This window comes from Dama dama, chromosome 26 (assembly GCF_033118175.1).
Source record: "Dama dama isolate Ldn47 chromosome 26, ASM3311817v1, whole genome shotgun sequence".
Taxonomy (NCBI): Eukaryota; Metazoa; Chordata; class Mammalia; order Artiodactyla; family Cervidae; genus Dama; species Dama dama.
Window position 1 is genome coordinate 37026261 of NC_083706.1, and position 72089 is coordinate 37098349.

General features: G+C 40.1%; 1 pseudogene; it reads right to left on the reverse strand.

Annotated features, from left to right (window-relative positions):
- Nucleotides 1-20866: 20866 nt before the first annotated feature.
- Nucleotides 20867-22483, reverse strand: LOC133047173 (transcription factor IIIA-like; annotated as a pseudogene).
- Nucleotides 22484-72089: the final 49606 nt, after the last annotated feature.

The following is a 72089-nucleotide window of genomic DNA, read 5'->3' on the forward strand; positions in this document are numbered from 1 at the left end:
AGTAAGGTGGTCTGGTATTCCAATCTCTTTCAGAATTTACCACAGTTTGTTGTGATCCATGCAATCAAAGGGTTCAGCATAGTCAATGAAGCAGAAGTATATGTTCTTCTGGAATTCTCTTGCTTTTTCTATGATCCAGTGAATGCTGGCAATTTGATCTCTGGTTCCTCCTCGTTTTCTAAGTCCAGCTTGAACATCTGGAAGTTCTCAGTTCATGTACTGCTGAAGCTTAGTTTGGAGAATTTTGAGCATTATTTTCTAGCATATGAGATGAGTGCAATTGTGCAATAGTTTGAACATTCTTTGGCATTACCCTTCTTTGGGATTGGAATGAAAACTGACCTCTTCCTGTCCTGTGGCCACTGCTGGGTTTTCCAAATTTGCCACATACCTTGTGACCAAAGACATGTAGTTTCTATAGCTTGACAGCTGTCTTTCCAAATGTGAAACTATTAAATTGACAATATAGTTTTATATTTCAGAATCTTATGACATTTGACCAAAAGATTAAACATCTCCAAACTTAATACATGCAGTCATTCATTATTTATCAAACCTGTACTGACATCCTACTTCTAAAGGAGATACAGATGAACAGACAGGACTGACCTTGTCTTTAAGAAGTCAGTAATCTGATAAGACAGACATGGATATTAACAATATAGAGAGTTAAGAGCTTGGACAGAGGTAGATGCAGAGTCTTGTGGGACCATTTAGAAAGAATCCATGTTTTTTTAATTCAACGAAAATTTCCTTGAGGGAAGATATTAAGATACAAAGCCCTTGTAACTGAATCTCTGAACATTCAGGACTAAGGATTAAGCCTTTGTCCATGGCAACTTTACTGTAGGAAACTCAATTTGTGAGATTTCTCTGCCAGCCCTAGAGCTTATCTTGGTTGGAACACAGCCCTTGCCTGGTGGCAGCGTGGCATGGGAGGGATGAGAAATGAAGCCAGACTCAGGAAGAGTAGGTAAGGCAGAAGCTAACAATCTCTCATGTTTGTCTCATGATGCCTTCTGTTATGCTGTGGTTTGTGTTCACAGAGTTATTTGTGAGGGTTAAATGAAATATGTGTCAAGTTCCTGAGGAATTCTAAAGATTGGTTTACTTCCTAATGAATGATTGCTCTTTTCTCAGGAAAGTTATGTATTTGTCCATTAGGATTTAAATATTCAAAATATGTTTGTTCTGATTGATGGAAGCATTCAGTTCAGCAAGCACTTCTTGAATACTTCAGAGTGTCTGTGAGCCAGAGGGCTGCAGAAATGAAAATGCTTCTGCCCCAAAGGGGCGTCAATGCAGGCATGGATGGAAGGTGTAAACATAAGCTATGTAACTTGTGGCTGCCAAGCCGGGTTAAGAGGGCTCAATGCCTCCACCCTGAAGCCTCAGGGCTTCAGATGCTGCCATCAGCATCCCTAAATCCTCCAAATGAACGTTCAGTCAAAGTAAGTCAGTGTGTTTACCGAGCAACCACAACTTACAGGCAGTTACTCCAGCCTCCAATACCCCCAAATACTTCCAGCAGATGACTCCCCCAGCCTCCCATCCTACCAGAGTGAGAGGTGCCACAAAATATTTACAGGAGGGAAAGGAGTTTGGGGAGGGATCCCAAAGAGATGATTGATCTCTGAAGTCGATTTTGAAAGACCATAAAGGAAGTGCACGCCGGGTAGAAGGATCAGTTGTGCTTTAGAGGACAACACAGATGCAGAGAGAATTTGCAGGGTTTGGGGCTCCAGCGTGGGTGGGTGAGGGGCATCATCTGCAGAGACAAGGAAATCAGAACACATAGCGAGAGGGCAATGTCCTCAGTGCCGAAATTTTGGACTTGATCTGTAAGTAGGAGGGAAACATCTAGCAGTTTTATTCACCTAATATCTAAGAAAGAATGCTTTGGTGGTAGTGTGGGAACTGTCCTGAAGGAGGAAGAGGGACAGATCAAGGCCAGTGGGTAAGAGCTATGCCCAATTAGTTGGCATTAATTTCCTTAGTTCTCTAATTCATGCTCACCTTAAATGCTTCGAAGCATTTTTAGCATATGGTTCAGACCATCCTGCCTTGCCAGATTCTTCTCAGAATGCTGTTTATTTTCATGCTGTTCCTACCTCACAATAATAGTTACTGGTGGGGTTTCACATCTTAAAGCTATTTTACAGCAATCTTAGTTTTCACAGTCATTGCCAATTTGGCAGAAGCAGATTTTGAGGCCATCTTGCTGGATGTGTGTTTTAATCAATGTGGTTATTTCATGACAGGAAATAGATCTTGTGCTTTTTTTTTTAAAAGGCATTTAAAAAGCAAACAGTCATTTAATAAGATAATGCAACAGGAGCCCTGCCTACTTCAGTGGTTAATGAATGTGGCAGGAGTCTTTCCAAACCAGCAACTCTGAGGAGGAGACAAACAGCGATGTTTAAATAATGGCGAACTTTGAAGACGGAATTAATGGGGTGGAGAATTGCAACTTTTAAGTTGAAAGAATCTCATAACCACCTCCACAATCAAACAATTTTTATTCAAAATGATTTTTCTGATTAAAGGAATTGAGACATTCTTGCATATATACAGCCTCTCTCTCCCTCCTTCCCTGTCTCTCTCTCTCACACACATACAGGAAACCTTACAGAAGCTAATTTCCACAGAATGAAAATATAGTGTGTTTTCTGGAATTATTGACCACAGTTAAACCCACCCCAAGCAATTTCTTGTATTTAACCTTCATCTCCCAAGCCTCAACCCCAGACACAAAGCAATATTTCCTCCTGACACAGTTTACTTCTCTCAGAACCTTGAAGAATGATGTAAACAACTCCGCCAGCACTGTGGTTTTTACTGAGCCTGGGCATTAAACATTTCATCACCGATTGCCTTCAGTACCTGTGTGTACATTGGAGTTTTTGTCCCCTAATTGTCTGTAATTATCGTCCTTCCATGCTTTCTAAGAATTCAAAAGACAAAGTGAATAGACGGGAGTAGTTTAAACCTAGACTGTATACCAGTCAAAGGTATTAGAAGGTCAGTTATATGCCACTGAGGCACACAATTGTGCAGTCTATACGCTGTGCAAGTCCAGATGCAATTTACCTAGACTGCAGGAGACCAGTGCCTTGAAAGTCTTCATAAGGTAGAAGAGTGGAAGAATGGCCCTCTGCCGCGTGCGTGCCACCCTACTGAAACGCACTGTGTGTGCGAGAGTGGTCAGTAACCGAGGTGTACTGGCCGCATGCACAGGAGGGAGGCAGAAATGAAGGTGGAAAACCGATGCTGTTGAATAGCCAAGGTGGAGCCTAAAATCTGCCAATAACAGGATATTTATCTCCATTTCAGGTTGTTTGTAAGGACATCTTGGAAACATTTTTTTCTTCCTTTTAACCATCTCCCATGACTCAGTTTGGAAAACTATTTGTGAGTCTGGTGTGCAGGGTAATAGCCAACAGTCTCGCTAAATTAAAATGATTCTTATCAATTATTGAGTGAATACATATGGGATTCCCTTGACAAGGAAGTGCTTTGTATTGAAGTTTCAAATAGGTTTATTGTTCATGGGGAGTCAGAGGTGTAGAATAAGGGGGAGGCTTGTTGAGCTTCAGCTAGAAATTTCCCTTGGAGGCATTTATCACATTTTAGGGGCTGATCCTCAATTTTTGAGGGCCAGAGTCTTAATTTTTGTGAGTTCTTCTATCTCTGAGGGATAAATTTACATTTGCAAGTATCATGGAAATATATATACATATATGAAACACATATATATCATATATGATATATAACAGAAATATAAGATGCAATGATACATTATCTACATTTTACCTATAAATATATACTACATATTATATATTTCTATCATTTATAAAATGGGGCTTCCCTGATAGCTCAGTTGATTAAGACTCTGCCTGCAATGCTGGAGACCTGGTTCAATTCCTGGTTCAGGAAGATCTGCTGGAGAAGGGATAGGCTGCCCACTCCAGTAGTCTTGGGCTTCCCTTGTGGCTCAGATGGTAAAGAATCCACCTGTGATGTAGGAGACCTGGGTTTGATCCCTGGGTTGGAAAGATCCCCTGGAGAAGGGAAAGGCTACCCACTCCAGTATTCTGGCCTGGAGAAGTCCATGGACTGTATTAGCCCATGGGGTCCCAAAGAGTTGGACACAATTGAGCAACTTTCGCTTTCATTTATAATGGAATATACATGATATGATAGAATACATATAATGCATATTATGCATTACTATATATGTTATATAAATCTATTTGTGTCTATATACATTGTCTAGAAACACGTACAGATACACAGATTTTTCTCGACTTACGATGGAGTTATATCCTGATGTTATAAATTGAAAATATCGTAAGTCAAAAATGCATTTCATACACCTAATATACTGGACATCATAGCTTAGCCTACCTACATTAGCCCACAGTCGAACAGTCATCTAACACAAAGGCTGTTTTATAATAAAGTGTTGACTATCTCATGTAATTTATTGAATATGGTACTCACTGCAAGTGAAGATCAGAAAGGTTGTAAGTGTATCAATCATTTGCCCTCATGAGCTTGCAGCTGATTAGGAACCAGCTCACTACCCTGCTCAGTATCACTTGGGTATCATAACGCAGATCCCAGGAAAAGATCAAAACTCAAAATTCAAAGGACAGGCTCTACTAAATGTATATTTCTTTGATGTCATCATAAAGTCAAAAAAATTTTAAGTTTAACCATCCTAACTCAGGGACTTTTGTATTATATATAGATTTGTTTGTATATATAGTTTGTTTGTATACACCCATATCCTCCTGTTGAAAGAGCCATATATACGTGCCCTGTAGTCAAATTACATAAAGTTCATTTTATGTGAAGGCTATTGGAGCCCAGAAGAAGGAGGGTTAATATATGGTGTCTTCTATGAAAGAAACACCTCTCCACAATAAAAGCAGTTTTCAGATGGACTGACCCTTAAGCTTGTTCTCTGCTGGGCAACAACTGGACTCCTACTGCTTTTTGAAATTTCATTGTTTACCATCTAGGAGTGCCTCTATCAATATAACACAACACAATATACTAGGTTCCACTGCCTAAGTCACAGTCCTGCCCTGATTTCATGGAAGGAGGTCCTCTAGTATCCTCAGAATGCCTGCCACACCCTTCCGAAGTATTTCTTACACATAGGGGTCTTTTTTTTTAAGTGGGTCATTTCTGCACATTTTTGCTCCCTTGGGCACAGCTGATGAGGACAAGGCTGAATGGGCCTATGACCCCACGGCAGAGGTTTCTGTGCTGACCAAAGATCCACCAAGTGGCTTGATATGAAAATCCTGTTCAAGAGGACACTGTGCACTAGTGACTTGGCCAGCCTATTTAGATCCTCTCCTACAATACACTTGATGGAGACTTGCAGGGAAGGAGTCTGGCAGTTAGGTCAGCAGAAGAGTGCAAAAAAAGAATTGCAATGCAAAAATTCAAGAAATGCAAAATAAATGCAAAAAAATCAGGAAGGGCAGAAAGCCACGAGGCAGTAAAGCCTTAAATAAGAAGAAACCTCCCCAATAAGGAGCGTGAGCTGAGTCAGCAATGGTAGGAGCAGAAGCAGCAGAGATGTGGAATTGTAGATTCATCACAGTGGCAAAGCTTGGAGATGCAGCGGCAGATGACCAGTTATGATGAAAGCGATTCTCTTGCCTCCTATTGACTCCAGAGCAGACTTTCAGGGTCTAAAGTCCCTGGTTATAAGGTTCCAAGGATGTCTCATGTCTCTTTTCCTTCCTTGTGATTCTCTAGAATAAATGTCCATGATTTGAGGTAACCAAGGTCTGTCTTTGCTTCTTGCCATCTTGAAAGAGTCTGATTAATAATATTGAAGTTACTAGTTGATCACATTTGTTGAGGTTTTGCAATCATCTTCTGGTAATCTCTAAGAATTTACTCCCACGAGTAATCATGTGTGCTCAATTGCTCAGATGTGTCTGGCTCTTAGTAACCCTGTGGACTGTAGCCTGCCAAGTTCCTCTGTCCATGGGATTCTCCAGACAAGAATACTAGAGCGGGGTGCCATGTCCTACTCCAGGGGATTTTCCCAACCCAGGGATCAAAACTGCATCTCTTACATCTCCTGCATTGGCAGGTGGATTCTCTACCACTGGTGCCACCTGGGCAGCCCAATCAATATCAGATGTGAATTTTACTTAAATTAACAGAGACAAATTCATTTCCAGATTGTCAGGTGGCACATAATGGTGCCCTAATGTATTCACTCACGTGGAGGTAGACCAGCTCAAGACTGGTGGATTCCCTTAGTATATGGATTCCTCATTTTTTTACAAGTTGAGCTGACAAATCACAGAGTATTTCTACCTTAAATAGAAGGACTGTAATCGCAGTCTTTACTGTGGCAAGGCAGTTTTCTATTCCTGAAGGCCGTGACTTTAAGACATGACCTGCTCTTGGAATGATATAACCTTGTTCTAATCATTAGTCGTTTTCAGCCAAATTGAGCAGAGACTGATTATGGTTGCAGCCTTGTAACCAAGATGTAGCAGGTTGTTTATCCTTCAAATTTAGAATAACATTTCTTGATTAATCATGAATGCAATTTTATAGCAACAACATAACATTTGAGCATCATGAAACTCTTAACCATATGAGTGGCAAGAGAAGGTGCCTGTGGCCCATTGTTTCCACGTAATATAATGGCCAAATGCCAAAGAGGAAAACAAAATTCATAATGATGGGAAATACGAGAGAACCATTAAACATTCTATAATCAGGTGGTTAAATTGAGAAGATGAGTCACGATTTTAGTTGGTCTTATTTTTCATCACAACAGAAAATAGAACAAAAGAGATTATGACTGTCACCTCTTTATATTATCTACCACCAGCTCTACTTCCTCCCCTTTTCTATGTCATGAAAGAAAGAAAGTGGAAGTAAAATCACTCAGTCATCTCTGAATCTTTGCAACCAGGCCAGAATACTGGAGTGGGTAGCTTTTCCTTTCTCCAGGGGATCTTCCCAACCCAGGGATCGAACCCAGGTCTCCCGCATTGCAGGCAGATTCTTTACAAGCTGAGCCACAAGGAAAGCCCAAGAATACTGGAGTGGGTAGCCAAAGCCATCTTCAGGGGATCTTCCCAACCCAGGATTCAAACTGGAGTCTTCTGCCCTGCAGGCAGAGTCTTTACCAACTCAGCTATCAGGGAAGCCCCCTTCTATGTCATAGTTGGAATCAAGCTACTTGTTGCCTAGCCCTGTATATGCCAGGCTTAGCAGGATTTCCACTGAAGTCATATATGAAAAGTGAGGGCTACAATAACACTGCTCAATCAATATGCCTTAAAAAACTCAGTGGAAAGGCAGGAAGCACCCCAAGAATAAAGGACAAATTCGGAACTACAGAATTCCTTGCTCTAAATTGCCTTGCTAGGCCAGTTATTGTTTTTGGGTATTTGGCCAGCTCTTCCATGGGCTTCCCTAGTGGCTCAGCTGGTAAAGAATCTGCTTGCAATGCAGGAGACCAAGGTTCAATTCCTGGGTAGGGAAGATCCCCTGGAGAAGGAAATGGCAACCCACTCCAGTACTCTTGCCTGCAGAATTTCACAGGCAGAGGAGCCGGGCAGGCTACAGTCCACGGGATTGCAAAGAGTTAGACACGACGGTGAGACTGACTTTCATGTTCACTTTTTTCCCATGGGCAGTGCTTCCGAGTTTTCCCAGTTTTCAAGGATCTGGCCCAGGAAAGGGCTTTCTTGGCATCAGAGGAGTTACCACTGATGTGCATCATCAAATGTGTAGTTAGTGTTGGGGGCTCGTCTTGAAAAGACGGAAGAGGTGTTCATTTGTCATTTACTCTGATTCACCAAAGTTTAGGGAAATAGGGTACTGTTTGGTGGTGATGTCTTATTAAACAAAATACAATTCTGTGTAAGCGAACGTATAGACTTATAACTGTTAATCCACAAGCGATTCAAGGAATTAGTATATTCCACTGAGAAGAAATACTTGTGGATTTAGAAATATAGGAAAACTGCTACAAGGTTTTGAAAGTCCATACATAATATAAATTCAATGTTATTAAACCTTACTATTGAAAGCAGCATTCCCAAATGAAAATAATATCTGGCTAGGATGATTTGACTTTCATGAATGAGGGAGGGGGCGGATATAGCTGAAAATAAAATCAGAGCATTGAAAAGCATCCAGAGCATATCGTTTTTTAGCTTTGTTCTTCCTGCTTCCATAGATAATTATAAAAAGTCTAAGAAAGGAAGTCTTTTTGCTATGTATTTCAGAAAAGTTTCTATTCTGTAGGGAATTCTGCTTCTACTTAGGTATCTGAATGATACTCAACATTTATTGTTGAATTTTTTCCCTGGAGTTTTAAATCAAAATTTTAAGCTATTTCTCCACATCCCCCAAATCTCTCTGACTAGGAAATGAGTTCTTACCAGTGATTATTTCATATCACTCCCATTGTCATAGAAGCCAATGATAATTCCAGAACTAAAGGATTCTAACAAAATCCCCAGCAGATCTCAGCAGAGAGGGGCAATGTTGCTAAATCTTACTTAAGCTCAAGTTTCCCTGAGTGTGTGTATTTCCAAGTAATGAACTATATGAGCAACAAACTGTGAAAACTGAAAATATGTGAACAGAATTTCATGTTGGGAAGAAAGAAAATTTATAACGAAGACAATCTGATACTTCTTTAATGATCTGCATAAAATGGTGTAGTTTTGTATTTGATAATATAAACAGAACTCAGTCTTACCAATGAAAATATGTCTTATGTGAACATTCAAACCAAGCATTTTGCAGATCAGCTGGAGGAAGAAACAGAAGTCAGGGATGGAAGATGTGTGACTTGTAGGGTCAGTAGATTTGGGAAGAGGGTGTGGGTGAGCTCTACCCACCACCAGAAGGGCTTTGACTTCACTTAGGTCTCCTCCAGCAGGACTTTATGGCATGGAGGTGCTGGTAAACTTAGCTCAGTGTCCACAGTGACTGCCCACTGCTTGTATCTGATACCTGGCAGTGAAAAAACAAACAAACAAACAAACCAAAATTTGTTCACTGGGAGCTCCTAGGACACAGGCTATCAGGGCGCTTATTGTATTTTTAGGAAGAAGAAAGGTAATAGGCTATGCTTCTCTGTAATAAGGACTTCCCTGATAGCTCAGCTGGTAAAGAATCTGCCTGCAGGAGACCCCGGTTTGATTCCTGGGTTGGAAAGATCTGTTGGAGAAGGGATAGGCTACCGACTCCAGTATTCTTGGGCTTCCCTTGTGGTTCAAATGGTGAAGAATCCGCCTGCAATGCGGGAGACCTGAGTTTGATCCCTGAGATGGGAAGATCCCCTGGAGAAAGGAAAGGCTACCCACTCTGGTATTCTGGCCTGGAGAACTCCACGGATTCTGTTGTCCATGGGGTTGCAAAGAGTCAGACACGACTGAGTGACTTTCACTTATTCTCTGTAATAAATGAAACAGTAGAAGTCTATCAGTGGGAGGGTTTTAATCCTTGTAACTTGTTTTATATGTCTACTGAATGCTGATATTGTTATTTTTGTTGTTATTCAGTCACTAAGTCATGTCTGACTCTTTGCTATTCCATAGACTGCAGCATGCCAGGCTTCCCTGTCCTTCACTATCTTTCAGAGTTTGCTCAAACTCATGTCCATTGAGTCCATGATGCCATCCAACCATATCATCCTCTGTCAACTCCTTCTCCTCCTGCTTTCAATTTTCCCCACCATCAGTGTCTTTCCCAGTGAGTTGGTTTTTCACATCAGGTGGCCAAAGTAATGAAGCTTCGTCTTCAGCATCAGTTCTTTTAATGAGTATTCAGTGTTGATTTACTTTAGGATTGACTGGTCTGATCTCCTTACTGTCCGAGGGACTCTCAAGAGTCTTATCCAGGAGCACCACAGTTTGAAAACGTCAGTTCTTTGGTGCTCAGCCTTCTTTATGGTTCAACTCTCACATCCATACATGACTACTTGAAAAGCCATATCTTTGACTAGATGGATCTTTGTGGGCAAAGTGATCTGCTTTTTAATATGCTGTCTAGCTTTGTCATAGCTTTTCTTTCAAGGAACAAGTGTCTTTTAATTTCATGGCTGCAGTCTAATATTGGAGGTCTAATATTGGAGGATCCAGGCTCAATGATGATGGTTTTCAGCTAAAAGTCATATTTGTTAAGTCCACTGAAACTGTGACCCACACGGTCCTGTCTCAGAACCATGAGATTTATGCAATTCTCAGGAATCCATCCTAATTCTCTCATACTTACACTTTACCTCCCTCATATTTACACCTACTTTCCACATACCTCTCAATTCATTTTGTGCCAACCTCTCAGACAACCTGAACTCCCCCTTCAGCCTCTTTCCCATTCAGCTGACTTCCACCTGCATCCCTGTCTCTTGATTCAGCATCATCAAAGCCCCAGTCACCTGGTGGAAAGAGCCCTTCATGGAAAAGGAGGGCCAAGGAGGCACTGATCAGAGAGAAGACTTTAGGTGTCAGGAAAGAATAAAGACCAAGAATTGTCATAGGTAAATCTTGCCCCTTCTCACACTGCACAATTATTTGTTTTATGAACACCAGTAGGCTTCTCAGGTGGCACTAGCGGTAAAGAACTTGCCTGCCAATGCAGAAGAGATAATAGAAGATGGCTCGATCCTTGGGTCAGGAAGGACCCTGAAGGAGGGCATGGCAACCCACTCCAGTAATTTTGCCCGGAGAATGCCATGGACAGAAGAGTCTAGCAGGCTATAGTCTGTAGGATTGCAAAAAGACATGACTGAAGCAACTTAGCACACATGAATACCAGCACTGGTGGAACAGACTTTGATGGGGGAGCAAGAAAGAGAGGGAAGAGGAAAAGATAATTTTAGAAGCATGTATTGCAGAGGAAATGAATTCACATACATTCTCATATATTCAAAATCTAGATGGCACAAAAGTGGACACTGAAAAATCTCCCATCTCTTTCCCCAGCCACACTCTTTCCCTTTGTAGAGGCAACCAATTACTATCAATTTCAAGTGTTATCCCTTCATAGATATGTTAGGCAGATACAAATGAACATATGTTCTCTCCTCCACTTCCTTTTACCCAAATGGTAGCACTCTACACAGGCTGTTCTGCACCTTGCTCTTTTCTGCCATCAATTTAACTTGGAGATTGCATCCTCTCTGTACCCAGAATGCTTTCTCATTTCTGTGAGTGGATAGGATTCAAATGTGTGTGTTAAATAGGGGAGGAACAGTATATGACACCTGTACTTGTCCCACCTGCATTTTGAAACCTCTGAGAGAACACCACGCAAAGCAGATGAAGATGAAAAAAATATATATGTATTACTGGTAAAGCTGATGCTGGATAATGCAGCTCAGATACACAATGACAATGATTTCCTAACACTGAACCCTCAAATTAGGCAGACTTACCAACTTTACCAACGTAGTGAGAAGTACTCAGAGAGTCATAGACCTTCCTACATGAATAGCATCCCCGAAAGGCTCATGACCTGATGAAATAGACATAAATATGGAGCAGGTAGAGCCCAAAGAGAAAGATGGGCAAACAGATCAGGTGCACTGGCAGCTTCTCACTCAAACTCAATAATTAGGCAACCACTTCAGGAAACAGTGGGGCAAGAAATAAAAACATTAAGGAAAAACTCTTGCTGTTGAAAACCAAAAGTATATGACAATAACATTTCCGCACACCCCAACATTATGACTGCACTCTAGTTTAGTTAACCTGTCTCTTATTGATAGACACCAGAGGCGCTTCCAATCTTTTACTATTACAAAATGTAATGTATATGAATTTTCAGTGTTTTGCTATTACAAAAAAATATCATGGATATGAATATTCAAAAATGAATACCATTCTGCACATAAAATTTCACACATATGGGATTATATCAGAATGATGAATTCCTGGAGGTGAAACTGCTGGGTGAAAAGAATATGTGCATTTAAAATTTTGTGAGATATTCTCAAATTGCCCTATATGGAGGTTATAGCAATACCCTTAGAAATGTGTGAAAGGGTCTATTTCTCCACATCTTTTCAACAGGATGTGTTAGTAAGACCTTCTAATCTTTGCCACTATAATACACAAAATGTAGTGTCTTTAAAACATCATCATTTATTTTCTCTTATTATGAGTAAGATTAAATGTCTTTTCTTACCTTTAAGAGCTATTTTCATTTTTGCATGTGAACTGTCTCTTGACCTTCTATGTCCCATTTTCCTATTGGATGCTCATGGATTTTTTTTTTTTTTAATTCTAAATATTAATTTTATTTATTTATTTATTTTTATTAGTTAGAGGCTAATTACTTCACAACATTTCAGTGGGTTTTGTCATACATTGATATGAATCAGCCATAGATTTACATGTATTCCCCATCCCGATCCCCGCTCCCACCTCCCTCTCCACCCGATTCCCCCGGGTCCTCCCAGTGCATCAGGCTGGAGCACTTGTCTCATGCATCCCACCTGGGCTGGTGATCTGTTTCACCATAGATAGTATACATGCTGTTCTTTTGAAATATCCCACCCTCACATTCTCCCACAGAGTTCAAAAGTCTGTTCTGTATTTCTGTGTCTCTTTTTCTGTTTTGCATATAGGGTTATCGTTGCCATCTTTCTAAATTCCATATATATGTGTTAGTATGCTGTAATGTTCTTTATCTTTCTGGCTTACTTCACTCTGTATAAGGGGCTCATGGATTTTTTAAATAGACTTTATTTTTTAGAACAGTTATAGGTTCACAGTAGAATTGAGTGGAAGTCAAAGAAAGTTCCACAAACCCTCTATTCCCACACATACATAGTTTCCTCTACTATCAACAGCCTTTTGTGGGTATTTTTATATTAATCTGTAGACACTGTTTACACTTTAGAAAAATTTTGACAAATTGCAAATCTTCTTCTAGGTGGTGGCATTTTTTGACTGCTTATAGTAGTTTAGCCATGTTGAATTTATTTTTAGCATAGTCTAATTTACTTTTCTGTTACACTTTCTGAGTTTTATGCTGTTCTTAAAAAAGCCTTCTCTACTCTTTGATTAATAAAAAATTCCCCCCATATTTCTTCAAGTGTTTTTGTAGTTTCATTTTTGGTTTGTATTAAAATCTTTGAACAATATGAATCCAACAGGTAAGGATCCAACTTTTTTTTTTCTAGATGACTATCTAATATCCTTTATTAATGAATCCATATTTTCTTCACTGCTTTGAAATTCTAACAATTATTGATCCCAGATTAATAGGGTCAAATAAATGAATGGGTTAAACATGTAGATAAAGACCCTCAAATCAACAATCATCTATTTGAAAATATTGTTCATGATTGTTCCTCTCAACACTCTTAGAAATTTATCTGGATTCAAATTCCTACTCATCCATTTAGTAGTTGCAAAACTACAGGTAAGTGAACATTTCTGAAAATATGGCTTTGGGTTTGTTGTGGGAATTATATGAAAGAATGAGTAACATACAGCTGTCATGAATATTAATTTATTGTTTAATTCTTGTCAGGTCTTTATTCAGCCCATTCTTCTACTCTCTCCTCTGCAATGACTTCTGACCATGGATAAAAATGACACAGTCCTCATGAGCTTATGAACCCCCATGGAATAGCCAAGATACTTTAGAAAAGTTTTCCATGGAAATGCTGAAGTAGAGATGGGTCTGTCCAGGTTACCTGGGGGCATATTTATATGATTCCCAGGGCTGAGCTTAGATGCAGTTTGTAGAAACTATGTTCATGAAAAGGACTGGGAGGAATATAATTTTCTGTCTAATTTTCATGAGACCCTTCAACTCAGCCACTACAAATATACCAGCCATATTCTCAAATATATTCAGAAAAACAGGTTGGCTGATATTTCTTGGTATCAAATTCTATAAAGTAAAAATGACCAGAACCTCTTTTGCTATTCACAAACTTTCTCATTCTTACTTTAGTTTTTCGTTGTCCCTTGTGGAAATGAAAAACAGCTGATTACCATCTGTTGCTTCACATTCCAAAAAGTAATTATTAACCATATCTCAGCCTGATATTATAAAAATATCACTTTATTTAATGTTTCTCTGAATGTTCCTGGAAGATTATGCAGCTAGGAAAAAATGAGGGCACTAGAATCATTACAATAATAAAACCAGAGGTAAGTTAATCACAGTGAAACAAAAAATGAATAATCATTAGTGGCTGATGAGTGCACTCTGTAAGGAATTCAATATTCTGAATTTTTAATTACTCTTAGACACTAATTCTTGACAAAATACAGCATTTGGAGATAATACCAGTAGATATTGCATGGTAATTATGAAATATAATTTGATGCACTGAGGATTTGAGAGTTTGGAGATGTGTATTCAGGATGAAAGGCAAAATGTGTGTTTTACTATTTTGATGCTTATTTCTATTTTCTGTTAGTGACTCAGACAGAATCAGAAAATCATAGAATTTCAACACTGGAATAGACACAATAGATCATCTTGTTCCAGCTGCCTGGCTTTACAGATGAGGAAACGAAAAGTTAGAGATGAAGAGGAATTTGCCTATGTTATCTAGAGTCTTGATGGCCAAGCAGGGGGTTGTACTTAGCACTGGCTTTTAGTCTAGCACTGATTTCGTATTTCTTTTTTAAAGCAAACACTTATTTCAGAGACAGTGGTATTACATGTATTTTACACTAATTTTTTTCTTCACTCCTTTACTTATGACACAGGTTCTAATAGCATTTTCTGGCATACAGTGTATCTATGCAAAGATTATACCATCCAGATTTTCCAGACAGTTTCACTTTCAAGTCCTCTGTTTTTACTTGAAGTACAAGTGAAGCTTGGATGCAAAATCAACCTTGCTACTACCTTACATATAGCATATTACCCATAAAGGTCTCTTGATGGATATCATAGCATTACTGATTGGGTCAAGCAACCAACCTCCCCATAAAAACCAACCACATAAGTGGCACCATCGTGTGTTCAGTTTAGCATTCCTATTAGTGGCAGTAGCTCAGTCGTGTCCAACCCTCTAGGACCTCGTGGGCTAGAGTGCCAGGTTCCTCTGTCCATGGAATTGTCCAGGCAAGAATACTGGGGTGGGTAACCCTGCCCTTCTCCAGGGGATCTTCCCGACCCAGGGATTGAACCCAGGTCTCCTGCATGTGAGCAGATTCTTTACCATCTGAGTCACCAGGGAAACCCAAACAGTATGCCAGGAGGCAACAAAACAAAAGAGAGGCCCCATTTGAAAAATGTGCTCTGTAAATAACAAGCGTTGTTTTAAATGTGCACTGGGAATCTTAATTCCCAAAACAAATCTTTAAACTATATCCTTCATGTCAAGTGGGGATTGACTTCTGACAATGATTCCAGGCCATTGTTCCAGAAAGGACAGTGAATGAATGACCTGTGAGAGGCGATTGTACATATGCTGAAGTCCTGGAGACAAACGGGGCTGCCGCTGCCTTCAGAGTTTCAGCGCAGCTGCATTTTTCTGCTCGTCTGAAGAGTCAGTGTTTTCAGGCCTGATATATAAGTTGGAGATGCCAGGGAAGATTTTATATATATATATATAATATATGGCAAATATATGTATAATATGGCAAATAAATACATATATATATATACATACACACACACACACACACACACACACACACACATATATATATACATACATATATATATATATATATGGCAAATCAGGTAGGAATTATCTGGTGGAATTGAGTAGTAGGTATTGACACTGACTAACACAGTCCCCGTGTTTGTACTCCCGTCCTTCCCTGAAGGACACCAAGCCCTTCTTTCAATTCATCACAGAGTCCTCACTAGAAGGAAAGAACAGAGAAAGGGTTAGCAGTGGTGTCTAGCCATTCCTTCCAGCCAGCCTAGAGGAGGCTGTTTGTGGTCCCCGGGCTGTGGTCATAAACAGATCCACTCCCTGTTATATTGCAGACTGACTCCTCTGACTCCTCGGGTATGGCTTCATCTCTATTACCTGCCTCTGACATGGGATGCAAAAGAGGAGTGCAAGAGTGTGGAAGGAGAGGAGTTTCTCCTCCCTACCCTAATCCAAATGATATTTTATTTGAGAAACTTGCTTACTGTTCAGTCACTCTGAACCAAACGTGTATTGTAAGGCAGAGGCCACTATCATCCCACAGCATTAAGGTATGGTTTATATTCCACGGTAGGGAGTTTCCTAAGTGGTACAGTTGGTAAAGAATCTGCCTGCCAGTGCAGGATACTCAAGATATGGGGTTTCGATCCCAGGCTGGGGAGATCCCCTGGAGTAGGAAATGGCAACCCAGGCCAGTATTCTTGCCTGGAGAATCCCATGACCAGAGGAGCCTGGCAGGCTACAGTCCATGGGGTTGCAAGAGCCGGACACGATTGAGTGACTGAAGGGGATTTGATGTGGCTGCCTGATCATGAGGAGCCTGGCTCTGGGCCCTGCCTGCCTTGGTCTTGGCGTTTCTGTTACTGGAGCAAGAACCCTGGTGGTCATGTTCTCGAGTTCCATACTTAGACTGCAATTGCTAAAGACAAAGAAGGGATACAGCTGTTTCCAGAATGCAAATAGAAAACTGAACCCTTCACCCTTATTTTCATTCCCTTCTACTTTCACACACACACACACACACACACACACACACACACTCACAGAGATAAGGAAGGCAGTGTAAAATTTTACCTCTCAAAGACAATACATCACACAACAGATACAATTTCTATCATTTTAAATATAGTTAATTTGTATAACATTTTTACATACACATTCAAATTATATTTTACAAATGTGCATACACCGTTTTTTTTTTGTTTGTTTTTACAAAATTATATCATATGAAGTAGAATAACACTTTATGAAGATGAATGGTCTGCCATTTCTGAGAATCAAGGCAGGCTCTTATGTATAACAAGCAATCTTTTCGACCTGTATGTTCTTGCCTTTATCTATTTTAATGGGGAAGAACTTAGGGTGTTCAGGTAAGTAGTTTTTATGGTTGAATCATAGGAATTTATGTAATGTATAGAAGAAGCATTCTCACTGTTCTTCTTCTGACCTATTAACCTCCCCTAAATTTATCAGTTCAAGGGAAAGGAGAAAATAAAAAAAGAATTTTCTTCTACAAGAGGAATTGGACTCAAACTCCAGCTTTGAAAATTAATGTTATTTGGGGAAAGTATTTTTGTTTACAAATGCTAAAGTCCAGGCCAACATGGGCATGGTGGATAGAGGAAAATTTCATTCGTTAAGCAGCAGGAAGCTCAACCTACCTTTCACTGGTCTAAGTGGCTTAGGTGACTGATAAAAAGCATCAGAAATTGCCCCATGTGATTTTTTCCAAAAATGGATAAAATCTACCCTTTGGGTACAAATATATCTTATGACAGAATAGGTCCAAATGACCAGAAATGTAAAAAGGTCTTTTAGCAAGACATTTTTTGTGTAATAAGTGGGAAGGAATTACCAGAAATTTAACAGAGTAAAGAGTGGTTGAGAAGTCCAGCTGCAGATAAGTCTGCCTGACTGTGGGATGGAGCTGTGCCCAGTCCAGTGGGCAGGGTGACCTTGCTTCTTCTCCTACTGTTGTTAACACCAATGTTCAAAACCCATGGGCCTTGCAGTTGTACCACGTGGAAGGTACTGTTGGTAAATGTTTCATGGCCTGTGTGCACACTCCTGCACATACTGCAGGATCACACACAGACACCATGCACTGTCTGTAGCATACATATATCTAGATGCTTTACCCAAAGACCAAAGTTTGTGTTTTAGAACCTAATCATTCTTCTTCCTATGTCTCTTTTCTTTTTTTAGAAAAATTTCTTTTATTTAAATTAAAAAGGCATAAAGAAAAAATACAGTGAAGACCTGTTATCCACCACCCAAAATAAGAGGGGAAAAAGAAAAAAAAATTACCTGGTTCTTAAGAACCATTCCTTTGTTCTTTTATCAAACAATGGTAATGATAAATGGAAGCATTCCCTGTTTAGGTACTCTTACTTGGCAACTAAAATAGTGGTATTTCACCTGGTGTCTCTGTCCTCTATTTAACTGGAGTGTGAAACCATTAATACCAGGCAGACAGGGGGGCCTGTAGCAGTGTAGACCTTAGGATGAACGTGTGATAAAACATAGGCCTCAAAGACTAGCTCCAGATCTCACTCTTTCAACCTAGGACCCACCCTGACCAAGGAACTAATTTTTCTTCAAATATTGGACAACATGATTTAGACACAAAGAGTAAACAGATACAGCAGTGGATCAAAAAATCATATCAAGTCCAGATTACACTAAAGGGAAGAGTGCAGACGAGCCCGAGAACAAAATGGTAAGTGAAAACAGGCCTGAGTGACTGCTTGTGTCTTTTTGTTTTCTGAGCTTACAAATACAACTGTAGAAAACCTGGAAAACATAAAGGCAGAGAAAAGCAACTAATAATTCTGCCCAGTCTTGGGAGCAGCTTTCTAATTGGGTTTTCAAAATGCAAAATGTATACAGCTTTTTTCCACTGTAACGTAAGTACTTCGCCATGTGAGAACACTACTTCCTAACTTAAGGACTATATACTATTCTACTTCACAGACTGTAGAGTGTCTAACATTTAAATAGGAAAACTAGAAACTGTATAGGTTCATCTTTTTAAGCCTGATTCCTCTTTATAAATGCCTATGAGAAGCATTCAAGTCAAACTCTTCTAGAAAGTGTCAGTTTACAGTCCCAGGATAAGTCTGGAGGATTTGGCTTTTGGAGTTACACAGCTTAGCAGCCAATAAAGGCAGCGTTTACACCAGTGGTTTTCAGCCCTAGCTCCAGGCTAGAATGACCCAGGCCCTGGGCCCAGTCCAGCCCACCCAGAATCTCTAGAACTATGTGTCTGTCTTTTTCTAACCACTTCAATGACTCTGTGAAGGACAGTTGGGAATAGCACTGGGCTGACAACCTGGGGGGATAAGGGGACCCTGCCAGTGCCCAAACCCACCGCTCAGTACTTTTTGTGAGAGGGTGATCTGGGCCAAACACAGCCTCTCGGTGCCATGACAGAGGATTCAAAACCACCAAGACTTTAGTGCATTGGCCTAGTTACATGGAGTTTGTCCAACCACCTGGTTATTGTACAGGTTTTGATCAGCTTAACCAGGTCTATATGATTTGACTTAGCAAATCCCTCATATAGCAATTCAAGAATGCTGCCTTTTATGGGTATTAGATAAGCATTAACACAAGAAAGAACCAGAGGTGTTGGTTTTACACTAGCCTTTTGTTTCCTCAATTCTCCAAGCAAAGCTTCAGCAACATGTGAACCGTGAACTTCCAGATGTTCAAGCTGGTTTTAGAAAGGGCAGAGGAACCAGAGATCAAATTGCCAACGTTCGCTGGATCATCAAAAAAGCAAGAGAGTTCCAGAAAAACATCTATTTCTGCTTTATTGACTATGCCAAAGCCTTTGACTGTGTGGCTCACAATAAACTGTGGAAAATTCTGAAAGAGATGGGAATACCAGACCATCTGACCTGCCTCTTGAGAAACCTGTATGCAGGTCAGGAAGCAACAGCTAGAACTGGACATGGAACAACAGACTGGTTCCAAATAGGAAAAGGAGTACGTCAAGGCTGTGTATTGTCACCCTGCTTATTTAATTTCTATGCAGAGTACATCATGAGAAACGCTGGGCTGGAAGAAGCACAAGCTGGAATCAAGATTGCCAGGAGAGATATCAATAACCTCAGATATGCAGACGACACCACCCTTATGGCATAAAGTGAAGAGGAACGAAAAAGCCTCTTGATGAAAGTGAAGGAGGAGAGTGAAAAAGTTGGATTAAAACTCAACATTCAGAAAACTAAGATCATGGCATCCGGTCCCATCACCTCATGGGAAATAGATGGGGAGACAGTGGAAACAGTGACAGACTTTATTTTGGGGGGGGGCTCCAAAATCACTGCAGATGGTGACTGCAGCCATGAATTAAAAGACGCTTACTCGTTGGAGGGAAAGTTATGACCAACCTGGATAGCATATTAAAAAGCAGAGACATTACTTTGCCAACTAAGGTCTGTCTAGTCAAGGCTATGGTTTTTCCATACATGGTTTTTCACGTATGGATGTGAGAGTTGAACAATAAAGAAAGCTGAGCACTAAAGAATTGATGCTTTTGAACCATGGTGTTGGAGAAGACTCTTGATAGTCCCTTGGATTGCAAGGAGATCCAACCAGTCCATCCTAAAGGAGATCAGTCCTGGGTGTTCATTGGAAGGACTGATGTTGAAACTGAAACTCCAATACTTTGGTCACCTCATGAGAAGAATCGACTCATTGGAAAAAACCCTAATTCTGGGAACGATTGGGGGCAGGAGAAGGGGATGACAGAGGATGAGATGGCTGGATGGCATCAATGACTCAATGGACATGGGTTTGGGTAGATTCCAGGAGTTTGTGATGGACAGGGAGGCCTGGTGTGCTGTGATTCATGGGCTCGGAAAGAGTCGGACATGACTGAGAGACTGAACTGAAGTTTGTTTCCTCTTCTAGGAGGAGACGTGTAATCGATTCGTCCAGACCATGTCTGGAATTGCAACCTTCTCATCCAGGCCGCAGCCCATTGGAAGAGGCAAGGTTGTGATGTGTGTTCTTCCTCCTTAGAGCAAAATGGAGGGAGAGCAGCTCCGGGCACCCCGAGAGGAGACGCTCTGAAAAGGGAAAGACGAGAAATTTGGAGTATCTGGTGTCCTGCCCCAGTGACTTCAACAAACATGTGCTTCCGGGAGAGAAAACCGAGCTGGCTGGTCTGTGGTCCTCCACACAGCACAGTCGGGTGTGCGGCTGCGGTCAGCATGGCGACGTGGGAAGCACGTGGCCTTCCATGCAGCTCTGCGGCTCCCCGTTTCTGGGCAAAGTCACAACCAGGCCCTGTGTTCTCTTAGGAGGGAGGCATCCACTGACTTGAGAGGCCATGCTCCACTTCTCACAAGACAGCCTCACTTTGATATTCTTATTGTCAGGTTCTCGCACAACAGCATGCCTGCTGAGGCTCTGCTTCATGGCAAAGGTTTTGCCACAACCAGCATGCTCGCACACGAAGGGGCGCCACTCCTCATGGAAGGAAAGAATATGACTCTGGAGGTTGAACACAGTGGTGTAGGTGTGGCCGCAGCCTTCCAGTGGACACCGGCACACGACCTGCTTGGGGCATGCATCCGCATGTGCTGCTTCAGAAAGTCCTTGCCCTTAAACGTTTTTCTGGCACGCGCCACACATTATGTTCTCTTTATGGGTCTCTCTCACGTGTTTTAGAAGCTCTGTCCATGTTTTTGCCACAAAAGAACATTCTTTTTAACAGATACAGCCCTCGTGGACCTTCTGTGCCACTTCAGACTGCTGGGGGAGGAAAAATGTTTTCCACATCCCTCGTGGGCACACTTGAACAGCGGCTCCTTGGCATGCTGGCACTGGTGGATTTTCAGTTGATGATGTTTCCTAAAGGTCTTCTCACAACCTTTGAAACTACATGCATGTGTTTTCTGGATTTACATGTTTGTGTTCAAAATGTTTCTTCAAGTTTTATTTTGTGTCAAATTTCTGATCACAGCTGCTAGCTGTACAAAGGGCTTTTCTTGGGTGTGAAGCAGGGCATAGTGGCTGAGACTGTACTCTTTGACCAAGGTCTTGCCACACCCTTCATCAGTTCAATTCAGTTCATTCGCTCAGTCGTGTCCGACTCTTTGTGACCCCATGAACCCCAACACGCCAGGCCTCCCGGCCTCCCTCTCCATCACCAACTACCAGAGTTCACCCAAACTCATGTCCAATGAGTCAGTGAGGCCATCCAACCATCTCATCCTCTGTCATCCCCTTCTCCTGCCCTCAATCTTTCCCAGCATCAGGGTCTTTTCAAATGAGTCAGCTCTTCACATCAGGTGGCCAAAGTATTGGAGTTTCAGCTTCAGCATCAGTCCTTCCAGTGAACACCCAGGACTGATCTCCTTTAGGACAGACTGGTTGGATCTCCTTGCAGTTCAAGGGACTCTCAAGAGTCTTCTCCAACACCACAGTTCAAAAACATCAATTCTTCGGCGCCCAGCTTTCTTTATAGTCACAAACATAGGGTCTCTTCCCCGCTCCCCATATACTTGCGTAGGTGCGCGTTCTAGCTTCCAAGCCTTGTTGGCTTGGAGCAATCCGCGCTGCAGTTGGGGAAGGAGCAGATGAACCTCCCCTCCGAGGGGCCGCTGGAGGCGGCCGGACGGCGGGGCGACACTCTCGCCGGCTGCAACGAATGGGTCAGTGATAGTCAGGGACGACACCGCCTCAGTAACCGAGGCCAAAAGCTCCAGGTTCCTGGGGGCCAAGAACTCAGCCACGTGCTGAGTCACATGCCGTGAAACCAGTGACTAGCGACTGCTTCCGGAGACCCTACGCGTGGGCCCACTGCACTTCCGGAGGCATGATCCCAGAGGGGTGGGCCCTTCCTACGTCTCTTTTCCTAAGTGAGATGGTGAAGAACAAATGGCAGAGGTCTCTCCTCCAAGGTGGTTTTCAAGTAAGAAGGTTAGTTAGACATGGGGAGAGAAGCCAGAGGACCTTCTTTTCTCCTTGGAGCTAATCACCCACCTCCCAAAGGCCCCCTCTCCTCCTCCGTCTTCGATACTGACTCCAGAGATGCTGATAGAAGCAGGTCACATCCAGCTTTCAATTTCTGCTTTCAATTCCCTTGTCTTTATTGGCATGACATGGTGTACAAGTGTTGCCAAAATTAATACATCATGTTTTCTTACAACAAGTAGTGTTTGGTGTCTTCATATTTCTGTGACAGGGACAATGCTGACCACTTGTAAGTCTTATTTATTAGTTCAGGCAAGAAGAGTGCAGGTATGTACTCTTCTCTCTCACTAATCAAGGTCGATTTATTAGTTTTGATGGAGGAAAATGTAATTTCTAACTTCTCTGTGAGCAGAACTGATGAGAAGCCCTGATTTTATAACTCAGCAGTGCCATCCGTGGTCAAAAGCATGGGTGCCACGTCAGCCTGCATTCAAATCCAGGCTCTGCCATTTTTTAGGAACAAGTTGCGTCTCTGTCTCTGGTTTTTGTCTGTGTAACTTTTGTACTTTTTGAATTTTGTAACATGAACATACTTTACTCATTCGGAAAGAAATAAAAATATTAAAAAAAATAATTAAGCCAAGCAGGTGTGACACACAGGACATACCAAAAGAGGAACATCTAGAGGAGTTGTTTGGATAATACCATAGTAATCAGGTCTGAGACACAGAGATCCTACACCTGAAAGTGAGAGGAAAGAGGGTGGGTTGATCGGAAAACACAGTCCAGGCTTTAAAAAGAGACAGAAGGAATGAGGTTGGGTTCCACTGTGGCAGCTGGTTGACATCTGTTTCAAGAAACAGGTTGTCCCATTGGGCTTCTTCCTCTCAAATCCTCCTGCCCTCACTATCTGCTCTTATTCCCACCCCTTTTCCACCCACTTTTATAATTTCTTTGATAAATTCCAAATCAGGACTTCTCAACTTCAGAAGCTTCCTCATCTTTCCACACTCCATTTGTCTAGGGACTTTCCAATGTATATGATCCCAATATGTCTGAAAGGTTTTTTTTTTAATCATAATTCCTCTCTTCTGTTATAGTGGAACCCAAGCCTTCGTCCCTTCTAGCTACAGGAATATAGCAGGTTGTTTGCACAGAAGGCAGTAATATTGATACTCCTCTCATTCCTGAATCCACACCCTATGACTTTGCAGCTCTTTCTGTGAGAAACTGGAGACTAGTTCCTCGTGGTTAGAGTCTGGGCTGGGTTTATGACTTGCTTTGGCCGGTAGAATGTAGTGGAAGTGATGTTATGAGAACTCTGAAGCATCCATTCAACCCCTCTTGGAATACTTCTCTGAGTCCACCATGTCAAGAAGCCAGGTCCACCATGTGGGAGAGAACCCAGACGCTCTGCCTGTCAGACATATGGGAGGAGCCATCTCAAACCAGAGTTGAGCAGCCAGGTGACTATAAGGGCATGAGTGACCCTGGCCAAACTGGCCCACATTGCCGAGCCCCAGAATTATGAACAAATCAACAGTTTATTTTAAGCCACCATGTTTTGGGTGGTATGTTATGTGGAACAGAAAACTGAAGCAAGACTTCTGATTAAATGTAGTGTTTGAACATTCCCTATGGTTTATCATCAGTTACAGCTGGAAATTCAAGCAGTAGTAGATAGCTGTCACAGTTAAGGGGGGAAGTTGTAGGTGAGCAGGTGGAATCCCTGCACCTGGACCTGCTGGAGCACTTTCTCCCCCAAAATAGCAGCATAATTGCTGGCAGCAGTTTTTCCCCATAAATAGTAATTTTTTACTTACAGAGAAAATATGTATATGGCAGAGATCACAAAATTTCATTCCTATCTTTTATTGGGGGTACACATCAAGACTAGAGTATATGCTTCTCAATTCTAGATCTTGTCTGCAACTACTTAGGGATGGAGTCACCATAGACAAGGTTTTCGTGTCTGCAAACTCTGGATATGCCATCCTGAATAAGAAGAGAAGGGAGGTGAGTTGCTGTTACAATTGGTGGGTGCAAAAGGGACCTGGAAGAGGGAGGAGGCAGAGCAGCAGTGTACCCACGCGGAGGTGGTGTTGCACCAAATGACCCAGAACATCTGGAACCAAACCCGGCCCCAGGGAATCTGACTTGGGGCTATTGTGGAGCAGGGCCCAGACACTTAAACATCCACAGGGGAAGCTAGTTACATGAAAAAGTACAGTCCACTGGGTAAACAATGAAATGTGAGGAAGCCTGGTGAGTAGACAGTGTATGCAGCATGTAAAGGGGGCACTCATACTCTGCTCTGTGAATTTCTTCAAATGAAAGCCCAGTGTTGCCAGGATTTCCAATTTTGGGGAGAAGAGCTAAAGATTTGGGTTATCCCTTGAAGTCACTCAAGTTTTGAATGTTAACTGACAATTTTAGAAGAATGCAAAATCCTAGGAAGACCACATAAATCATGTATATAGGACTCTTGTTTGTAACACCTGACAAATATAGTCAGAAATGATATGCACTATCTTTAATAGTTGATAAATTCACCATGTTGAACAACTGGTGTGTCCGCTACAGTTGCAGTGCTAACTAAACCTATGCTTAACTGGATATTAACCTTTAGTTGCTGGATTAGGAGGAAATGGGGAGGATACAGAGGCAAGCAGTGGGAAGCTAAAGCCATTGGGAGGGTCTCGGGGCAGGTCCAGGGGTAATGGCTATTTCATAACCAGTGTGGAATTATTTCAGTATCTTAACAAGAGGTAGCATCTACTGGTATGGCTCAGATTATCAACTCTGCAACAAAGAGAGTGAGTTCACAGTACCTGACATTTTTGTTCTGTATTCTATTTTCAGTTTTATCATTAAGGGCAAAAAAATTAATGTAGAGTCTTGCTATTGAATATTATAGCAGTTCTTGCTTTTATTCTCAAATAGCTCCTCTAGGGCCCAGCAATTGTCTCCACAGCAACTACTTCTGTTTTTATAAATCTTAGATCATGAAGAGGTAGGAAGGAAGCAAGAGTAATGGCTAAATCTTTGCAACCCAAGATTTTCTTTTAAACATGAAAAAGTTTGTAATAAAAGCTGGGATCCTTAGCCTTCCAATTTATAGCCATATCTTGAGTGCCCAAGTGCTGGTTATAACCTAGACAAATGAAATTTATAGCCCAATCCATCAAATATTTATTGAAAATTCACTGTGTATCCAGCACTTTGCTAGGTATTGTCAGGGATTCAAAAGGAAAACCAAGATCTAAAAGACCATCTCAATTTCATAGAGAAACAGAAGAGATACCACAGTGATAGTTGAATCAGTGTACAAGGAGGAAGTGGGTTGATCTGAATAGAGTTGGGTGTTGAAGAGTGATGACAGAAGAGCTGAGGAAAGCAGAAAAATTTGAATTCTAAGCTGACAAAGCTTATCTTCTTTCTCTACTTACCAGGGTGTTTAACTTAAATCAGTTATTTCCCTTCCTATAGACATGGCCAGGGCTAGGGCCATCATGCTTCACAGTACTGTTAGAAGCCCAAGTTTCCCAGGTCATTCTTCAGTATCCCAGTATATATACTGCTGAGTATATGATCGAGCCACCTGATTTCCATCCCATCCCAGTTCCCCACACCTTCCCACACAAGTGAGTTGTTGCACGTTCTATGGACAAAGTCAACAGCAACTGCCTCTAACAAGCCTCAATCCCTTTTCTGGACATTGTCTTCATGATCTAGATAGAATTGAAATGGCATCTGGTCCCATCACCTCATGGGAAATAGATGGGGAGACAGTGGAAACAGTGTCAGACTTTATTTTTCTGGGCTCCAAAATCACTGCAGATGATGACTGCAGCCATGAAATTAAAAGATGCTTACTCCTTGGAAGGAAAGTTATGATCAACCTAGGTAGCATATTAAAAAGCAGAGACATTACTTTGCCAACAAAGGTCTGTCTGGTCAAGGCTATGGTTTTTCCAGTGGTCATGTATGGATATGAGAGTTGGACTGTGAAGAAAGCTGAGAGCCAAAAAATTGATGCTTTTGAACTGTGGTGTTGGAGAAGACTCTTGAGAGTCCCTTGAACTGCAAGGAGATCCAACAAGTCCATCCTAAAGGAGATCAGTCCTGGGTGTTCATTGGAAGGACTGATGTTGAAGCTGAAACTCCAATACTTTGGCCACCTCATGTGAAGAGTTGACTCATTGGAAAAGACCCTGATGCTGGGAGGGATTGGGGGAAGGAGGAGAAGGGGACAACAGAGGATGAGATGGCTGGGTGACATCACCTACTCGATGGGCATGAGTTTGAGCAAACTCACTGAGTTTGTGATGGACAGGGAGGCCTGGCGTGCTGCGATTCATGGGGTTGCAAAGAGTCGGACACGACTGAGTAACTGAACTGAACTGAACTGAACACCCTTGGAGTATTGCTTTCTCTGGAGTATTACCAAGTAAAGTTTCCTCCATTCCGCCACCATGTGCCTGGACCAGCAGGTGTTTATGTCCTCCTTGCTCTTCTTTTACTTTCTTTTTTTTTTTTTTCTCTTCTTTGTTTATAAAGACAAAACAAAAGCAATTAAACCAAAAACACAGATCTTAAAATCAGATGCTACCCTGTTGCTCCTGCTTTTTACTGTCAGCACAGACTTATAGACTATACCTATGAATACACGAAAACTGGACCACAGTCCTCTTCCCCCTTATCACTCTGTTATCATTCTGATCAATTTCAAATTCCAGGGAGAGGATCTCCCTACACAGTGGCCCTTGTATTATAGCTTTGTGCCCTCCTCAATAGCAATGATCTTTTTCTCCACATTACAACCATCCACTTTGTGGATCTATTACAGATTTTGTTACCACCCTAAATCTTACATCTCTGCACTCAATACTAGGTGTCTGACTCCTAACTTCCATCTCTTATACTTCTAGCTCCCTTTATCCAGCATTTCCACTCCAGAAATCTTTCAAACTTGTGAGGACATCTCATCTTTTGACTATTGAATTTATTTTCTTTACTCTTCCTTACATTTCCTCACTCATAAAATATTTGTACACTGATGATAGAAGAAAATTCAGAGAGCTTTACTTGATATGAATATTTTATTGAGTGAGAAATAAACTTTCATGAACAGGGATGCTTCAAACCTGAAACTGATAAGAAGTTCAGAGGCATCATGTTCTGGGATGGCTTATAAAGTGAAAATGAGAAAGCTGTTTAACCTTCAGAATGATTGGTTACTACAGTGGGGATTCCCAGATGGCAGGGGATTGGTTAAAAGTGATTATCTCATTTTATTTAAAAAGGTGACTTAAGTTTCATTTATGATTATCAGACATATATACAAGAAGTAATTTTTGCTCATGTTGATGAAATAAACTAAATTTTGCTTGCTGGTTTTGTCTGCCTGGGGAATCTTCAAACTAGGTCTCTATTTTATTTTATTTTAATATTAATATTTATCCTGTATCCTATTTAAAATATGAAACTCCTCTTTGATCTCATTCCTACCTCCATCACCCCTAAAGTTGTCATAATACTGTTCTTTAATATTAATTTTTAAATAAAAAAATCTAAAGTGAAAATGCATACATTTTCACTTTTAATACATATGTATGCATCCCTAAAGATATGTAGAATTATTTTAGCATGATTTTAGATTTTATAAGAATTGTATTATACTGTATATATTTTACCAATTGCCTTTGTTGCTCAGAATTGGTTTGCTAAATTCACTTGTGTTGGTGCATGGAATTCAGTTCTTCCATTTTCATTCGTTGTAAACTACAGAACACACAGCAATGCATAAATTGAATGAATATGCCACAATTTATTCATTCATTCTTCTATCAGTTGACATTATGTTGCCTGTTGTTATTGTGAGCTTTGCTCGTTTCTGTTACAAAACAATGCTGATCATATAGGTTCTCTTTTTTCCATCTTCTACTTTCCTCAAGCTTGAATAGTTTGTAACTCTGTACTTGGAACATAGTATTTTATACAGGGGTCAACGTTGTAACCTGCTGGCCAAATCCATCCAGCTTCCTGGTTTTATAAATAAAATTATTGAAACGCAGCTATGTTTATTTTTTCCCATGTTGTTTATGACTACTTTCATGCTACAAGAGATGAGCTGCATAATTATGATAGAGATTTTTGGTCTACAAAGTGTAAAATATTTATTATCTGGCTCTTTATAGAAAAAGTTTCCTCATGCTTTTATAGATGTTTATAATTATCAATTCTATATGTTTAGGTTCTTGATTCACAATCAACCTCAAATGGTAATACAGTACCTTAAGGAAAACATGTTTTTAAGACTTGGTGACAAGTTTAAGTATATTGATTAATTTTATTCATTTATTTTCTAGTTTCATGGAGATATAATTGACACATACCATTGTGTAAGTTTAAGGTGGACAGCCTGTTGATTCGATACACTTACATATTACAAAATGACTATCACCATAGCTTTAGCTAATACCCATATTACATCACATAATTACCATTTCTTTTTTCTGGTTAATTGTCTTAGCAATTAATTTATTGCATATTTTTTATAATTTTTAAAGCAATGTGCATATATTAATTTCCAAATAATTTTAAAAGCAACATGCAAGTACTCTAGAAAAGTTTTAAGACATAAATATAAAAACATCCATTTTTGCTCTACCAATTAGAGGTAACTTCTATGTCATGTTCTTATATTTCCTTTTAGACCCTTTATCTATACTTTTCTGTGGGTGTTTACAAAGAACAATTTTGAGAGGACAGTCTCTGGATGAAAGTGGTGACTTTTCATATAAGAAATTCAGTCTCTACTTTCAAGAGGTTTTAGCTAACTGACTTCACCTGATCCACAGGCAGTCACTATGGTCTCATCACTGTTTTATCTCCTCCTAGAGATTTCCATCAAGAAATATATGAGAGAACAATAGGCCTTAACATCTGGAGTGCCCAGAAGGTCAAGTGAAAATGGGCCCTTTCATTTTGCTCTGTATCATTTGATCCTGAAATCACCATGACCACACCATTGTATTTGCTTTGCTAGAGTAGGAAGCATGCAAAATAAAATGTTGTGTTTTATATTTGGCAGTAAATTTTGTGAGAGGAAGCTCATCACTAAGAAATTTTATCACTTATAAAGTTTCTACCAGAGACGTTAGAGCCTAGTGTTCAAAATCAAGACTATGGGATCAGTTCAAATTCTGCCTCTGCTAGTTTCTAGTTCTTTGATCTCAGGCAATCTATTACCCAGTGTATGTTTCAATTTCTTCATCTGTCAAATAGGCATAATTATTGGACTAACTTCCTATGGCTACTGTGAAGATTCAGTGGGTTAAAAATATATAAACTTAGTTAGACGATTACTGGACATGTAATAAGTATATTTAGCATACCTACTTTATTAATAAAATGAGCACATCTCAATATTTTTTGAGAGAAAGAATAAATTAACTTTACCTTTGTTACTGGCTTAATACAAAGTCACTTTTTGAAGACAAAAATACTCATCTGATCTATGGCATTGCTGGTTCAATACGGCACAAGTACTGAATCTATTTTGGATTAAAATTTTCAAATTGTAACAGTATGTAACTGGGGAAAGCCTTAGATAGTATTAATATTTATACTGTTTTCTTAAGGACTTTAGTTAGGTTGACCCTCCTTTTTCATTCTTGCAGAATCTTCAGGAAAACATTCCTTTTTTGCAAACTATGCAACATGCTTTTCTTCCTCCTTTAAGACTAATTTTCATTTTAATTGTGTCATAAAGGACATAACCAGACAGGTAGCAAGACCCAGAGCCACATTTCTGTCTTAGCAGTAGTGTTAACTTGAACCAGTGCCTCAATCTTTCTGAGCATCTGTTTTCTCAACTCTGAGTTCAGCAGAGTAACATCTATTCTCTCTAAATTGCATAGGTATTGTGAGGACCAAATGAGATAATGTGAAAGCTAAGAATATAGTATTATACCAGTTGTTGTTCAGTCCCTCAGTTGTGTCCAACTTTTTGCGACCCCATGGACTGCAGTATACCAGGCCTCCCTGTCCTCCACTATTTCCCAGAGTTTGCTCAAACTCATATGCATTGAGTTGTTGATGCCATCCAATCATCTCATCCTCTGTCACCCCTTTTTCCTCCTGCCCTCAATCTTTGCCAGCATCAGGGTCTTTTCTAATGAGTCAGCTCTTTGCATCAGGTGGCCAAAGAATTGGAGTTTCAGCTTCAGCATTAGTCCTTCCAAAGAATATTCAGAGTTGATTTCCCTTAGGATTGATTGGTTTGTTCTCCTTGCTGTCCAAAGAACTCTCAAGAGTCTTCTTTAGCACCACAGTTCAAAAGCATCAACTCTTTGGCATTCACCCTTTTTATGGTCCACCTCTCACAACCATAAATGACTACTGGAAAAACCACAGCTTTGACTATACAGACCTTTGCCGGCAAAGTGATGTCTTTGCTTTTTAACACACTGTCTAGGTTTGTCATAACTTTTCTTCCAAGGAGCCAGCATCTTTTAATTTCATGGCTGCAGTCACCGTCCACAGGGATTTTGGAACCCAAGAAATAAAGTCTTACTGTTTCCACATTTTCCCTTTCTATTTGCCATGATGTGATGGGACTGGATACCATGATCTTTGTTTTTTGAATGTTGTTTTTTAAGCCAGCTTTTTCACTCTCCTCTTTCACCTTCATCACGATACAGTTGGCTGTGATCATCTCTTCCAGTCTACTGATGCCACGATGATACCCAGTGAGCACTGCTCCTCAGGAGAGCAGCAAGAGTGCAACTCCTCAGTGTGAACTATGGGAAAGTATATATGAAATAAAATGGATGTTTTTCTAGGAATGTAAGGGAGTAGCATCCAGAAAGATGATGCCAAATGTACTTTTCCCACTTAGCTTCAATTTTCATTGTGATAAATCAAAGCTAGATTCTCTTAAATATTTAAATATCTCTTTGGTGAATATCTCACTGTTTTTTTGGAGTGGCAGAGGACACTGAACAAATAATTTTCCAGAAAACTGGCCTCTTTATTTCTATCCCCTGTGCCTGTGCCCAGGCAACAGGTTGTGCCAGTAAAGTAAACAGCACTGATTCAGTCAGTAATGCTATTAGATGGCATGGGGGCTTAGGAGACACTGAAATTTGATTTCTCTTGCCCAGGATATAATTTCTCCCTGTAAAATTAAAGCTTATGTAAATTTTGCAATCTTATTAGATTTTGCAATCCCTTACTAGAATTTTGGTTCTCTCTGGTATATTAAATGTCCTGCCCATTCTCATGGCCTACAACATTTGACAAGAGCACTAGATGCAGGCATTGGAACAGCTACTGGAAATGCATCATAAAACTGCTTTTGGTGAGTTTATACTGTGGGATATAGTATTTGTGTCCTGCCATTTGCAAAAGGATTTTTGAGTGGTATGTATAATTAAAGTTAAAGTCAAGGAAAGGAAGAGAAATAGAAATAAAAATGAAAGAGACCCCACATAAGAAAAACACATCAGTAGACTTCACTTGTCTCCTACAATGAGTTAATCACCATTCTTTGGAAATGGATAGACTTCAGTTATGTCACCTCCTAAAGAAAAAGAGATTCAACTCAAGCTACATAGTCAAATACTCCAATAAAATTCTCTGTCCCACCACTGCTATACACACCTTTCTAGAGAGGCGAGGGTTTCTCTGATTAAACACAGGCCATTGTAATCCTTGTTTTATTACAGAAACATTGTTCAAATAGGCATTTGAACAAACATTGTTCAAATTGACTTTTTATATGGAAAACAGTATACAAGAATCTAACCCAGTTAAGGTATTTTTGTTTGTTTTTTAGAGGTCTGAAATAATTATAGCTCAGCTACTTGTTAGGGATAAACTAAGGAAAAATCTTGACATACTAATGCATAGATGCTGCACTCTTTAAGCAAATTCTCTTAACAAAGAGATTCATTCCCTCATTCATTTATCAAATATACAGTTGATGCTTGAACAAAGTCAGAGTTAAGAGTGTCAACCCCCTGCACTGTTGAAAGTTCAACTATAATTAATAGTCAGCCCTCCATATCTGTGGTTACCCAGTGTCTATGGATTCAACCAACCACAGACCATGTACTACTCTAATAGTTACTATTGAAAAAAAAAATGGATATAAGTGAACCCAGGCACTTCAAACCTATGTTATTCAAAGGCCAATTATGTATAGTACAGTGTTCTGTTTTGTAACTTAATCAAAGTCTTTGCTGGTTTCAGCATGCAGTGTGTTTAAGATTCCTACATGGGTGTTTCAGGAATCAAAGACTGAGTGTGCTGATGAATCCTACAAATGAAAACAAAAGTCGAACAGGCAGATTAGAACATGAAGGCAACAAAATCATTTCATTTATTATCATTTAAAATAAAATTTATGCCTGCTCTGAGGATGTCACAGCTGTAGAGTTAATCAAATAACTAGTTTGACAAGTGCTGGAACCCACCAATTGGTATAGATGTTAAATTTTTCAAGTGGCAAGAAATCTTTTCATGGGAACTTTCGTGATGTTAAGAAATTGATCACATATTTTAATGTGACTACACAAACTATACTTACGGAGTCTCAACTGATGAAATCTCTAGAATTCATCATCTATAGATTGTATAATTAACAAGGGTAGGTAACATTTACTGTGGATTTGCTAAGTGACAGAAACACTGCTAAGTGATTTACACAAGCAATCTACTCTCTGTTGTTGTAGAAAATATTAGGTCTTATCTCCCACTCCAAGAGTTTCTGCTCCAGAATGTGATTTTTCATCACTCAGTTTATAAGAATGAGTTAAATTTAGTTTTTTGTTCCACAAATCTTTACTGAGTACTTACTATACATCAGACATTGTACTAAATGCTAAGGATGAAAGCAGCTATGCTCTTAGCAAATGTAAACTTTAAAAATTTCATCTAGAGAATTTGGTGTGTCCACCCCCAATATCAACAGATCCTAGCCCTGGAAAAGGGAAAGATTACCCACTCTGGTATTCTTGTCTGGGAAATCCCATGGACAGAGGAGCCTGGCGGGCTACAGTCCATGGGGTCGCAAAGGGTTGGACACGACTGAGCGACTAACACTTTCCCTTCTTCAGGCTGAGTACAAAGGGAAACTCACCTACGTTGTTTGACTATTTGGATGCTATAAGCAAAGCTCACAATGTCTTTAACAGAATTAGGTCTATTCTTCTCCTTTGACAAATAAGTTTTCCTAATGCTGTGGAGGGATAGGATCTTAATCGGAATTCTGTGCTGAAACATAGAGTTGAGGAAAAAACACATCTCAGTGTTAACCTCTACCTGGGGTACTTCTCATCTTGTTCATCCCACATCCAGAGGTGCCTCACGTACATTCATGTGTATTCACGTGTCTGTGCACAGCCTCCCTTTGACTATCTCTTAGACATAAAGATGATCACATATGTAGTGTGATCCATCCTCAGGGGGAATAGACTAAGTTTCATAGAGCTCTAGAATCAGGCCCAGGACTGGGAAGCAAGAAATTCTGTGAACCCTGGTACCCAAGCATGACCTAGAGAGAGAGAGGGGTGTGGGCTCCTGGCATCTATGTTGTGTTGGTACCATGAATTCCCTACTGTGAGGGGTGATGCACAACCAAACGTGGGCCCAGCGGGTGCCCTCTATACCAGGTATTGGCCTCCTCCCAGGGAACTGGGCCACACAGCGGGAGGCGAGAGGCAGGTTAGCCAGCGAAGCTTCATTTATGTTTAAACCACACCCTGTGGGTTCATGTTACCATCTGAGCTCAGGAAAACAAACTCAGGGAACCCACTGATTCTTAATTATGGTAAACTGTATAATTATTTCATTATATATCACAATGTGATAATAATGAGAGCTTCCATGGTGGCTCAGATGGTAAAGAATCTGACTGCAATGCAAGAGACCTGGGTTCAATCCCTGGGTAGGGAATATCCCCTGGAGAAGGGAATGGCTTACCCACTCCAGTATTCTGGCCTGGAAATAATAGAAACAAAGTGCACAATACATGTAAGGAGCGTGAATGATCCCAAAACTGTCCCCACACACTTCAGTCCCTGCAAAAAATGTCGTGCACTAAATTGGTCCCTGGTGTCAAAAAAGTTGGGAAGCACTGGTGTATACTATGGGAACGGGATGGAGGCAAGGGTAGGGGGGTTATTGTTGTTGTTGTTCAATCACTAAATCACATCTGACTCTTTCTGACCCCATGGACGGCAGCATGCCAGGCTTCCCTGTCCATCAATATTTCCCTGAATTTGCTCAAACTCATGCCCATTGAGTCAGTGATGCCATCCAACCATCTCATCCTCTGCCTTCCCCCTCTCCTCCTGCCTTCAATATTTCCCAGCATCGGGGTCTTTTCCAGTGAGTTGGCTCTTCACATCAGGTGGCCAAGGTATTGGAGCTTCAGCTTCAGCATCAGTACTTCCAGTGAATATTCAGGATTGATTTCTTTTACGATTGTCTGGTTTGATCTTCTCACTGTCCAAGGAACTCTCTAGAGTCTTCTCCAGCACCATAATTCAAACACATCAATTCTTTGGCACGCAGCCTTCTTTATGGTCTAACTCTCACATCCACAACATAGAAAAATTATAGCTTTGACTATACGGATCTTTGTTGGCAAAGTGCTCTGTTTTTAAATATGCTTTAGACCAAGATAATAGCTACCCTATAGTAACTGCTGCAAGTGATGAGAGGTTAACCATCCCAACAGCTCTGCTCACAAATTATGTGATCCACCTACCTGTAGCTCACTCCCTGCCTCCACCCATAATGACCTGCAAGAATACAAAAGAATAACTAGAACTTTCTAGCACATGTGAAAGCCCCACTCAACTCATGCACGCATGCTAAGTCACTTCAGTTGTGTCCAACTCTTTGCAGTCCTATGAACTGTAGTCCTCCAGGCTCTTCTGTCCATGGGATTCTCTAAGCAAGAATACTAGGGTGGGTTGCCATGCCCTTCTCCAGGGGATCTTCTCAAACTAGAGATTGAATCTCGCATCTCTTCTATTTCTTGCATTGGCAGGAGGGTTCTTTACCCCTGGGGTCACCTGGGAAGCCACATTCAACCCATATTGTTCACTTAAAACCCTCTCTTTACCTCCAGCATGAGTGCTCAGTTCAGCTCAGTTCACTTGCTCAGTCTTTTCCGACTCTTTGCGACCCCATGGACTGCAGCACTCCAGGCTTCCCTATCCTTCTGGAGATTGCTCAAATTCATGTCCATCGAGTTGATAATGCCATCCAACCAGCTCATCCTCTGTCATCCCCTTCTCCTCATACCTTCAATCTTTCCCAGAATGACCCTGATTCTGGTCATTAGGGTCATTTCCAAGGAGTCAGTTCTTCCCATCAGGTGGCCAAAGTATTGGAGTTTCAACTTCAGCATCAGTCCTTCCAATGAACATTCAGGACTGATTTCATTTAAGATTGACTAGTTTGTTCTCCTTGCTCACCAAGGGACTCTCAACAGTCTTCCCCAGCAGCACAGTTTAAAAGCACCAATTCTTTGTTGCTCAGCTTTCTTTATAGTCCAACTCTTACATCCATACGTGACTATTGGAAAAACCATAGCTGTGACTAGATGGACCTTTGTTGGCAAAGGAATGTCTCTGCTTTTTAATAAGCTGTCTAGGTTGGTCATAGCTTTTCTTCCAAGGAACACGTGTCTTTTACTTCATGGCTGCAGTTACCATCTGCAGCGATTTTGGAGCCCAAAAATATAAAGTCTCTCACTATTTCCATTATTTCCCCATCTATTTGCCATGAAGTGATGGGACTGGATGCCATGATCTTAGTTTTCTGAATGTTGAGTTTTAAGCCAACTTTTTCACTCTCCGCTTTCACTTTTATCAAGAGGCTTTTTAGTTCTTTGTCACTTTCTGCCAAAAGGTTGGTGTCATCTGAGTATCTGAGGTTACTGATGTTTCTCCAGGCAATGTTGAAGTGCTTCATCCTGTGCTTCATCCAGCCCAGCATTTTGCATGATGTACTCTGCAAAAAGTTAAATAAGCATGGTGACAATATACAGCCTTGATGTATTCCTTTCCCGATTTGGAACCAGTCTGTTGTTCCATGCCCTGTTTTAACTGCAGCTTGCTTCCCTGGTGGCTCAGAGGTTAAAGCATGTGCCTCCTCCAATGCGGGAGACCCGGGTTCAATCCCTGGGTCGGGAAGATCCTCTGGAGAAGGAAATGGTAACCCACTCCAGTATTCTTGCCTGGAGAATTGCATGGATGGAGGAGCCTGGTAGGCTACAGTCCACGGGGTCACAAAAAGTCAGACATGACTGAGTGACTTCACTTTCTTTCTTGAGCTGCATACAGATTTCTCACAAGGCACGTAAGGTGTTCTGGTATTCCCATCTCTTGAAGAATTTTGCACAGTTTGTTGTGATCCACACAGTCAAGGCTTTGGCATAGTCAATAAAGCAAAGGTAGATGTTTTCCTGGAAATCCCTTGCTTTTTCAATGATCCAAAGGATGCTGGCAATTTGATCTCTGGTTCCTCTGCCTTTTCTAAATCCAGCTTGAACATCTGGAAGTTTACAGTTCACATACTGTTGAGCCTGTCTTGGAGAATTTTGAGCATTACTTTCTAGCATGTGAGATGAGTGCCATTGTGCAGTAGTTTGAGCATTCTTTGGTATTGCCTTTCTTTGGAATTGGCATGAGAACTAACCTTTTCCAGTCCCGTGGCCACTGCTGAGTTTTCCAAATTTGGTAGCATATTGAATGCAGCACTTTCACAACATCATCTTTTAGGATTTGAAATAGCTCAACTGGAATTCCTTCATGTCCACTGGCTTTTATTGTGGAGATCCTTCCTAAGGCCCACTTGACTTCACATTCCAAGATGTCTGGCTCTAGATGGGTGATCACACCATTGTGGTTATCTGGGTCAAGAAGATCTTTTTTGTACAGTTCTTCCATGTATTCTTGCCACCTCTTCTTAATATCTTCTGCTTCTGTTAGGTCCATACCATTTCTATGCTTTATTATGCCCAACTTTTCATGAAATGTTCCCTTGGTATCTCTAATTTTCTTGAAGAGAGCTCTAGTCTTTCCCATTCTATTGTTTTCCTCTATTTCTTTGCATTGTTCACTGATGAAGGCTTTCTTATCTCTCCTTGCTATTCTTTGGAACTCTGCATTCAAATGGGTATGTCTTTTCTTTTCTCCTTTGCCTTTCACTTCTCTTTTCTCAGCTATTTGTAAGGCCACCTCAGAAAACCACTTTGCCTTTTTGCATTTCTTTTTCTTGGGGATGATCTTGATCACTGCCTCCTGTACAATGTCATGAATCTCCATCCATAGTTCTTCAGGCACTCTGTCTATCTGATCTAATCCCTTGAATCTATTTGGCACTTCCACTGTATAATCATAAGGGATTTGATTTAGGTCATACCTGAATGGTCTAGTGGTTTTCCCCACTTTCTTCAATTGAAGTCTGAAGTTGGCAATAAGGAGTTCATGATCTGAGCCAACAGTCAGCTCCAGGTCTTGTTTTTGCTGACTGAATAGAGCTTCTCCATCTTTGGCTGCAAAGAATATAATCAATCTGATTTCAGTATTGACCATCTGGTGATGTACATATGTAGAGTCTTCTCTTGTGTTGTTGGAAGAGGGTGTTTACTATGACCAGTGCATTCTCTTGGCAAACTCTGTTAGCCTTTGCCCTGCTTCATTCTGTACTCCAAGGCCAAATTTGCCTGTTACTCCAGGTATCTCTTGACTTCCTAGTTTTGCACTGCAGTCCTGTATAATGAAAAGGACATCTCTTTGAGGTATTCATTCCAGAAGGTCTTCCCATTCTGTTATTTTCCTCTATTTCTTTGCATTGTTCACTGAGGAAGGCTTTCTTATCTCTCCTTTCTATTCTTTGGAACTCTGCATTCAAATGGGTATAGCTTTCCTTTCCTAGGTCTTCATAGAGCCGTTCAAGTTCAGCTTCTTCAGCATTACTGGTTGGGGTGTAGACTTGGATTACTGTGATATTGAATGGTTTGCCTTGAAAATGAACAGAAATCATTCTGTAGTTTTTGAGTTTGCACCCCAAAACTACATTCCAGACTCTTGTATTGACTATGAGGGCTATTCCATTTCTTCTACTGGATTCTTGCCAACAGTAGTAGATATAATAGTCATCTGAGTTAAATTTGCCATTCCAGTTCATTTTGGTTTGCTGATTCCTAAAATGTAGATTTTACTCTTGCCGTCTCCTGTTTGACCACTTCCAATTTATCCTGATTCATGGACCTAACATTCCAAGTTCCTATGCAATATTATTCCTCACAGCATCAGGCTTTATTTTCATCACCATTCACATCCACAAATGCTAGGCATATACATACACTCCTATCCCCCTAAACAAGGAAAAGACTATTGTTCAAAGACCAAGTTTATAGTTTTGTTTCCCTTGTAACTAACATGTCTGCTCTTTTTATCACTCAGTCTCCTTCTTTTGTTTATAAATGCTGCCAGCTTCTAAAGAACACGTGTCTGTATAGCTTCCAAGATAACTTTCTGATAAAAGAGACTATCTCTTTGATATTGTTTAGAAAATTGATAGTTGGAAGACCTTTCCCAATTGATTCTTAGCACTTAAAATTTTTTGAAGAATAGTCTCCCAAATGCAAATGTGACTGTTCTTTCATTTTTCATACATTCTTCATTTTTCTTTTGGCACCATAATAACTTTTTTGTAAACTAACTTGGAATAAAAACTCCTTGACCTTAGTTTGATAATCTATAATAATAATTTCCAGTTTGCAACTTTTGTGAGAATACAAAATATATATGTAAATAGAAACTAATGTAATATCAGGTAAATCATTGACACAATTAAAAGATTGCTGTTACTACATTTAATTATTATTCTAACTCTTCAGTAAGGAATATCAGGGAACTCTAGTCAGATTCTAAAAATTCAGGTGAATAAACCACAGAATTTCCAGCTTAAGCAGTAAATAATCTTTTGAACTCATTTTATAATTGATGTTAATTCAAAAATAATTCTACTCTTACGCTATGCTTATGCTAGTTAATTCTATTCAACATCTAGCTTTTGTCCTCGCAATGCTCCATCAATCAGTCCTTTCGGATCATGAATTAGTAAGCCTCCAAAATCAAGTGACAGGTTAATTAAATTATGCAAGGCAAATGGTTTTCAATTCCATACCCCAATAGAGAGGAGAGGGACATTGAAAATTTATGATTACATCAAGTCTTCTCTGCCTTCCCTATCATTCCCTAATAATAACTCCAGGCCAATGACAGCGCAATTACTCTAAACTTTTAAGGCTATAAATATTATCAAATTTGACCTGGTTAAGTCATATAACCTCCTTCAGTGAAAGTGTTACTAGCAAAATTTCCCAATGAAAACTCTAAGGTCAGGGAATATTTTTGCAAGAGTTTGTCTCATTAGAGATGTCACTTTCTTAATTTGCACCACACAACACATCTGATGGAACAATCTTGGCAGATGTATAGCTATATTTATACCTACTTGAGACACATTCTTTGAGAACCAACCATATTTGTAAGTAGTCATTTTTTGCATTGTTTTTCTCTTCTATTATTTTGTTCATCATCAAAAATACTGTGTTCTCTATGAAAAGAAATAGAGTAGTAAAATTATAGCAACACATTTAATAATCATGTTACCCTAGTAATTTAGTATTCAAGATTCCTGAGAGTATTATCTGAAAACCAAGGCAAAATCCAAGGAGGAAGAATGCAATTGTTGAAATATAGTAGTCATGAAAATAACCTCTTGCCCAGGAGCCACAGTTCTAAAGAAGCCATTTAATGCCTAAGGACAATCCATGTGCCTAAGGCAGATTTAATGTACTAGGCTCTTTTCTTCTCTCTCTTTTTTTCATCAACAGAGGCCTATGCTCATGAGATAATTATGGGATGTCAGTCATAAACAACCTTGTGAAATTAAGCAACCTTTTCCCAGATTTCTCAAAAATGTTTCCTTTCCATGACTTATTCCCCTTAAAGATCTGTCTCTCTGTATTCCCCCTGACTTGAGCACACACATTTTCCCAATTCCTTTTGTTCCAGGATCCAACATTCTCCTGTCCATGGTTGTTCAGCAGCGAGTTGTAATTTTGGAGTTCTTGCAGGAGAAGATGAGCAAACGTCCTTCTACTCTGCTATCTTTGAGGGAATGAGTGGCCAGGAGTGCAGGATTGCAGATGGACACCAACCTCCACGCAGAGTTAACAGGTGGGAGGAGCCTCATGGTCAATGAGAAGTTTAGGGACTTCTCTGGTGGTCCACGGTTAAGAATCCATTTGCCAATGCAGGGGACACAGGTTTGAAACTGGAACCTGGATGATTTCAGATGACAGAGGAAACTAAGGCCATGTGATGCACCTACTGGAGCCTCTTCTCAGGTTAGGAGGAAAGACGCTTAGGGTTGCTTAGGGACGCACATATGAGCATCTGTGCGCCCTGTCCAAGCTGCCCTGGAATCTCTGACAACAACCTTTTCCAACAACATGAGAACCTCTTCCAACAACATGGGCATCACCAGAGGGTCAATACCGAAATCAGATTGATTATATTCTTTGCAGCCAAAGATGGAGAAGCTCTATTCAGTCAGCAAAAACAAGACCTGGAGCTGACTGTTGGCTCAGATCATGAACTCCTTATTGCCAACTTCAGACTTCAATTGAAGAAAGTGGGGAAAACCACTAGACCATTCAGGTATGACCTAAATCAAATCCCTTATGATTATACAGTGGAAGTGCCAAATAGATTCAAGGGATTAGATCAGATAGACAGAGTGCCTGAAGAACTATGGATGGAGATTCATGACATTGTACAGGAGGCAGTGATCAAGATCATCCCCAAGAAAAAGAAATGCAAAAAGGCAAAGTGGTTTTCTGAGGTGGCCTTACAAATAGCTGAGAAAAGAGAAGTGAAAGGCAAAGGAGAAAAGAAAAGACATACCCATTTGAATGCAGAGTTCCAAAGAATAGCAAGGAGAGATAAGAAAGCCTTCATCAGTGAACAATGCAAAGAAATAGAGGAAAACAATAGAATGGGAAAGACTAGAGCTCTCTTCAAGAAAATTAGAGATACCAAGGGAACATTTCATGCAAAGATGGGCACAATAAAGGACAGAAATGGTATGGACCTAACAGAAGCAGAAGATATTAAGAAGAGGTGGCAAGAATACATGGAAGAACTACACAAAAAAGATCTTCTTGACCCAGATAACCACAATGGTGTGATCACCTACCTAGAGCCAGACATCTTAGAGTGCAAAGTCAAGTGGGCCTTAGGAAGCATCTTCACAATAAAAGCCAGTGGATGTTGAAGTAGATGCAGTAAAGGAACAATATTTTGTTTCTTTAAAAAGTATATGATTTTATTGTTCAAAATAAACATCAAAAATTTTTCTATCTAAAAAAAAAAAAAAAAAGCCAGTGGAGGTGATGGAATTCCAGTTGAGCTATTTCAAGCCCTAAAAGATGAAGCTGTGAAAGTGTTGCACTCAATATGCTACCAAATTTGGAAAACTCAGCAGTGGCCATGGGACTGGAAAAGGTCAGTTTTCGTGCCAATCCCAAAGAAAGGCAATACCAAAGAATGCTCAAACTACTGCACAATTGCACTCATCTCACATGCTAGAAAATAATGCTCAAAATTCTCCAAGACAGGCTCAACAGGATGTGAACCGTAAATTTCCAGATGTTCAAGCTGGATTTAGAAAAGGCAGAGGAACCAGAGATCAAATTGCCAGCATCCGCTTGATCATGGGATTTTCAGGAAAACATCTACTTTTGCTTTATTGACTATGCCAAAGCCTTTGACAGTGTGGATTACAATAAACTGTGGAAAATTCTGAAAGAGATGGAAATACCAGACCACCTTACCTGTCTCCTGAGAAATCTGTATGCAGGTCAAGAAGCAATGGTTAGAACTGGACATTAACAACAGACTGATGCTTAATCAGGACAGGAGTACTTCAAGGCTGTATAGTGTCTTCCTACTTTTTAAACTTATATGCAGAGTATATCATGAGAAATGCCAGGCTGGATGAAGCACAAGCTGGAATCAAGACTGCTGGGAGAAATATCAATAACCTGAGATATGCAGATGACACCACCCTTATGGCAGAAAGTGAAAAATTAAAGAGCCTCTTGTTGAAGGTGAAAGAGGAGAGTGAAAATGTTGGCTTAATACTCAACACTCAGAAAACTAAGATCACAACATCTGGTCCCATCACTTCATGGCAAATAGATGTGGAAACAATGGAAAAAGTGATAGACTTTATTTTTGGGGGCTCCAAAATCACTTCTGATGGTGACTGCAGCCATGAAATTAAAAGACACTTACTCCTTGGAGGAAAAGCTATGACCAACCTAGACACCATATTAAAAAGTAGAGGCATTATTTTGCCAACAAAGGTCCATCTAGTCAAAGCTATGGTTTTTCCGGTAGTCATGTACGGAAGTGAGAGTTGGACTATGAAGAAAGCTGAGTGCCGAAGAATTGATGCTTTTGAACTGTGATGTTGGAGAAGACTCTTGAGAGTCCCTTGAACTGCAAGGAGATTCAACCAGTCCATACTAAAAGAAATCATCCCTGAATATTCATTGGAAGGGCTGAAGCTGAAGTTGAAACTCCAATCCTTTGGTCACCTGGCACAAAGAACTGACTCATTGGAAAAGACCCTGATGCTGGGAAAGATTGAAGATAGGAGGAGAAGGGGACAACAGAGGATGAAATGGTTGGATGGCATCACCGACTCGATGGACATCACTTTGAGCAAGCTCTGGAACTGGTGATGGACAGGGAAGCCTGGTGTGCTGCAGTCCATGGGGTCACAAAGAGTGAGACACGACGGAGCGACTGAACTGAACTCAACTTTGTTCTAGGGGAAAGCAGTTAATCTTCCAAGCACATTGCAGACCCTGAAAAAATCACAGGAAGAAAATGTTTTCTGTAAAGGAATGTGTTAATACATGTAGAATTTCAGAATTTATGGGTGAAGAAATAGGAGGTCATTTCTGGGGAAATGATGGCTTTTCAGGAGCTGACTTGGGAAGTTGGGAGGCTGGCAATGTCCACAGCTCAGTGATGACATATTAGACTCCAGGTCTATTTCTTTCACCAGGATATACACGAAGGTGAGGTCTGTACAGATCTTGAGTGCAGGGGCCTCTACTCCCTTGGAATCAAGGGGCACCATCCTCCTCACATGAAGATGTGTTCACAAACTCTGAAGCTCTCCAAACCTCCAATTTTGGGGACTTTTTAAAGGCTTCATCACATGAGCATGATTGATTATTAACTCAAGTCTTTTGATGGAGCTGAAAAGTTCCAAGCATCTAATCATGGCTTGGTCTTTCTGGTAAACAGTTTCTATCTAGGAGCCCACCAAGAGTTGTCCCATTAGAATATAAGACATTCCTATCACCTAGGAAGCTCCAAGGAACTTAGGAAGTATGTCAGGAACTAGTATCATAGAAAATATGTTAGAACAAAAGATGTTCCTAGTACCCTTATCACAAGAAATTATATGAGTCTCAGGAACTCCATGTCAGGAACCAGGTGCAGATGTCTACATAAAATTATTTCACAATCTGCAATGTATAATTTCCAAATACCCTACTTTCTATGAAATGTCTACTTCTTTTTGCCAAATCTAGGTATTAGATTTTTATCTTGGACCCTGAAGCAGTTGGCTGTAGTAGAATTCAAAGAATGATGATTGAAAATTTAGATATGGTGCCAGCTTAAAAATAATGTCTGTGAGTTTACAGCGTTGAAGTGCAGAATATGATCCAAACTTGTTGGGATAACATATAATACCTTTTGTGACTTGATTCCCATTTATTTCTAACCCCATTCTCATATATATACCATTGTTCCAGCCATACTAAGTCTGCTATAACTTTATAATACGTGGTGATTTTTCTTACCTCCATACACTGGTAATTAATACAGTGTTTCAACTGATAAATACAGTGTTCTCCATATGGAGAAATCTTACCTTCATGACAAAGCTTAAGTATCAGGTACTCTGGGAGGACTTCCATGATTTACTTTTATGATGGCACGTGTGTATGTGTATAAGTATTTAAAATTCTCTATGAAAAAAACTTTAAGGATACTTTTCACTCATATTTAAGCCATCATCAAGAAAAACCAATTAAATTCTATGTTGGAAAATTATTTTCCCAACTGTAACTAATTTTGAAAATTTTCAAAATGAAGTTTTCACAACTACTCAAATAGTTCAAATGATTCTATTAGGCCACCAGATATAAGTTGACATTTGCTTTCCTATGCACATTTTTAAAAATTCAGTTGACAACGTGGTTTTGAATGACCTTGATCATCATATGTTGGATAATGTCTAGATGGTCACTCATATCCCATGGAATGTAACACGTACAGAAAATTTATTTGTTAGCCTGAATAGCTAGAAGATCCACCTTAATTACAAAACTCAGACTTATTTAATGTTTTAAAGGAAATTCTTTTCTTTTACCTTAGGACATGTAAATCAATTCAAATTATACTCATCAGAGATTTAATGCTCAAGACTGCATTAAAATATATGAGAAAAGTTAACTGAGATATCAAATATTTTTGTATATTAATGGATAAGTCTAATTATTGACAATACTTAAAAGGTTTAAAGTACAAATATTTGACTTCAATTTGTGACAAACCAGATATGCCATCCTACATAATTCCTTGTTATCCAGTTTAAAGTTGACATAACAGTGTTAACATTTTAATTGTGTGAGTTCAAACCACCTTCCTATTTGAAGGGAATCCTTCTTGATACAAGTCTTGGTGGGAAGTAATGTCCTACTTCCCATCCTGATGCCAAAGAGAGCCACTGGTTTTATTTTGTGCCCAGAAGCAACTGGCCTTAGAAAAATAAGAGAGAGAATGACTGACAACTTAGTTATGGCACCTGCCAGCTTGGAGGCAATGTCAGGAGAGATTGTGAGGTTAAACCATAGGATATGCTAGGTGCTCTGCGCTTCCCAGGTGGCTTAGCTGGCTAAAGAAAAAAAAAAAAAAAAAACCACCTGCCAATGCAGGAGACACAAGAGAAGAGATGCAGGTTCGATCCCTGGGTTGGCAAGATCCCCTGGAGAAGGGAATGACAACCCACTCCAGTATTCTTGCCTGGAGAATCCCATAGACAGAGGAGCCTGATGGGCTACAGTCCACGGAAATGCAAAGAGTCAGATATGACTGAACATATGGTCACCTGCTACACATGCTGAACCAGTAAACAATATATGGAGTAGCTACTTTCATATCAGAATACATGCATTCAGAAAAAATCATCTACTCACAGGACTTCCAGTGGTCCAGTAGCTTAAGACTCCATGCTCACAACACATGGGGACAGGGTTCAGTCCCTGGTCAGGGAACTGGATTCCATAGGCCAAAATAAGAGTTCACATGCTGCAACTAAAGATCATGCATGCTGCAATGAAGATCGAAGATCATGAGTGCCACATCTAAGACCCAGTGCAGCCAAATAAAAAAACAAATATTTAAAAAAATGATCTACTCACAACTCTTTGCTTCCCAATCTTTCAAGTGAGGGACATTGGGATTTTAAATGTCCAAGGAAGGATAGCTTCTCAAAGTGTATACAACATTGTGTTAGTCACTCAGTTGTGTCCGACTCTTCGCCACCCTATGGACCGTAGCCCGCCAGGCTCCTCTGTGCAAGGAATTCCCCAGGCAAGAATACTGGAGTTGGTTGCCATTCCCTTCTCCAGGGGATCTTCCCAACCAAGGGATCGAACCTGGGTCTCTTGCACTGCAGGCAGATTCTTTACCATCTGAGCCACCAGTGAAACCCATAATACATAAATAAATATATATTCTTTAATGATCTACTTACAACTGTGTTTAGGCTCTGCATTAGATACTGTTGAAGTGGGATTGTCACAGATTTGGAGATGGAAGAATTTAAATGGAACAGATGAAAGGGATTCTGGTATTGGAGTAGAGTGAGTGCAACTTTTGACAAAACAAATGTTAGTTACATGAGGCAAGAGCTTTTTACTTTGGAATATTAGTATAAAGAGAAATGTGTACGTGGATGTCGGGCAGCCAAAAATGGTAAACTGTGTTGGATGTTTGCCATTTTTCCTGCTAAGAATCTAACCTCACTTCTTTTCCAGGAAAATTCCTGTCTTGTGAGTCTTAATGAAATGCAAAACTTTATCTCTCACTATGAAAGCCAAAGGAACCAGCCAGATCTACTCTTTCTCTGCTTCCTGAGCCTGGAAAGGGAATAGTACATTCACTGAAAAGATTGAATATATTTGCCCAGGATTTTGAAACTGTGGGAGTAATTCAAGAGCACAGGACAACTAAAATCTGTTTAATGTGCTGAAATCTATGCACACATCTGCCAGGCTTGGGTTCCATCATGGAGGTAATGTCCCCAGCAGCAACTAGGGCACAGAGAAATGATGACACGGTGGCACTTAGTCAGATTTTTGCTGCTACATAAATTTAGGTGTCATCTTGTTTCCTGCCTATTTTCCCAGACTATTCTTCATTTTTCCATCACTTCTATGATACACTTTCAGTTCAGTTCAGCTCAATCGCTCAGTCGTGTCTAACTCTTTGTGACCCCATGAACCGCAGCACGCCAGGCCTCTCTATCCATCACCAACTTCCGGAATCCACCCAAACCATGCCCATCAAGTTGGTGATGCCATCCAGCCATCTCATCCTCTGTCATCCCCTTCTCTTCCTGCCCTCAATCGTTCCCAGCATCAGGGTCTTTTCCAATGAGTCAGCTCTCCGCATCAGGTGGCCAAAGTATTGGAGTTTCAGTTTCAACATAAGTCCTTCCAATGAACACCCAGGACTGATCTCCTTTAGGATGGACTGGTTGGATCTCCTTGCAGTCCAAGGGACTCTCAAGAGTCTTCTCCAACACCACAGTTCAAAAGCATCAATTCTTCGGTGCTCAGCTTTCTTCATAGTCCAACTCTCACATCCATACATGACCACTGGAAAAACCATAGCCTTGACTAGATGGACCTTTGTTGGCAAAGCAATGTCTCTGCTTTTTAATGTGCTATCTAGGTTGGTCATAACTTTCCTTTCAAGGAGCAAGCGTCTTTTAATTTCATGGCTGCAATCACCATCTGCAGTGATTTTGGAGCCCCAAAAATAAAGTCAGCCACTGTTTCCATTGTTTCCCCATCTATTTGCCATGAAGTGATGGGACCATGAAGTTTTCCGAATGTTGAGCTTTAAGCCAACTTTTTACTCTTTTTACTCTCCTCCTTCACTTTCATCAAGAGGCTCTTTAGTTCTTCTTCACTTTCTGCCATAAGGGTGGTGTCATCTGCATATCTGAGGTTATCTGATATTTCTCCTGGCAATCTTGATTCCAGCTTGTGCTTCTTCCAGCCCAGCGTTTCTCATGATGTACTCTGCATATAAGTTAAATATGCAGGGTGACAATATACAGCCTTGACATACTCCTTTTCCTATTTAGAACCAGTCTGTTGTTCCATGTCCAGTTCTAACTGTTGCTTCCTGACCTGCATACAGGTTTCTCAAGAGGCAGGTCAGGTGGTCTGGTATTCCCATCTCTTTCAGAATTTTCCACAGTTTACTGTGATCCACACAGTCAAAGTCTTTGGCATAGTCAATAAAGCAGAAATAGATGTTTTTCCTGGAACTCTCTTGCTTTTTCTATGATCCAGCGGATGTTGGCAATTTGATCTCTGGTTCTTCTGCCTTTTCTAAAACCAGCTTGAACATCTGGAAGTTCACGGTTATGCTCATTTAATAATTCCCCATTTCTGTTAAATCAATGGAGTTAGATTTTTAAGTTTGCAATCAAGAGGCTTAACTGGTATACTCTTCCTTGTCTAGGAAGACTTCTTTAATATTGGGCTAGTTAGTCATTGCCTTGTCTCCTATAGAGATTAATTCCATCTGGTATAAATCAAAAGTTATTTCTGAATGAATGTGTAGAACTTTATTAAATATCTGGTACATTTGTTGATTCTGCCTCTTAGATATTAACTCCTTATAGAACATGAATATTAATTAACTCAGAAGAAAGAGGGGCATCCTTTTGATTCACACTCTCAGCATAAATGTCATCTCTTTCCTAATCATCTGTAACCAGGCTACCCCAGTCAACTGTTTTTTATTACCCTGGTTCATTTTCTTTATAAAATATATCACTCTATTAAGTTATATTTTTACATATGGATTAATTTATATGTCTCCATCCTCTTTTGAATATAAGCTCTGTAAGAGAAGCAACCTTCACTATAGATCAGTTTGGACACACACAAAAAAATTAGTCTCTTATTGGTTCAACCAAATTATTTCCACACAGAAAATTTTGAGTTTGCCTAAAATTATGAAACAGTGAAAAGTCAGAGGAAAAAGTCCCTCCCATCAGGGCATGGCCATCTATGAGTCATTGTCTAAAATTTCTCTCTTTTTCTCCCTTTTCTATCTTTTCCATTTCCAAACAGCATAAAGTCCTTTATTCATATAAAGTGCAACATTTGTAAATCATCATTTGAAGGCCGAGCAGGCTTCAGAATCCCATTTTTTACTTTCATTTATCTATCAAAGTGTCTTTTAAAACAGCTCTCCATAGAAGTAATTAAATGTAAATTTGTTACAATACTGCCCCAAATCTTCCTCATCCAGTTTACTCTTGCCAGAAATTAAAGATTAGTGGAATCAAAGTGTGTGTGTGTGTTTGTGTGTTTGTGTGTGTAGACAAGTACCTGTAGGTGAACTTTGAGGAGAAAATCTATGTCACTGCTTAACCTCTCTGCCTGTAAACATTTCACCGAGTGCCTGAATCCAATCCTGGCTGCATCACTGACCGGTGAACAAATCAGCATGAATCCTTTACTTGCATTTTCTTGCTCATGAAGCTAAGGGAGTTATATCAATTGATCATGCATACGAATTGGCAAATACGTAGATGGACGATGATAGACGGCTTTTGTCTTTTGTCACCATGAGGTGACTCATGGCTTAAAAGTTGATAAGATTTAGCCCTTTGCAAACATCTCATTGTGAGATGCAGGCTTAGTTACTTGTCTTTAGCTATGCCTGCCTCAGGTGACAAAGTGATTGTAGTCAACAAAGCTGACAGAGATGATAACAGGAGGATTAGCACGGAGCTGGAGAAAAACAGCACAAATCCTAAAAGACTGCATTTCAGCTGGGCTGATAAACTGTCATTTTACAGAGCACACAAGTGCCGCCTTCCTTTAGGCAAAGATAATCTGAGCCTGTGAGCTTGGTATTCATTTAGCAACCAGAGAGACAAGAAAAACAGAAAAAGTTCTGTAGCGAAGTGGCGTTTTAAAGCCTTGCCACAGTAGCACAATACCTGGTCCTAAATGAATAGAGAGAAAAAGAGATTTAAAGGGGGTTCTCATGGAAGGGCTGACATCCAACATCACCCTGCCTGGACTGGGCTTCCAAACTCAGCGTGATGTCTGAGGATAAACTGCCTTTCCCTCTTCCACTGTTAGCTGCAGTTAAACACAAACCCTTCACTTTGCACTTTGTCTGCTTTTGCCATGTTCAGTAAATTTCACCCCCTCAACCTTTTGGTCTCCTTTCTATAACAAATCCACTCCCCCACCTCCACTTCCACATCCACACACACCCCAGAAAGCACACAGGAAGAAACACAGCCTGCTTTATGGACAGTTAGCTGAATGATGCGTATCTGAGCAGACACACAAAGGTTGTGGAAATCACCCCCAGGTTTCCATTGTGACTGTCACCTCTTCTGTGATGCTCATCCATGCCGATCCCCACGGTGAGATCTGACCTTCTCTCTTGATTTGAAGGAAGTGACTTTCTTCTAATGAACCTGATCACAGCCTCCTCCTGACTTATTTTAGTGTGCGTGTTTTAAAACACTTGTGTGATGTGTATGGCGAGTCTAACTATGCTAATGTCCTACTGCTGGGTCATTCACTTACTGAGATGAACCTCTTAGGGAAAGGGAGAAGTATGTGCTTGTCTGACTGTGAATCCAGCATCACACCCTCGGGATGGTGCTGTGCCACTGGGTGACAGACAGAACAAATGTCCAAGCAAAATAACTACTTTTTTATGAGCAGGAAAAGTTTGAGACAGAAATAGACACATTGAAGGGCTTAGGGCTTTAAGGCAGAAAGAGCAGAGTTACATAAAATCTAAACCAGCTTCAGAATGTGACTTCTCAATGGATGTGGCCATCTTTGGTTTACAGTTTTCAGGATGCTAACATGTCCAGTCCTAAAGAGACTAATAGACCGGGAAACCCCTGGCCACAACCATGTGACAAAGAGCATGCCCAGGCCTAAAAATTAGCATGAGAGATAAGTGACCTTGTACAGAACCATTTAGAGGAAAGAGCAGAACAAGAGCTGATACTCAATCTGGCTGGAGGATGAACACAGATATGAGGAGGGTAAGAAAAGACTGTGGGTACCAGACAGCTAATGTGCCCCCTCCAGTTTGTATAACTAGATAGATAGATAGACGACAGTGCTGGAGAAGACTCTTGTGAGTCCCTTGCACTGCAAGGAGATAAAACCAGTCAATCCTAAAGGAAATCAATCCTAAATATTCATTGGAAGGACTGATCTTGAAGCTGAAGCTCTAATACTTTGGCCCCATCTGATGTGAAAAGCATCATTGGAAACTACCCTGATGATGGGAAATATTGAAGGCAAAAGGAGAAGGGGGGCAGCAGAGGATAAGACGGTATATAGCATCACTGACTCCATGAATATAAATTTGAGCAAACTGTTGGAGATAGTGAAGGACAGGGAAGCCTGCAGTGCTTCAGTCCATAGGGTCACAGAGTCAGACATAACTTAGTGACTGAACAATGACAGTAGATAGAAACATACATACACACATACACGCATAGATACATAGATGATAGATGCACAGATAGATACATATATAGATACATAGATAGTGATAGGAGTTTGAAGCTTATATTTAATGACCCAGGCCCTCCCTAGATGGTGAGCAGTAATAATCACGTTTCCAATGTTCCACACTTATTTTTGGCTACTTGCTGCTATTTTAGGAAGCCCTCTTCCCCTACTTCTATCTCCATCGAGATTATAGTTGATGTCTACTTTATCTGCATTTCACCTTCACAGAAATGTGAGCAGTGAGGAGAGTCTTGAAATCTATTTTCTCAAAACATCTTTCCCCTATTCTATTTTTTTTTTTTTTTTTAACACATCTCTCTTCCAAACTAGATGTCATCAGAATGGGAGATTTCAGATGAATAAGGTAGAGGACAAAATCCTTCTAGAAGATTATACCGTGAAAAGTCTGAGATTTTGGTCTATGTATAAGCTGACAAGTTAGTTTGCTAGTTCCATGGAAGCGGGCAGAAGCATAGCAGGATGTTATTGATCATGGCACAGCCAGCAGCAGGAGGATTGGCATATTTGCACCAGTTCCCCTTGTCCTCAGGTCCTAATGGGTAGAGACAATGTGGCTGGGTGCATTTGACATCTGCATATTTGATGGATGCATTACAGCAGAGGAACCCTGAGCTTAAGGAACCCCCATGTTTTATAACGGGAAGACTTTGGAGGGAGACCTTATCTTTATTATACAAGACTGTAAGTATGCCTGCCCTTTACTCTGGGGGGAGATAGCTGTCTTCCAAGGCTATTTTCGATACAGATATCCTGGAAAAGATAGTCTAGAGCAAAAGATACTCTAAGAGGTAAAGAGATACATGAGACTCCTTGAAGAAGCAGTTCCCTGTAGAATACTTGGTTCTGTTTCCCACTACCTTCCTCATGCCCCCCGCCCCCTCCTCACCATCTGCCTCATTAAGTTTTCACTGTGCCCTGCACCCACCCTTTCACCCCACTGATCACTCTGCACTGTACCCACTTGCTCAGTTATATATGTCTCCAACTTGACTATAAATTCTTATAGGATGAGACTATTATTCATTTTGGAATCACCAGTACAGCACAGGGCTTGACCCTCCTGGGAACTCAATAAATGTTGACATAATGGATGACAACATTTAGATACTTCCCTGAAATCAGGGACGGTATCCTATATATCTTTGTATCACAAATTGTATCTCCTATAAGAGTTTTTCTCTCATATAACAGACATAACTACTGTAATAAAATTAAGTAATTAGCAATAAATTTCCTAAGCAGGCTAACAAAATCCAGCCTTCGAGACCAGGAGTCTCAAACTGAAATACAAACTAGCTCTCTCAAATCATAGTTGCATTTCACAGCAAGATCATTTTGAAAAGCAAAATATTTTAAATGTTCTTTTTTCATTTTTAAAATCATGCATCTTCCCCACGTTTTTTACAGTTTTTGTCATAGATTATTTTTCATGATATATCAGTTTTTTCTTTTATCACAAACATTCTTTATATAAAACCCATAGTTCTGGTTTTCACTTTAGCTACAAAATTTGTTCACATATTTTTTTCTTGAAACACACTCTTATTTTCTCACTTTCGATAGAGAAAACATCATATGAATTATTTCAATTGCCTTTCAACTCTGCTGTAACGCTGATGTGGGGCAGCTGCCAGCAGTGTGTCTTGGACTCAGTGACTGGGACTTCACAGGGGAGGGTGTGGGCGCAGGAAACACATACCTTCCCTCATGGACGGTTGTTTCTCAGTTCAGCCCAGTGCTGTTGGGTCTCCTGACTTTTAAGAAGTGCTTGGAATCTGATTTTTATGTAAAAGATCCTAATTTTACTATTGACCATTTACTCAAGAAAATGGGGTCACAAAAGAGTCAGACGCAACTCAGTGACTAAACAATTATGCTCCCCTAAAGAGCCAGCGTTTTCTTTTCCCAAGGATGGTTTGATCCTGGTGATTATGCATGTGTGTGGTGTGCAGTTGTATATGTACCTCTCTGACTGTTATTTTGCCTGTTATTTATAGGATGAAGTGAAGTGAAGTGAAAGTCACTCAATCGTGTCCTACTCTTTGCAACCCCATGGACTGTAGCCCACCAGGTTCCTCTGTCCATGGAATTCTCCAGGCCAGAATACTGGAGTGGGTTGCCATTTCCTTCTCCCTGAGCTATACAATAGGTTCTCATTAGTTATCATTTTATATACAGTATCAAGAGTGTGAAAGTGAAAGTCACACAGTTGTGTCCAACTCTTTGTGACTCTGTGGACTATATGGTCCATGGAATTCTCCAGGCCAGAATACTGGAGTGGGTAGCCTTTCCCTTCTCCAGGGGATCCTCCCAACCCAGGGATCAAACCCAGGTCTCCCGCTAGCCTCCTCTGTCCATAGAATTTCCCAGGAAGAATACTGGAGTTTTGGGTTGCCATTTCCTTCTCCAGGGGAACATAGACTAAAAGGAATACTTCATTAGATTCAGAGGAACCCTGCTTCAGGATTCCAGGAGCTGGGCAGCAAAGCATCACAGGGAGACATTTGGGGACACTTCTGAGAACAATGTTCCAATGTCATGCACCAAGTTCAGGCAAGGATTCTCAGCATTTTTGTGTAGCCCAGTGGTTAAGAAATGAGTCATTGAAATCAAACAAATCTGTTTCAAATTCTGGCTCTGTTATTTATGAGCTGAGTGACTTCAGCCAAGTAATTTCATTTTCCCAAGCTTAAGTTTCCTCAACTATAAGATGGAAATAACAATAACCACAATGTATACTACATGAAAGTTTATAAGGAACTACTGAAAACTCTGGAGAAGAATCCAAGGCAGAGAAGGAATGGAGACGTGTGGCAGATGTGGGCTGCAGTGAACTCTACTCAATACTATGTAACGGCCATTGTGGGAAAAGAATCTCAAAAGGAGATGTGGGTGTAACTGATTTGGGCTTCCCCAGTAGCCCAGTGGTAAGGAGCCTGCCTGCACTGCAGGAGCTGCAGGAGACTCAGGTTCGATCCCTGGGTTGGGAAGATCCCCTGGAGGAGGGCCTGGCAACCCACTCCAGAATTCCTGCCTAGAGAATCCCATGGACAGAGGAGCCTGGAGGGCTACAGTCCACAGGATTGCAAAGAGTCACACATGACTGAAGCGACTTGGCATGCACTCATGCATAACAGATTCAATTTGTTGTTCACTTGAAATTAACACAACATTGCAAATCAACTATATAGTCCAATCAAAAAAATTTTTAAGGTGATACATAAAACACCTAGGACTTGATATAGAATGTATAGCAGGAATTCTAGATTGTATCATTTATTAATAATTACAAAAGATGAGCCTCCCCTTTTTAGAAACAAAAGAGATTATTACTGTCATATTACTCTTAAAAAGAAAATCACAATAAACTATCTTTTTTAATGTTTGAGAAAATTGGCAAAGAGAATGGAAGAGTGAGTTTTTCGAAAACTTCTAATATGTGATTATAGGCCACTCCAGAAATAAAAATATCATTATATTAATGCTGATAGTGGGAAACAAACCATTTCACTTAGATTTTCAAAAGGTGTTAATACACTGCTCCTTTAAAGACTCTCAAAACCATGTTTCATTATATACCTACAGGAACATCACTTCTTGGTCAAAAAGATTAAAAGAAACAGCATCAAGGTTACCCATGATTGATGCTAAATAATTCACTATGAATATATATATATGTATAGCCTTCAGGAAAAGAGCAAGAAATCTAGAATATATAAATATTAAACAAAACTAAATCCTTCAGAATGTTTCCAGCATTAGAAAGCAGAGCAGGAAGACTCAGAATGAGATTCCAGGATAGTGATTAAAGAAAGAAAACACTTTTAATACCTATTAACTCTAATTTTTTAACACAGCTAGAGTTCCTATTTTTAAAATACCAGGTGTTTTTACAATCTTTAAGATTATTTTATATCATCCCATTATTTTAGCAATATGATTATTTCAGACATAGAATTTGTGGCCGATAATCTGGGCTGAATATTTTCAATGGAAAGTACCTTGAAGGCCTCTCCTACTAAAATATAATTAGATACTGAATATAATAAACTTTAGCTTGAACTTTGGAGTTTCAGAAAATAAACAAATTTCTGAAGATTTCCTCTCTCTCAGAAAAAAAAGAGCTGAATCCAGAGCTTGAAACAATGAATACAAAAGAAATTGATTGGAAAGACTGAGCTATTCCACACCAATTGTTTTATAGCATCAATGTGGTTCAGAAACTTCAATGTACCTTAAGGAGGATGAATCCAAAAAGTCTGCCAAGAAACATTATATTAATAGATGTAAAACACTAAAGATTAAGGACTTCAAAGGGAATCAAAGTGAAACTAAGATAACCAACAAGGATATAACAGCAGATTTCTTGTTGCAAATAAAGATAGTAGAACATACTTTCATTTTCTCTGCTCACCTTGCTAGCCACAGGACAGCTAGCTGGCCCAATGCATTGATGATGTCATGCTGACTGAACCTTACTCAGTTCAGTTCAGTCACTCAATCATCTCCAATACTTTGTGACCCCATGAATCGCAGCACGCCAGGCCTCCCAGTCCATCACCAACTCCCGGAGTCTACCCAAACCCATGTCCATCGAGTCGGTGATGCCATCCAGCCATCTCATCCTCTGTAGTCCCCTTCTCCTTCTGCCCCAACCCCTCCCAGCATCAGGGTCTTTTCAAATGAGTCAGTTTTCGCATGAGGTAGCCAAAGTATTGGAGTTTCAGCTTCAGCATCAGTCCTTCCAATGAACACCCAGGACTGATCTCTTTTAGGATGGATTTGTTGGATCTCCTTGCAGTCCAAGGGACTCTTGAGAGTTTTCTCCAACACCACAGTTCAAAAGCATCAATTCTTCGGCGCTCAGCTTTCTTCACCATCCAAATCTCACATCCATACATGACTACTGGAAAAACCACAGCCTTGACTAGACGGAACTTTGTTGGCAAAGTAATGTCTCTGCTTTTAAACCTGCTATCCAGGTTGGTCATAACTTTCCTTCCAAGGAGTAAGCGTCTTAATTTCATGGCTGCAATCACCATCTGCAGTGGTTTTGGAGCCCCCCAAAATAAAGTCTGACACTGTTTCCACCGTTTCCCCTTCTATTTCCCATGAAGTGATGGGACCAGATGCCATGATTTTAGTTTTCTGAATGGTGAGCTTTAAGCCAACTTTTTCACTCTCTTCCTTCACTTTCATCAAGAGGCTTTTTCATTCCTCTTCACTTTCTGCCATAAGGGTGGTGTTATCTGCATATCTGAGGTTATTGATATTTCTTCCAGCAATCTTGATTCCAGCTTGTGCTCCCTCCAGCCCAGCGTTTCTCATGATGTACTCTGCATAGAAGTTAAATAAGCTGGGTGACAATATACAGCCTTGATGTACTCCTTTTCCTATTTGCAACCAGTCTGTTGTTCCATGTCCAGTTCTAACTGCTGCTTCCTGACCTGCACATAGGTTTCTCAAGAGGCAGGTGAAGTGGTCCAGTATGCCCATCTCTTTCAGAATTTTCCACAGTTTATTGTGAGCCACACAGTCAAAGGCTTTGGCATAGTCAATAAAGCAGAAATAGATGTTTTCCTTACTAGATGAGCTAGTAAGACACATGCAGCCTCTTGGGGGTAAAAATCAGATCATCGGGGGTACTTTCTGGGTCCTCCTGAGAGACATCTGGAAAATGGAAATACTTATATTGATACATATTAAAATGCCTCAATAATGAAACAACATATTCTTGCTACTTGAAAGAGATAAACCCATGATAGAATATAAAGTCCAAAAACAGACCTAAATACATATGAGAGTAGTATATGATAAATATGGCATTTGAAAATAGTGTAGAAATTTTGGACAGTGAATAAATGAAACAAATTTATAGCCTTCTAAAAATAATGTAATGAAGTTGGAACTTAGAAAAAAGCTCAAACAGGTCAAAATATTTATATATAAAAACTAAAACCATGAAAGTACTGGAAAAAAAGCTAGAGATGATTCATTTATAAACTCAGAATGAGTTATTAATTATAATATAAAGGTTTGATATATTTAACAACATTAAATAAAACTTCTACATGGTAAAAAGGAAAAGAATATGAAAATAAAGTAAAAATAAATGAAACACTGAGAAAAATCATTTGTAACTGATAGACCAAGGGCTAATCAAACACATAAAGTGTTTGTGATGGGTAAAAAAGGACCAACATTGTAAATAGAAAAATGCCAAAAGATATTAACATATAGTTAACATGAAAGGAGCTACAGATATCCCTAAAGGTAATTAAAATATTCCTAATGTTAATGATAGTAAGGGAAAGATGATTTAAAACATTTTCAATCAGACTGATTAATATCTAAAAGTGTGATAATACTCTCTCTTTGAATCCACAAACATTCTCATACATTGCCTTCAGGAGTTTAAATTTGTTCAATATTTTAGTGGGTAACTTGGCAATATGCTTCAAAAATTACAAGTACATAGACACTTTGAGCCAGGAATTGCAATTCTGTAAATCTATCCTATAGATATATTTTCACATGTATGAAATGAAATCCAAGGTTAGTCCTTACAAGAAATATATCCGTAATAATGTAAGAGTAGATCAATAGGCTCTGGTTCCATAAGGATATGACACAGACAGGGAATAACAAGGGGCCATTCTCTGTATAGCAGCAGAAAGCTCTCTAAGGTACAGAGGTAAATGGGATAAGACAAGAAAATTAAAAAATATAAAAATGCAATTAGAAATTAAGAAGTCATATCTAAACTAGAATTTAAATCCAGTTATATGTAAAATATTACCTGAAAAAATTCTAGTAGGCTATATGAAAAACAGCAACAGTTATGTACCTTGGTGTACATGCCTTGTATAAGAAACACGCTTAAATCAGGGAGTTCTCTGGCAGTCCAGTGGTTAGGACTCCAAGCTTTCAATGTGGCGGGCCTGTGCTCAAACCCTGGTCAGGGAGCTAAGCTCTTACAAGACACCTGGTGCAGTCAAAAAAAAAAAAAAAGATTAAACAAAGAAAAAAAAGATAAAAACTGTTTCTATTAAAAAAGAATACAAATAAATAAATATATTAATATATAGATATTAAGCAAATACTAACCGAAGAGAGCTTAGATAAAAGCAGACAAAATAGGTTGCCAAGAGAGATGGAGAGAGTCACTGCTTAAAGTTAAAAACGTTCAGCTCTTCAAAATGTGTATTTCAAATTTGTACACAAATGAATTAGCCACACAGTATCTAAAGAAAAATTTGGACAAATTTGCCAACACAGTGGGAGATTTCAACACAATCTGCTATTACTAATAGGTAAAATTAGTAAAGATATAAATGATTTGAACAACAGCATTTAGTAAGCCTGATTTAATCTAGAAATATAGGTCAGCGTCCAATTGATACTAAGCAAAAATGAAGCAAATGAATTCTAGTTCTAGTAAATCTACCACACAGCTCTCATTAATTTCAAATTTTCCTATAAGGTACTCACTGTCTACAATGCAATCAAATTAGAAGTCAAAAACAATAAAAAATAAAATCTCCATTTATGCCAAAACACAATTCTAAGTGATTCATATGACCTAGGAAAACTCAAAATGGGAAATACTTCTAATTGAATGGACTTTTCTCTTAATTTTGAATGTGATGGCAAATTATTTCAAGTAAATGAGAACATCAGAATTTCTGCTTCATACTATGCAAAATATAAGTTGCATTATGATCTAAAGCATTATAGCAGAAATGATCAAACAATGATATGAGCAGATTAGGAATCAGGAGCATCTAAATAACTTGACTTTAGGATTATCCCCTGGAGAAGGAAATGGCAACCCACTTCAGTATTCTTGCCTGGAAAATCCATGGACCGAGGAGCTTGGTGGGCTATAGTCTATGGGGTCACAACGAGTTGGACACGGCTGAGCGACTGAACAACAGCAAAGTGACATTTATAATTTTAGAAAGTAGACAAATCGTGAAAGTCAAAGTCATAGGATCCTAGTACTACACAGGGGTTTTATTTTATTCATTTGTTTATTTAAGCTGTGCTGGGTCTTCGCTGCTGCTTGCAGGCTGTCGCTAGTTGCAGAGAGCAGGTCTGCTCTCCAGTTAGGGTGCGTGACTTCTCAGGGAGCGGCCTCTCTTGTGGAGCACAGGTTATGGCGTGTGAGCTCAGTAGTGGCTCGCGGGCTTAGTTGCCCCGCAACATGTGAAGTCTTCCCAGACTGGGGATCGAAACCATGTCCCCTGCATTGGCGGGTGGATTCTTAACCACTGGACCACCAGGGAAGTCCTGCACAGGGATTTTAAATAGTAAATATAATTCTGTTTTACCCGGTAAGGAAAATTAAGGTTGATAGAAGTGTCTTATGAAATCTTCTACAATTAATTGATGTTAACCCAGGATTCAAACCTAGGTGTCTTGGATTCTAGCAGAATGCCATGGATTCAGAAAGACATTGATTCAAGTCTTTTCTCCACAGCTTACCTAGCAGAGCTTCAGTTTTCGTATCTGGAAAAAAAAAAAAAAGAATTAATTGGTTAATGGGCTTCCCTGATAGCTCAGTTGGTAAAGACTTAGGTTCAATCCCTGAGTTGGGCAGATCCCTTGGAGAAGGGAAAGGCTACCCACTCCAGCATTCTGGCCTGGAGAATTTCATGGACTATATAAAGTCCATGGGGTTGCAAAGAGTCAGACACGACTAAGCAACTTTCACTTTCACTTTTCTTATTTCCAAGTTTGTAAAATTCGTAAAATTATATGAACTACTATTAATACATTTAAGTAAAGAATGCTCTTTGTTTACTAGATAATAGTCCTTCTATTAAACAACCGGTTCTGGGAAACTTGCTGCCATATTTTAAACATAAAATGATATAAAATGATACTGTGTTCATCTATTTCTTAAAGAGGCTCATGTCTTAAATTTATATTTTTACATAAAAGCTGCTTCCCTAGTGGCTCAATGGTCAAAGAATCTGCCTGCAGTGCAGGAACTCAGGAAATGCAGTTTTGATCCATGGGTGGGGAAGATCCCCTGGAGAAGGATGTGGCAAACCACTCTAGTATTCTTGTCTGGAGAATCCCATGGACAGAGGAGCTTGGCGGGCTACAGTCTGTAGGGTTGCAAAGGGTTGGACACAACCGAAGGGACTTAGCACGCACGCACGTTGCAGATAAGCTAGAGAGTTTGAAACAGCCATTTGTAAATCTGAGTAAAACACAAAACAAATAATCTAAGACAGTGATTTATAGAGTTTTAATCATAATTGTCTCTGATTACCACTTGATAATAAGCAACTTTATTTTTTCTACTCTCCATTTCTGAAAAGAGCTTTATGATGAATCTGGTCTGTAACATTTCAGTTGTGCTTGGATGTCTATTTTACTTGAATCAACACCTTCTATATGAGGTTAAATGAAGCACATGTGGCAGGTAATGGTTTTAAGGGAGTTCAGCTAGACCTGCAGCCTAGTTTCTCAGCTTAGTTTCTAAGCCCAAGATAATTCAGTTAGGGGAGCTCTTCCACAGGAGGAGAAAGACCCTATAATGGTGTTGTTGAAGCTGGGAGATAGTTTGTCTCATTCTGGGGATTCGAAACCACAAAGTCGCAGGCAAGGTCTCAAAGAATTCTTAGGTCAACATCTGTGAAAAAGTCCCTGCATTGGCATAGGGTCTGAGGACTTGAGTCTGCACCTGATCTCTCTCTCATGAACCCTAAAAATGTGGAGGCTTTGGGTCTACACTGAGCAACTGATTCCATATTTCAGATGCAAACCCTGATCTTCTGTATTAAAAGCTTGATTTAGATTCCGTAGGTACCAAAGTTTAGCAATGAAGCCCTGTGTTTTTGTTTTCCTAAATCACAGCTCTGATGACATAATTTCCTGGCACAAAAATATCTTTCATGTCTCCCTGTTGCCCCAGGAATTAGGTACTAACTGTGTAGGTTGCCATTTGACTTCCACAATATTGTCTGAAAAGGTCTGTTTTCCCTGTGTCATATCCCACAGCCTTGGGACAGAAACCCAAGGCTACAAGTTGAATGTTAATCTTTCCAAATGCCTGTCTCCAAATCAACAGCTCAAGGTCCCCTGGAGTGCTTGCTAAGATGACATTCCTATTGCTGCTGCCTCCTCTCCTCAGTGCAGTGGGGAGAGGAACCCCACTTTCTAACAAGCAACTGAGGTGAGCTTGGAGCAAGTCTTGTTTCTTCTCGTGCTGATTTTAGTCTTGCTGTTTTCCACCCAAATATGCCCTGCCCCATCTGTCAGACTTAAAACTCAGCTCAGATTCACCATCCACTGTTTGACTACCCCTCTAAGTAAACTGCCTTTACACAAGACCCCCAAATACAGCATCTTTGGTCTTTCATCTAGTGTCTCACTTTCCCTCCCTGCTCATAGATCCCTGAGGAAAGAATCTGTCTTCCCATTTTTATATTCTCCATAATGTTTATTTCAGTGATTGGTTAAAGGTAAATAATCAGTCAGTTTCTCTAGAACTGAATACAAAAGGGATATGGAGCCTGGCCCTGGTAGAGAGCATGACAGAGCTAAAGTGAGTGGCAAGGAATGGGTACATAAAGAGTCAGATTCTCAGGGGATGAGCAGGGGCAAGCCATTCTAGGAGCAGAACCAGAACTTCTCTTTAAAATTTAGATTCTTTATCTTCCAGAAAATTGGGAAACATACACATACATAATGGTGGAGAAAATAACTTCAGTTATGAACTTAGTCTGCTTGAAAGGAGAGAAATAAACCAAACATCAACAGTGATTATCCCTAGAACTGTGGGGGGTTTTGTTTTTCTACCTATGATTTTATACTTTTTCTGAAGTTTTCTTCAATGAGAAACATTTTATTTTTACTGTCGTATGAAAAGTGTTTGAGAACACCTAGATGGGTAGCACAAGGTCAGTGTTCTCACAGGACTAACAGGCTGGTTGGTAAGCAGACACAGGGACAGAGCAGTTTGATAAATGTGATAAATGGAGTGACAGAGAAGTGCCCAGAGTGCCAGGAATCACCTGCCTGTACCACCTAATCCCAACCCTCCATCCCCTTCGATGGAGGCTTTACAGATGCGGAGGACTTGAATGGTCTCAAGGACAAATATTTAACTTAAATGCTAACTTAACAGATATGCAGAATACATCATGTGAAATCCCAGGCTGGATGAATCACAGGCTGGAGTCAAGATTGTTGGGAGAAATATCAATAACCTCAGATATGCAGATGATCCCACTCTGATGGCAGAAAGCAAAGAGGAACTAAAAAGCTTCTTGATGAAGGTGAAAGAGGAGAGTGAGAAAGCTGGCTTAAAACTCTACATTCAATAGACTAAGTTCATGGTATCCAGCCCAATTACTTCATGGCAAATAGATGGGTGAAAAAAATAGGAAACCGTGACAGACTTTATTTTGGGGGGGCTCCAAAATTACCATAGATGATGACTGCAGCCATAGAACTAAAAGACCCTTGCTTGTTGGAAGAAAGCCATGACAAAAATAGACAGTGTGTTAAAAAGCAGAGACATCACTTTTCCAACAAAGGTTGGTATAGTCAAAGCTATGGTTTTTCCAGTAGTTATGTACAGATGTGAGAGTTGGACCATAAAGAAGGCTGAGAGCCAAAGAATTGATGCTTTTGCATTGTGGTGTTGGAGAAGACTCTTGAGTGTCCATTGGACTGCAAGTGTGTATGTCAATCCCAATCTCTCAGTTTATCCCTCCCTCCCCCTTACCCCTTGGTAATCATAAATTTACTTTCTGCAACTATAAGTCTATTTCTGTTTTGTAAATAAGTTCATGTGTACCCTTTTTAGATTCCAAATATGAGTGATGTCATATGATATTTATCTTTCTCTGTCCAACATATTTCACTTAGTATGACAGTCTCAAAGTCCAGCCACATTGTTACAAATGGCATCATTTTGCTCTTTTTGTGGCTGAGTAATATTCCACTGTATATATGCACCACATCTTTACATATTCCTCTGTATAGTGGAGGACACTCAGTACTCTATAATGGCCTATATGGGGAAAGAATCTTAGAAAGAGTGACTGTATGTATCTGTATAATTGATTCTCTTTGCTATACACCTGAAACCAACACAATACTGTAAATCAACTATACCCCAATAAAAAATTTTTTAAGAAAAGGAGGTTGCAGACACTTCTATTTGTGTTTCAGAATCTCACTTTGCTATTTGTAGTGGCCTGTTACGTTTTAACATCACAGAATAACTACACCAGAAAGCTCCTGTGGTAAGTTTTCTTTAGTAGCAGGTAATCAAAAGAAAAACTCTAAACTGTTTCCAAACCTGATTCATAATCAGGATCTCTATGATTTTTTGATAACACACAGAGTCCTTGTCCATCCCAGACAGGGTATTTTAATTCTCAGTTAATTTAATAGTAAATCCTACTTGAGAACTATTCCAGGGCTTCTCAGGGGGCACTAGTGGTAAAGAACCTGCTTGCCAGTGCAGGAGACGTGAGAGACGTGGATTTGATCCCTGGGTTGGGAAGATCCCCTGCAGGAGCATACGGCAGCTCACTCCAATATTTTTGCCTGGGAAATTCCGTGGACAGAGGACCCTGGAGGGCTATGGTCCATAGGATCGCAAAAAGTCAGACACAACTGAAGCAGTTTAGCCCACGTGCACGGAAACTATTATAGATGCTCTGTTGTTCTCAGCCCTTTTTGCCATTAGAATCACCTGGAGAACTTTTTAAACCTTCAGATGCCCAGGCAGCTCCACTCCCCAAGATTCGGGTTCATCGATCCCAAGCAAGATGGGGCATCTACATTTAACCAAAAATTCCCAGGTGACACTAGTGTGCAGTCCGGCTAAGGACCACTACTAAGTCTCAATTCTACTGCTGTATCAGATAAGGTCTACTGGAAGAAAGTGGGGAGAGGAGAAGGATATAGAGAAATAGGCAGGACGTGGGCAAGATAGTATCCTGGTTAGCAGGACCAGCTTTGAAATCAGACACATAGGGTTTGGGCTTCACCAGTTATGAGATGATCATTAAGCTACTTAATCTTTCTGAGCCTCAGCTTTCTCACCTGTAAATGAAGTTGATTATGCGGCTCTAAAGTTCTTAGCATCATGCATGCTAAATGTGAGCTACTAGTATTAAGAAAGAATTTTAGGTAGAAAGAAGTATTAAGTGTTGCTGGAGGGTGAAATAAGATTAGTCCTAAAGATTTTCACTGAAATTAGCAACATGAAAGTCATGTTAATCTCAACAAGAGCAGTTTGGGTGCAGCAATAGGAAGGAAATCTAAAATTTATTCTGAGCTCCATTTCTGAAATCATTAAGATCTTCAGAAAAATACACACCTAAACTTGAAAGTTTACTGTCTGGTGGAAAGCCCTTCACATAACTTTAATATTGTCCTCATTTTTATGAAGAACTCATAAGTGAAAATGACTATGAAAACACTTAACATTGTGCCCTCCATTTTCAAAAAGAACCTTTTCAAATGGTTCCATGTGTAAGACCTGTGCATTTTTTTGTAAATCTGCTATCAGATACATCTTTATAAAGCTGTATGAAGTGTTAGTCACTCAGCCATGTTCTGTTCTTTGTGACCCTATGGACTGTAGCCCACCAGGCTCCCTCTGTCCATGGGATTCTCCAGACAAGGATACTGGAGTGGGTTGCCATTCCCTTCTCTGGGGGATCTTCCCAACCCAGGTATTGAATCCAGGTCTCCTGTTGCAGGCAGATGCTTTACCATCTGACGCACTAGGGGAGCCCTCACCCCTTAATTTTTTTTCTCCTTAGCAGAGCCAGGATTGTTTCTCTGTAGGAGACCAGACCGAGTCCTGGGAAGCAGTGCAGACAACGCAGACCTTAGCATTCATCTCAACTCTATTCAGACCACCCAGCCTGTGTTCTGTCTTGTCTCTTTATAGCAGATACTTCTTTTAGGTTGCATTTGTTTTTCCCAGACCCAATGCTTGCATTTTCCTCTGATTCCAAGGTCACTGAAACACGGATACATGCTTCCCTTTGCTCCCTGTGCCGGACTACAATAGTGATCAAGCAAAGATGTACCACTTCCCAAGGTGCAAAACACAACAGCCCAGATGACCAGTGTTAAGGGGATAAGTAAAAACAAATTCCAGTACTTGGTGGTGGACAGGGAAGCCTGGTGTGCTGCGGTCCATGGGGTTGCAAAGAGTCAGACCTGACTGAGCGACTGAACTAACTGGAAGACAAAGCGAATAAAAGCAAAAAACTTAGTTTTGATACACTAAAAATGCACTTAAAATGGCCAGTATTCTGATACTTACACAATACATATATGCCACGATACTACATGGCGAAGGACTCAATTTAACATATATACACTGATTACTGTTATGTAGATTGAAGTCCAAATACGCTAAGTAGGAAGGTAATTTACAAAGATGTAAAATGTCAGAGTTTAATGTTTGTCAGACTTCCTTACTCTACAAAAATGGCCTACGTGAGGAAAATCAAGCTGGAAAGTGCTTGAACTGTTTATGTTAAATCAGCCTTCCTAAGACTCTTGGACTAATGAAAGCAATTTGTCCATCAAGTCTTTCACCAAGAGATCAATTACATTTTAGGATATGCAATGAATAAGCCTTGGTTTCATCTCTTAAATCAGTTTCACTCTTTGAAATAAGTGGCATTTTTGACTTCTGCCATTTGTTAATCAGAACCATAAAAATTAAACCTCAGCAAGTCAAGTAAATTTGTAGATGGGAATTCAAAGAGAGGTCCTCTATCTCAATGAAACACAGAATTGGCTGCCTTATAAAATTAAACATTTGACTTGGGAAATAAATTTTAAAGGAATTATAAACCACTCTGCATTTGCTATTATGCTTGTACTAAATAAAAAGGCAAATAAATGGATCCTAATTATCATTTTCCATTTAACTAAAAATAAACACACTGACTTGCCTCAAAAATTCAACTACTTATTCAATTGGGCACTCTCTTGAAAGCAAATGATTTCTGCTATGTATTCGTACTATATTTCTCTAAACCTTAAGGATCAAGCTTAATCCTTCCATTTCGCTTGTTGGCACGACCATGGCTGTAACTGCCCATGCCTTGTAGAATAGGCCTGACTCTACATATGAACTTTTGAGGGGGTTCTTGCTCCAGGCTTGGTACCCCATATCCATTCCAGAATGTGTTCACTCTATCTTCTGAGCCTATGAAACACCTTTACTCACACACCCAGTCTTTGCCCTCTGCCTTTGCCCTCTGAATGCAATGAGCCTTTTGGACTACTTTCTTTCTTACTCCTGCTCTGCCTCTTGGGTGGTGTGCTTAGCTTTCTCTTTGCTCTTTCTTAGCAACCAAAGGCTAGACTCACTGTGCTTCTGTGCCTGCCAACAGCTCCCGGCCTCAGAATGTAAGGCCCCCTGGTCAGTTTGGTGTATATTGAGTATATATCAAGTGCTTCCCTGGTGGCTCAGTGGTAAAGAATCTGCTTGCAGTGCAGGAGATGTGAGTTTGATTCCTGAGTCAGGAAGATCCCCCGGAGAAAGAAATGGCAAGCCACTCTAGAATTCTTGCCAAGATAATCCCACCGACAGAGGAACCTGGTGGGCTGCAATCCATGGGGTCGCAAAATGTTAGACACAACTTAGCGACTAAAAAATAGCAACATATATTAACCTCCTCATCTGGGTGAAGGAATGGGCCTTGTATTTTTATATTGTTATGCATGCACGCACACACAGTGGAAGAAAGTGAAAGTGAAAGCTGCTCAGTTGTGTCTGACTCTTTGCGACACCATGGACTATACAGTCCATGGAATTCTCCAGGCCAGAATACTGGAGTGGGTAGCCTTTCCCTTCTCCAGGGGATCTTCCCAAACCAGGGACTGAACCCAGGTCTACCGCATTGCAGGTGATTCTTTATCAGCTGAGCCACAAGACACACACACACACACACAAAAGAATGAGAAAAAAAATTTAACATCCTGTTCTAGAAATCCAACATCCTTTTCAATATTTCCCCCCATTGTCTCTCCTTACACTTGATTTCTCCCTCTTTTCTCCTTTAGCACTTTATTCCATCAATTAATTGTCCTTTCTTTTATCTTCAATAATTTCTTCTTTACCAAATCTCCCTAATTTCTTATGATTATGTTAGCACTGTCAGTAGTACTTGCATGACCTAAACTTGACATCATCTTTACCTTCTCCATCATTCAGCCCCTTCCCTGTGTGTGGACCAACCTTTCTTTTTTCCTAACTGTACAGCTGCAATAAGGCAGTGACTTTTGGTAAGGCTTTAGTGAAAGGTCAGAATTATGGCAGTGGGGTCTTTTCACCCACTGGGCACCGTGGGGACAGCACCTATCAACCACAAAGCAATACAGAGGCTGTAAAGTGTTTATTTGGAGTCTTTAGAATTGCAATTTGGGAGACACAGATTTGGGTAAAGCTGACAGTGTTCTGGAGAAGAAAAAGAGTCAGGGGCTTATAAAGACAAAAAATCAGAAGGTTGTTAAAACTTACCTGCTGGGAGCTGTGATTGACTCTGACTCCAGCCAGCAAACACTTAATCTTAAGTAACAATGAGTTATTTTAGGATGGGAGGTCCAGTAAGTATCTTGAGATTCTGGATATTCTGGATGACTTTCTTGAGGACAATAAGTTGTCAAAGGTCATATTTCATCCAGGCTGAGATGTGCATACATCACATTTCTTCAATGGCCTACGGGCTCAATTTTAGAGCACTCTAAGTATTTCTCAAAGTGTGAAATCTTAGATAAACAACAAACAACTCTATTAACTGGCTGGATCCCTCTTCCCCTCAAGACTCTTTGAGTAATAAGAAAAGTCATACAAATCTCATTCACTTAGGCAGAGGAATGGGGGATCTGTTTGTATGTTTGCAGACCAGTATTTTAGAAGCTGCTGCTGCTAAGTCATTTCAGTCGTGTCTGACTCTGCGCGACCCCATAGACGGCAGCCCACCAGGCTCCCCTGTCCCTGGGATTCTCCAGGCAAGAACACTGGAGTGGGTTGGCATTTCCTTCTCCAATTCATGAAAGTGAAAAGTGAAAGTGAAGACGCTCAGTTGTGTCCGACTCTTAGTGACCCCATGGACTGCAGCCTACCAGGCTCCTCCATCCATGGGATTTTCCAGGCACGAGTACTGGAGTGGGTTGCCATTGCCTTCTCCGTTAGAAGACTGAATGCTAAGTTAACCTTGATGAAAGTAGCTCTTTTGCTCCTTTTCCTGTTTGTTCATTTATGCTCTCCTGTAACCTTGAAAGAACCTAATTATAGGAATGAGATCACTAATTCCTGATTTAAGCTCTCCTGAATGCACAGGAGGCCTAATCTGTTGATTCTTTTTCTAGATTAAAAGAAATTAAAATGAAAAATTAAGTATTCAAGAATGACTAGCTCACTACCATCTACAGACCTCTTAGCAATCCCGCAGGCAGATCACAATAGCAAGATAAAATCTGAAGAGAGAGTCATCCAGTCTGCATGCAACAAAGAAGGACACAGTCCAACCTCCTGCTTCCATGATTCACTGAGCTTCTTCCCACTTTTTTCCCTTTAAAAACTGTCAGGGTTGAGCAGAATCTTTGAAGTTCATCTTGCGACGCGAGTCCACCTTCTACCCAAATGACCAGCTTTTCTGATTATCTGACCACCTTCTCTTTTTATTGGCACTTGCCTCTTGGTTATTGGTTTTTGAGAGGCAAGCAGCCAAACCCGTTTGGTGATGTTGAAAGTTGGTTGCTGATTTACCTATAGAGAGGTTTCAAATTTTGCTTTTTACGTTCTGTTGGAAAGGTTTTGAACATTTTCAAAGGAGGTGAAAGTACATTGGCATCATTATATCAATTAAAAAAAAACTGTCAAAGGAAAGCCTGTAGGCGATACCCTTTCACAGATGCCCTTAACAGATTAAAAGGTTTCATTAAAGGGTGTTGAAATCTTGCCCTTAGGTCTATCTAAAGAAAACATCCCCAAATCTAGCCCTGTCGATATTCCCACCGATATTCTTGTGTCAGTTTACTGAGGGATAAAACCGAGTCCAGAGAGTTTAAGCATTGGAACAATTCAGGAAGTTGGACTCATCTCTCCCAGTGTTGCTAGAAAGTTCCAAGCAATACTTAATGAAAGTTGCTTTAAAATGTGACCACATGCACACCCTGAAGCAGTCTTCCTCTGACAATTCTCAGAGCTTTTATTATAATGTAGAGTCAGAGCAAACACAAAAGGTCAGATGTCTGCTGTAGGGCTGCCTTAAAAGAGCTCTTCTGAGCCATTTCTGAAGCGGGAAATAAAACCAGGGAGCGCCGCAGGGCAAACACTACTCGTCGAGTCTTATTGTCACTACAGGAAGGTGTCACATTTTTAGAATTTTCCTCTTTAATTGAAACCCTTGTCTTTCAACTGAAGACAAGATATTTCAGACTGTGATGATTACAACAGTCCGTGGGACAACCTTTTTAGCCCAGAGTTAAGTGTCTTACAACTTTTATCAAGTATGTTTATTACACAGTTTGGATACTAAGAATTGGAAAATTAGTATTTTAATACAGTTGCATAGCAAGTATTTGCCACATTACGGCACATTTCCAACATGTTTCATTTCTCTCATTGAAAGCTCCTACTATGTCATTCATATTTTATGTATTTATTGTGAAAACAACAGAGTAGAGAAATAAGCAAAAAGAAAAGTATCACTTATGGAAGGAAACACTACCCTGTTATCCTGGCTAATATTTTGGTATGTAGCATTTTGCCGTTATTCTGTTTTAGTATAAAATATTCTAATCCTTGTTTATGCAAATACATGTGTGTTAATTTGCATAACAAATACTAAAATAAGACCATTTTTCAGTAATATTAATATATTGTAACTACCTTTTCAAAATGTAGTCTGACATTAAAATTTATGACTACACAGTGCCCCAAGGTATGTTACATCACTAATCATTTAACTAAGTCTCTACTGTTTAATATTTTGGTTAAGATAGGCTGGGTTAATGCTATGGTAACACGTAGCTCCTGACTTGCAGTAGCTTTAAACAACAAAGTTTATTTCTTATCATGATGCATGTCCATTGTGGGTTGACTGGGGGTTCAGCTTCATAAGGATTGCACCCCAGCACCCAGCTTTATGCAACAGCCACCATCAGTTTTTCTGCTTGTAATGAGAGAGGCTAAAGAAAGTGGGGGATGTTGAACAGTAAGGAATATTCTGCTTCTTACAATTGATTGGCCAGGGCAGGTCACATGACTTCCCTCAGCTAGAAAGAGGCGCTGTGCGTTCTAAGTCGCTTCAGTCCTGTCCAGCTCTGTGACCCTATGAATCGTAGCCAACCAGGCTTCTGTGGTCTATAGAGTTATCCAGGCAAGAACCCTTGAGTGGGTTGCCATGCCGTTCTCCAAGAAAGAGGTGAGGAAGTATCATCTTACCTTGTTTTCAAAATTCTGAAGATTGAATTGCATTACACCATTGAAAAGTACATTAAAAGTGAATGAGCAACTGGGAAAAGAGTGGCAGCATTTATGACACATGCATTTTAAGAGAAAACTCAAGTCCAGAAACGCTTGGAAGCTGGTCCAGGGAAATTAACTACCAAACGGCTGACTCAGTGTGACTGGGGCTGAGACTGCAGAGTCAGTCTCGGTGCTGCTTGGGGGAGAAAAACTGATCAGCTCTATCTGTGAAAAAGTAAAGTGAAAATGTTAGTCGCTCAGTCGTGTCCGACTCCTTGTGACCCCGTGGACTGTAGCCCACCAGGCTCCTCTGTCCATGGGATTCTCCAGGCAAGAATACTGGAGTGGGTTGCCATGCCCTACTCCAGGGGATCTTCCTGATCCAGGGATTGAAGCCAGGTCTCCCGAATTGCAGGCAGGTCCTTTACTGTCTGGGCCAGGACTGGGACTGAGCTGGTAGAGTCACAGTACTGTTTGGAGAAGAAAAACTCATCAGCTGTGTCTGTATTTCCCTTTACAACTCTTTCCCCATATAGTTAAATGTTCTCATTGCTCCAAGTTTTAAGAAACTATTATCACCAGAGAAAATTACTTAATTCATAAATCGCAGTCTGAGCTTTGTGTCAAGAGTACTAAATCAGCTTTCAACCTCTAGATGCATAATTTTCAACTTTTTGATTACATTTAATTATAGCAATAAAAATACTCTAGGGTTTTAACTTTAGCATATTTTCTTTCTTTCATGAAAAATTGTTCTAAAAGGAAGAATGATAAAAAGTTAATAATTATCAATAACCTCAAATTGAGCTGCATTCTGAACATTTCAAGACAGTTGGCTTCCCTTCGTTGAGTTTATTTATTAAGCCTTTGTTCTTTTCTGTTTTCAGTAAATATATTGAAAATTCTTTCTTTATCTATGAAATGTTTTTATTTTGACTTTGACTTTTTAGCTTTCTATCTTCAAATTTTCCAGCGTGGAATTTTAGACTTTTTCTTTATATCTTGTT